At 44.4% G+C, this 72,089-nt stretch overlaps 1 protein-coding gene across 1 annotated transcript; it reads right to left on the bottom strand.

The window, feature by feature from the left end:
- Window positions 1-37,290: 37,290 nt before the first annotated feature.
- On the bottom strand, window positions 37,291-51,183 carry LOC144683227 (acidic mammalian chitinase-like). Its single transcript, XM_078546182.1, has 12 exons — window positions 51,159-51,183; window positions 45,328-45,357; window positions 45,040-45,241; window positions 44,411-44,467; window positions 44,021-44,186; window positions 43,008-43,132; window positions 41,519-41,642; window positions 41,224-41,406; window positions 40,025-40,141; window positions 39,036-39,174; window positions 37,823-37,827; window positions 37,291-37,735 (listed from the first exon to the last, which is right to left on the bottom strand). Exons 1-12 carry the CDS (start codon window positions 51,181-51,183, stop codon window positions 37,523-37,525), a joined length of 1,386 nt encoding a protein of 461 aa, XP_078402308.1. The 3' UTR covers window positions 37,291-37,522.
- Window positions 51,184-72,089: the final 20,906 nt, after the last annotated feature.

Genomic DNA, 72,089 nt, shown 5'->3' with positions numbered 1-72,089 from the left:
CCACAGCTGTCTCAACCACAGATCATGTCCCTCTTACGGCTCTCACACTCTGGAGATCTGACCTCCTAAGCACAGGCAACCCTACGTTTAGGAGGTAATGTTAACCTTACCTGTCTGATGAGAAGCTCACAGGATCAGGTGGATTGCTGATTCAATATTACTCACCATCGACTCAAACAGGAGTGAAATTGGGTGGGATGTGAAAATCAGTGTTGTCTCCATGCTGCCTCTCCAGTTCTAGGAAGAGCAGATTAGGTTACAATTTCCCCTATTATATTTCTTACTCGCTGGTTTGTCTCAACAGCTTGTAGGTTTGGGAAGGGTTGTTCTTAATGCCTCACTGTTGGATAAATCCTAGATCTGAACACCAGGGTGAATGTAAATAAAAGCAGGAAGTGCTGGAAAAGCTCAGCAGGTCTGCAGCATCCATGGAGAGAGGAACAGTTAACATTTCAAGTCTAATATAACCCTTCTTCGGTCCGAAAAAGAGTCATATTGGACTCAAAACGTTAACTCTGTTTTTCTCTCAACAGATGCTGCCAGACGTGCTGAAATTTTCCAGCACTTTCTATTTTTATTTCAGATCTCCAATGTCCTCAGTATTCTGCCTTTATTTTAAGGTAGATGTAACTTTGTGGAACTTTGATTTAAGCTTTCTACCTGTGGTACTCAGAGTTCCCTCGAGCGGCACAAGCAGGGAGAGAAAATCCATGGACATTCTTGTATATGAATGACATTATCGGAGAATCTAACAATGCTGCACTAAGTCAGCTTTTATTACAAAAATATGTCCTTTCGTCCCCAACTTGCTCAGGATGATTGAGCCCCAGTTGTTAAGGAAAATAATATGAGACTCGAGGATGAGGGAGACATTTCTCTCCAGAGTTCTGATTTTCCCTGCCAAACATCAAACTTTGTTTTGAACATCCTTAAAACCTGTGGGCAGGATTTTCCCTAGGGTTTTCCAGCTCAACTTTAGGACATTGCATTACACATTCTCACAATTCCTTCCAAGAAGAAAGTTTTTTTGAACGCTTTAGCTCACGTATATCACCCCTCTCAATATGTACATGGAAGATATTAATGCATAAAGTATGAACACAATGGGCACCAACTAATGTAAGAAACAATATAAGATCAATAGAGGGGGCTTCCTTTTTTTGCCCCTCCTATGTGCGGACATGCACTGAGCAGCATCTGACCCATTACTCTAGGCTATGATGCACTGATGTTACCTCTTTAATCATTAAATACGATTTAACAGATTGCAAATATTCTGAGCATTCTGGGTTCACTGAGACACGTTGACAGGGCAACAGCTGCTATCATGCCGAAGGATGTGGGTTCCTACTGTATCCCATTCTTTCTCAGGACCTCAACAATATGACAGCGAGAATTGTCTTAACGTCCTTCCAGAGCAACTTTGCGGAGAAGTGACAGGAGCCCTCTTCTATGCCATTTATTCGGGCTTTATTTTTATGAATTGATACATGGGGTGAGGGTGTCGCTGACAAGGCCAACATTTGCTGCCCTTTCTAATTTTCCTTTCAGGCGATGGTGAGCCGCCTTCTTGAACCGCTGCAGTCTGTGTGGTGTAGCTACTCCCAGAGTTAGGGAGGGAGCTGCAGGATTTTGACTCAGCGAAAGTGGATGAGTGCCAATATAGTTTCAAGTCAGGATTGTGTGTGACTGGGAGGGGGACTTGCAATTCTGCCAAACTGTCACCCAAGCTGTAGAATTCAATTGAAGTTCACTCTGTGGAAGTCTATGTCTCCCTCAATCTTCCCTACCTCCAACCATCAGCTGAAGCTAGAATAGTGCTCAGCTATGGGTCTGGGCTATCTGTGAACAGCTTTCACCTCTCTCTGTTGAGGCCCCTGAGTGATTAGTGACCGTTTGGGTGAGGGATACTGATTCTAAGCTCATTTGCATATTCATTCATAGTAACATGTGCAGCCTCCGATTGGCCCAAGGAAAACAGCGGTGGTTGGAGAATAAAATTCTGAATGAAATGAGTGACAGTGGACTCATCCTTCAGGAGAAGGCAAGGCAGATCCTGAGTGTTAGGGAATAAATTATGAGGAGTCATTTGGGCTTCACGACCTTTAAGAAGACACCTGAGACATGGACCTGAAATTTCAATGGTAACACACCTATTTTCAGGCGTTAAATGGTGCCTGATCGAATATGGCGGGAGGCGCTCTGTCTTTACTAGCTCAAAGTGCATGCCTGCCAAATTGGCATAGACAATAAAAAGGTGCCAGAGTCCACGCCTGAAACAAGCCCTGGGTGAAAATGAGGGACCTCACGCCTTTCTGAACGCACTCTGTGTTATTCAGATGCCCTGAACACAGCCTGTGCCAGGTTTTGCAGTTTGCAGGATAACCAGGACAACATACAGCTTAATTGGTGTTGTTGATGGGGATCCCTGTGGGCTGCCACAGTAAGATTTCAAAATGTACCTACCTGAATGTGAGGCTTGGAGGTGCAGGAACGCTTCTCTTGATGCTGCTTTCTGGAGTCACTGTCGCGCGTCCGGGAGGCTGAGAGCTACGTGGATAGCACATTCAGAGAGGTGGTCACACCGCAGCTTAAGGGCCTGGAGACAGAGAGGGAGTGGGTGACCTCCAGGTAGCCCGAGAAAATTAGGCATATAGTGCAGGAATCCCTTGGGGCCCTGCTCACCAACCGCTTTTCTGTTTTGGATACCGGTGAGGGCGCTGGTTCCTCGGAGGAGTGCAGTCACACGCAAGTTTGTGGCACCACAAGCAGCTCTGCTGTACAGGAGGGGACGAAGAAGGGGGGAAGAGCAGTAGTAATAGGGGATTTGCTCATTAGGGGAACAGGCAGGCATTTCTGTGGCCGGAGATGTGACTCCAGGATGGAATGTTGCCTCCTTGCTTCCAGGGTCAAAGGTGTCATGGAACAGCTGCAGAACATTCTTCTGAGGGTAGGTGATCAGCCAGAGGTCGTGGTCCACGTTGGTACCAATGACCAAGGTAGGAAAGGGGATGAGGTCCTGAAAGCAGACTTTAGGGAGCTAGGAAGGAGATTGAAAAGCAGGACCCCTAAAGCAGTAATCTCCGGATCATTCCCGGTCCCACATGCAAGTGAATATAGAAATAGGAGAATCGAGCAGATAAACATCTGGCCGGAAAGCTGGTTAGGAGAGAGGGCATCAGATTTCTGAGGTATTGGGATGGTTCTGGGGAAGGTGGGACTTGTGAAAGCCGGAAGGTCTACACATTAACAGGACTAGGACGAATATCCTCGCAGGGAGGTTTGCCAGTGCTCTTTGGAGGCGCGGGGGTGGTTTAAACTAGATTGACAGGGGGATGGGAACCTGAGGGCAAATTCAGAGCAAGGAGCAGGAGATGGAGAATTAGTGACTCTGAAAGACAGAAGCAGCACAGGTTAAAAAGTGTACAGCACAGGAATTTGGCAGTGTTAAAAGGTATATATGTAAATGCAAAGAACATAGTAAATAAAGCCAATGAGCTGAGGGCACAGATAGACACAGGGCAGCATTATATCATCGCTATAACGGAAACTTGGCTTAAGGTGGGGCAAAAATGGCAGCTCAACATCCCTGGATATAGAGTTTTCAGGCAGGGTAGGGAAGGGGATATAAAAGGCATTATTGATTAAAGAATCAATTACAACTGTGAGGAGGAATGATATGCTAAATGAAGCATCAAATGAGGCCATATGGGTTGAACTCAGAAATAAAAAGGGGCAGCCAGACTGCTCGGAGTGTACTATAGACCCCCAAATAGTAGAAGAAAGTTAGAAGAGCAAATATGTAGACAGATTCCTGAGTGCAAAAACAATAGGGCAGTAATCGTTGGGGACTTCAACTACCCAGATATCAATTGGGATATGAACAGTGTGACACATATGCACAGAGGGTGCAAAATTCTTGAACTGCATTCAAGAGAACTTTTTAGCCAGTACTTAACACGCCCAACGAGAGGGGGCCCAATTCTAGAATTAGTCTTCGGAAATGAAGCTGGGCAAGTGGATGAAGGAGCAGTGGGGACCATTTGGAGACAGTGACCTTAATATAGTTCGATTTAGAATCATTATGGAAAAGGACAAAGATCGAACTGGAGTAAAAGTTCTAAATGGAGAAAGGCAAATATTACAAAGCTGAGAGGTGAGCCAGCGAGACTGGACTGGATACAGCGATTAGAAGGAAAAACTGGAGGCATTCAAAGGCGAGATTCTATGGGCACAATGTAGACAGGGCCCCGCAAAGAAACAGGGTGGTACTGCCAAGTCTAGAGCCTGCTGGTTATCCAGAAGCATACAGGCCAAGATAAAGCAGAAAAAGAAAGCTTATGACAGTCACAGAAGGTTTAATACTGTAGAAAGCCTAGAGGAGTATAGAAAGTACAGGGGTGAAGTTACAATGGGAATTAGGAAAGCAAAGAGAGGATACGAAAAAATATTGGAAGGTAAAATCAAAGAAAATCCTAAGATGTTTTCCCAGTGCATTAAGAGCAAGAGAATAACTAAGGAAAAGGCATGGCCTATCAGAGATGTACATGGTAATCTGTGTGTTGATGCAGAAGATGTGGGCAGGGTTCTTAATGAGCACTTTGTCTCTGTCTTCTCTAAGGAGAGAGATGATGCCAACATTCTAGTTAAAGAGGAGGAGTGTGAAATATTAGATACAATAAGCACAGTGAGAGAGGAAGTACTGGAGGGACTGGTATCTTTGAAGGTGGATAAATCATCAGGGCCGGATGGATTGTATCCCAGGCTGTTAAAGGAAGCCAGAGAGGAAAAAATGGATCCTCTGAGGATCATTTTCCAATCCTCACTAGATACAGGCGAGGTCCCAGAGGATTAGAGGTCTGCGAGAGTTCTAACATTGCAAGTCTGCAATATTTCAAGACCTCAGCTCAGGTAAAAGCAAGTGTGATAGAGAATTTTTGAACTTTTAAGACCTAAGTGCATGATAAATTTTGTAATCACAATATTTTCTTGAGTGTGAGTGTGTGTGTATCTGCATGATTGTGTGAGTGGGTGTGTATCTGTATGATTGTGTGAGTGTGTGTGTATCTGTATGATTGTGTGAGTGGGTGTGTATCTGTATGATTGTGTGAGTGTGTGTGTATCTGTATGATTGTGTGAGTGTGTGTGTATCTGTATGATTGTGTGAGTGTGTGTATCTGTATGATTGTGTGAGTGTGTGTATCTGTATGATTGTGTGAGTGTGTGTGTATCTGTATGATTGTGTGAGTGTGTGTGTATCTGTATGATTGAGTGAGTGGGTGTGTATCTGTATGATTGTGTGAGTGGGTGTGTATCTGTATGATTGTGTAAATGGGTGTGTATCTGTATGATTGTGTGAGTGTGTGTATCTGTATGATTGTGTGAGTGTGTGTGTATCTGTATGATTGTGTGAGTGTGTGTGTATCTGTATGATTGTGTGAGTGGGTGTGTATCTGTATGATTGTGTGAGTGGGTGTGTATCTGTATGATTGTGTAAATGGGTGTGTATCTGTATGATTGTGTGAGTGTGTGTGTATCTGTATGATTGTGTGAGTGGGTGTGTATCTGTATGATTGTGTGAGTGGGTGTGTATCTGTATGATTGTGTGAGTGGGTGTGTATCTGTATGATTGTGCGAGTGGGTGTGTATCTGTATGATTGTGTGAGTGGGTGTGTATCTGTATGATTGTGTAAATGGGTGTGTATCTGTATGATTGTTTGTGTGTGTGTGTATCTGTATGATTGTGTGAGTGGGTGTGTATCTGTATGATTGTGTAAATGGGTGTGTATCTGTATGATTGTGTGAGTGTGTGTGTATCTGTATGATTGTGTGAGTGTGTGTGTATCTGTATGATTGTGTGAGTGGGTGTGTATCTGTATGATTGTGTGAGTGGGTGTGTATCTGTATGATTGTGTGAGTGTGTGTGTATCTGTATGATTGTGTGAGTGGGTGTGTATCTGTATGATTGTGTGAGTGTGTGTGTATCTGTATAATTGTGTGTGTGTGTGTATCTGTATGATTGTGTGAGTGGGTGTGTATCTGTATGATTGTGCGAGTGGGTGTGTATCTGTATGATTGTGTGAGTGGGTGTGTATCTGTATGATTGTGTAAATGGGTGTGTATCTGTATGATTGTTTGTGTGTGTGTGTATCTGTATGATTGTGTGAGTGTGTGTGTATCTGTATGATTGTGTAAATGGGTGTGTATCCGTATGATTGTTTGTGTGTGTGTATCTGTATGATTGTGTGAGTGTGTGTGTATCTGTATGATTGTGTGAGTGTGTGTGTATCTGTATGATTGCTTGTGTGTGTGTATCTGTATGATTGTGTGAGTGTGTGTGTATCTGTATGATTGTGTGAGTGTGTGTGTATCTGTATGATTGTGTGAGTGTGTGTATCTGTATGATTGTGTGAGTGTGTGTGTATCTGTATGATTGTGTGAGTGTGTGTGTATCTGTATGATTGTGTGAGTGGGTGTGTATCTGTATGATTGTGTGTGTGTGTGTGTGTATCTGTATGAGTGTGTGAGTGTGTGTGTATCTGTATGATTGTGTGAGTGTGTGTGTATCTGTATGATTGTGTGAGTGTGTGTGTATCTGTATGATTGTGTGAGTGGGTGTGTATCTGTATGATTGTGTGAGTGTGTGTGTATCTGTATGATTGTGTGAGTGTGTGTATCTGTATGATTGTGTGAGTGGGTGTGTATCTGTATGATTGTGTGAGTGTGTGTGTATCTGTATGATTGTGTGAGTGGGTGTGTATCTGTATGATTGTGTGAGTGTGTGTGTATCTGTATGATTGTGTGAGTGGGTGTGTTCTGTATGATTGTGTGAGTGTGTGTGTATCTGTATGATTGTGTGAGTGTGTGTATCTGTATGATTGTGTGAGTGGGTGTGTATCTGTATGATTGTGTGAGTGGGTGTGTTCTGTATGATTGTGTGAGTGTGTGTGTTTCTGTATGATTGTATGTGTGTGTATGGTTACATATACATTCAGGTGCTGAATAATAAACATTTATCTCTCCTTTTTTGAAACATACAAGAAAACCTATCTTTTCTCTGTTCTTCACAGTTAGAGCACTGAAGGGGTCAAAACATTTATTCTTTTAAAACACATCGGTCTCTGGTCAGTCGGCAGTTGGGAAACGTCCCTATCATCTCTCCCCTGCCCATAACAATTGCCTAAATTAAACTAGAGGCTAGGAGAGGGGTGGGGTGTGGGTCACAGGTACAAAATAGTGAAAGATAAATTTAGGACTGAAAGCAACAACAACTTATAGCATCTTTCATGTAGTAAAACATGTCAAAGCACTTCACAGAAACATTATCAAAAAAAACTTGACACTGAGCCTCATAGGAGATATTTGGACAGATGACCAAAAGCTTGCTCAAAGTGCTAGGTTTTGTTATATATTTTATATGTGTTTTTGCCTCAAAACAATGCAGATATGACACTAGTTTTTAAGTGTGAGGAACATTATTTTACAGAGTTTTATATAATGTAAAATGTCTACCCCATGCCTCTAGCCCTGCTTCTAGTAGCTTCTGTTTTGTCTGTTTACTTATCTCTGAGTCAACACCCTGGTTTAACCAATCAAGCACAGTGAGCATAGATCAGTTACCAGACTCAGATAATCAAACACAGAGCAATTGAACCATTGAGAACTGCAGGTTTTAAAGACCATGCTAATGGAGATAGAGAGAGAGAGGGAGAGAGAGAGAGAGAACAGCAGAGATGTTTAGGGAGGGGGTTTCAGAACTTATGGCCGTAGCAGCTGAAAGCACGGCCGCCAATGACGGAGTGATTAAAATCAGGGATGTGCAAGAGGACAGAATTGGTGGAGCACAGAGACCTCGGAGGAGATTACAAAGATTGGGAGGAACAAGGCAATGGAGAGATTTGAAAACAAAGATGAGAATTTAAAAACTGAGGCATTGCTGGAAAGAAAGCTAGCGTTGTCCATTGAGCTCAAGGCTGATGCTGGTCTTAGTGCGAGATCAGGTATGAGCAGCGGAGCTCGGGTGGAGTTTAAGTTGATGTGGTGTGGAAGGTGGGAGACCAGCCAGGAGAGCGTCAGCATAGTCAATACCAGAGCATTCATCTTCACACAGAGAATACTCAGCACTTGGGATGGACTCCCAGATGGGGACAAAAATACTGGATACATGTAAAATACCACAGTCGGCATCCACCCATCTTGAGAGATGAAGGGGGGTGCCCAGGGTGTTTGTCACTTCTGGATTTAAGACTCTGTTGTGACTGTAGAGGACGACTTGTGAGTGTCAATCCCGTCCACAGCCGGCAAAATGAACAGCATTGGCCCAAGATCAACTGATTTCCCCCCCCTTCTTTTGTGCTTTTCTTTTCCAATATCTGGTCATTTCTTTTCTCTTTTTCGACATCCTTCCTGACTGCTTGTCCCCTGACAGTCCAGTCAGCAGAGAGGACTTCCCATGCATCGCCTCCCATCCTAGTCAAGGTGAGGCCTCGCTTGTAGCCAATCCTGTGTGTAGCAACAAAGAGGAGAGTAAGTTTGTTCAGGACAAACTCTCTAGAAATTCACTGTGACCTTGAGAACAGAGAGAAACTAAACATCTTCTCAGTGCTGCCACCTTGTGTATTTACATACAAATTGTGGGTATTATAACGGCACCATTGAGATCAGTGCAAGGAAATGTTTGCAGATGTGCATGTGTATATATTCCCAAAAAATTAAAGTTATACTGTACACCTGCCACCCAGACATGACTGAAGGACAGCACAGGCGTAAACTGTGACAATGCAGCTGAAGACCAGGGTAGCCGGGATGATTGGACATTTAACTGACCCGTGAAGTGGCCCTAGTGAGACACTCAGTTCTATCAAACTACTACAAACCTCACACAATGCAGTGGCTGAAGGAGGAGAGCCACCATTACCTTATCAACAGAAACCTGAGGGGATTGGCAATAAATGACAGCTATAAAAGTAATGGCCATACCTGGAGAGTAAATAAAAATGAATGCCGGGAAATCTCTCCTTCACCGTCCTTGCTAACCCATTGTCCCCTTGAGCAAGGCAGTAAAGGGTGGTCAGCACGTGTGGAACCCTACCCTGTGTCAGTCAGAATAGGATAGGAGGGGAGACGACAGGAGGGACAATCTGACATTACAGCATTAAGTGCAGAGCTCACCCTGGCCTGAAACTCATCAGAATATAAGGGAAGTTAAGTTCAAGGAGATGTCCTTTCAATTTCATATTCTAAATACTTCCTCATTATTGCACCCAGCTGCATTTTCACAGTTTACACCTGTGCTGTCCTTCAGTCATGTCTGGGTGGCCGGTGCAAAGTATGACTTTAATTTTTTGGGAATATATACACATGCACATCCTCTGCAAACATTTCCTTGTGCTCATCTAAATGGTGCCGCTATAATACTCACCCACAGTTTGTATGTAAATACACAAGGTGGCAGCACTGAGAAGATGTTTAGTTTCTCTCCGCTCTCAAGGTCACAGTGCCTTGAATTTCTAGGGAGTTTTTCCTGAACAAACCTACTCGTCCCTTTGTTGCTACATACGAGGATGGCTACAAGTGTGACCTCAACTTTATTGGGATCGGAGGCGATGAATGGGAAGTCCTCGCTGCTGATTTTTAAAAAATATTTGTTAATGGGATGCTGGGCCAGTATTTATTGCCCACCCCTAATCACCCTTGAGGAGGTGGTGGTGAGCTGCCTTCTTGAACCGCTGCAGTCCATGTGGTGTAGGTACCCCCACAGTGCTGTTAGGGAGGGAGTTCCAGGATTTTAACCAAGCGACAGTGAAGGAACGGCGATATATTTCCATGTCAGAATGGTGAGTGGCTTGGAGAGGAAATTCCAGGTGGCGGTGTTCCCATGTATCTGCTGCCCTTGTCCTTCTAGATGGTAGTGGTTGTGGGTTTGGAAGGTGCTGTCTGAGGAAATTTGGTGAGTTCCTGGAGTGTCAGGAGACAAGCAGTCAGGATGGCTAGAGGTTACAAAAATAATAAAAGGACAAAATTAAAGCTCTGTATCTTTATGCACATAGCATTCGAAACAAAACAGATTCTTTCTTACTTTCCTACTTGAAACAGATAACGTTATTACAGAGCTTGTTTAGAAACTCCATGCTTGAACCAGGTCCATGACTAGAAAGCTCCACCCCTAAGATTACCCAACGCTTAGGGGTCATTCATCGGGACAATCACATGACCCCTAAAGGCAGTAGGACAGGTTATGCCTATGATCACTACATTCCTTCTCCCTTTAGTTTTATTCACATTTTCTATTTGTACAGAATATTTTAATCCACAATATATACATAAATATACAGGTCATGTGATTAAAGATTACGGCTCTGAGCTGGTTTTCTGATTCGGTTAGAGTGGCGTAGCTCTACCATTCTCCCACTGGATCGACATGGTCAGGAACTGCAGCATCAGGGGTGGCAGTTCAGGATTAGGTAGTTCACCAGAGACACCAGGTATGTCTTTTATCGGTCAAATTGGTACCTCAGGGAATGAAGGTTCGACATTAATTATAGGCGGAATAGCTGGTTGTTGGAATGTTTCTCTACTCCTTAGATAATCCGCATGTTTTTGAACAACCTGGTCTTCCACTTCCACTTCCACCTGGAATGACAAAGGTCCAGTTTCAGAGATAATTATACCAGGAACCCGATACGACTAGATCCATTTCCAAAATCCCGCACGAAAACGGTATCTCCCACAGTAAATCTTTGCTACGAATATAGTGATTCAATTTCTGACTACACTGGTTCTTCTCTACCTTGCCCCCTAAGCTTGGAAACACCAGACTTAACCTTGTATGAAGTCAGCATTTCATCAGCAATTCAGATGGTGTTGAACCCGTAGTTGCACGAGGAGCCATACAATAATTGAGAAGAAAACCTGAGAGTCAAGTTTCTAAAGTACCTTTGGATAACTTCTTCATTCCTGATGTGATAGTTTGCACTGCTCTTTCTGCTAATCTATTTGATGAGGGATCTGTTTTAATATGTTTAATTCTATTTAAACTCATGAATCTCTGAAATTCTGTACTAGTGAAGACAGTACTGTTATCTGAAACAATGATTTCCAGTAGGCCATGTAGACTAAACATTGGCGCAGCTTTTCAATAGTTACACACGATGTTGGTGACCTAACTTCATACACATCCATCCAGTTAGAATGCACATCGATGATCAATAAAAACATGGTACCTAAAAAGGAACCAACATAGTCCATATGTAGTCAAACCCAGGGACGACCAGGCCACTACCACGGATACAGTGGAGCTGAAACAGGAAACTTCTGTGTTGCTGCCACTATGTCTGGTGGCACTGGCAATGTCACTGTCTATGTCTGGCCACCAGACATAGCTTCACGCAAGCATCTTCATCTTCGAAATGCCTGGACGCGCACTGTGAAGCTCTGTTGAGAGTGGTTCTCTTCGTTGTAAAGAGACAACAACTGTTGATCCCCACAACAAGATTTCATTTTGACAATTTAACTCTGTATTCTGGGCATGGAATGGTCTCATCTCTTCAGACACTGGTGAATTCGACCATCATTGCAATATCTGCTCTTGGACTTCTGACAATATTGGATCCCAGTTTGTCTAATTCTTTATTTGCTTCACACAGACCAGTGAAGAGTCCAAGAAATTGAGCACAAGCTCAACTTCTTGTGGCAATGGAACATGTACAATTTTACCTGGTAACGAAAGACGATTGAGTGTGCCTGCATTTGCAATATGCACACCAGGACAGTGCATAAAGGTGTGCTTATTTACTGATATAATCAGAGCCCAATGTTGAATTCTTGCTGAGGCTACTGGGGGAATGACTTTATCTTCACTAAACAAACACATGAGTGGTTTATGGTCTGACACTATGGTGAAATATCATCCAAGCAGATACTGATGGAATTTCTTCACTCCAAATATTACTGATAAACCTTCCTTTTCAAGTTGTGAGTAACCCTTCTTGGCTGCAGACGGGGTTCTGGAGACATAGCCTATTGGTCTTTTGGAACTATCTTCCATTCTGTGGGACAACACAGCTCCGACACTGTAGGGAGATGCATCACAGGATAATATTAATTTTTTTGACAGGTCATAATATATGAATAGATATGATGAGTGTAATAGCTTCTTGACTTTTATGAAGGCTCCTCCTTTTTGCGCATTCCATGACCAACGATGGTTCTTTTTCAATAGTAAATGTAAAGGTGCTAACACTGTTGACAAGTTTGGCAAGAAGTGACTGTAATAATTTTTCATGCCCAAAAAAGACTTGAGCTCAGTGACATTGGTAAGGGAGGGCGCCTCTTTGATTGCCCTGACTTTCTGCTCCACTGGATGCAACCCCTGCGCATCCACACAATGACCCAAGTAAGTGACTTCAATCGCTTGGAATGTACCTTTCTCTTTCTTTAATCGTATACCAGCTTCCAAAAATCTCCTTAAAACCTCTTCTAGGTTGGCCAAATGTTTGGTTTCCGTTGATCCTGTGATCAGGATGTCATCCAGGTACACTACTACTCGGGGAAGCCCTTGCAATAGGCTTCCCATGGTCCTTTGGAAGATTGCACATGCAGATGATACACCAAAGGGTAGGCGTGTATATTGGTACAGGCCCTTGTGTGTGTTGATGGTTACATACCCTCTAGACGTGCTGTCCAGCTCTAGCTGTTGGTATGCATGGCTCATGTCCAGTTTGGTGTTGGATTTACCTCCCGCTAGCTTAATGTACAAATCTTCAATCTTCGGGATAGGAAATTTATCTAGTTTAGCAGGATTGTTCACAGTTAATTTGTAGTCTCTGTAAATGCGAATAGTTTGATCTGGTTTCATCTCAGGGACTATGGGCGCTGCCCATTCTGAAAACTGGACTGGCTGGATGCTTCTCTAAGTGAGACAATTCTGCACCCACCTTCTCCTTTAGGGCAAAAGGCACATTTCTGGCCTTAAAGAACCAGGATGTCGCCCCCAAATCTACATATATTTTTGCTTGTAAACCTTTTATCTTTCCCAATTCATCACGAAATACATTGTCGTATTTCCTTAACAGCTCAGGAACTCCTCCCATTCTCACTTGAAATATTTCTGACCAGTCGAGCTTGAGTTTTTCTAACCAATCAGGGCCCAGAAGACTAGGTCCTTCACCTGTCGCTGTGATCACTGGAAGCTGGGCTGTCTGTTGCCTATAGGATACAGGTATTGTGGCGATGCCCTTTACCTGTATGGAATCTCCAGTGTATGTCTTCAGCTGAGTCGTGGTTTGTTCCAGATTCAGTAGCTGGGCACCTTCATTTAGGTATTTAAATGTGTGTTCTCCCAGCACTTAGTTAGTTTCAAGGTACTGGTGGATAAGGATAACAGGAGTCCTCGGGTTAAGGTGCTTAATTGGGGGAAGGCTAATTATAACAATATTAGGCAGGAACTGAGGAATCTAGACTGGGGGCGGATGTTTGAGGGTAAATCAACAACTGACATGTGGGGGGCTTTCAAACTTCAGTTGATAAGAATTCAGGACCGGCATGTTCCTGTTAGGATGAAGGATAAGCATGGCAAGTTTCAGAAACCTTGGATAACGAAGGATATTATGAGATTAGTCAAAAAGAAAAGGGAAGCATTCATAAGGGCTAGAAGGCTGGGAACAGATGAAGCCCGTGGAGAATATAAAGAAAGTAGGAAGAAACTTAAGCAAGGAGTCAGGAGGGCTAAAAGGGGTCATGAAAAGTCACTGGCAACCAGGATTAAGGAAAATCCCAAGGCCTTTTATACATATGTAAAAAGCAAGAGGGTAGCCAGGGAAAGGGTAGGCCCACTCAGGGGCAGAGGTGGGAATCTATGTGTGGAGCCAGAAGGAATGGGAGAGATACTAAATGAATACTTCTCATCAGTATTCACCAAAGAGAAGGACTTAGCGGTCGATTTGTCTAGGGAAGAGTGTGTAGATAGCCTGGATCATGTTGAGATCAAAAAAGTGGAGGTGTTAGGCATCTTGAAGATTATTAAGGTGGATAAGTCCCCAGGGCCAGATGGGATCTACCCCAGAGTACTGAGGGAGGCAAGGGAGGAGATTGCTGGGGCCTTGACAGAAATCTTTGTATCCTCACTGGCTACAGGTGAGGTACCAGAGGACTGGAGAATGGCCAATGTTGTTCCATTGTTTAAGAAGGGTAGCAAGGATAATCCAGGAAATTACAGGCCGGTGAGCCTTACGTCAGTGGTCGGGAAATTATTGGAGAAGATTCTTTGTGACAGGATTTATACCATTTGGAAGCAAATGGGCGTATTAGTGAGAGGCAGCATGATTTTGTGAAGGGGAGGTCGTGTTTCACTAACTTGATCGAGTTTTTCGAGGAAGTGACAAAGATGATCAACGATGGAAGGACAGTGGATGTTATATATATGGATTTCAGTAAGGCCTTTGACAAGGTTCCTCATGGCAGACTGGTACAGAAGATAAAGTCGCACGGGATCAGAGGTGAGCTGGCGAGATGGATACAGAATTGGCTTGGTCATAGAAGACAGAGGGTAGCAGTGGAAGGGTGCTTTTCTGAACGGAGAGCTGTGACTAATGGTGTTCCGCAGGGATCAGTGCTGGGACCTTTGCTGTTTGTAGCTTACATAAATGATTTGGAGGAAAATGTAACTGGGCTAATTAGTAAGTTTGCAGATGACACTAAGGTTGGAGGAGTTGCAGATAGTGAAGAGGATTGTCAAAGGATACAATGGGATATAGATTGGTTGGAGACTTGGGCGGAGAAATGGCAGATGGAGTTTAATCCAGACAAATGCGAGGTAATGCATTTTGGAAGGTCTAATACAGGCAGGAATTATACAGTAAATGGCAGAACCCTTAAGTGCATCGACGGGCAGAGGGATCTGGGTGTACAGGTCCACAGGTCACCGAAAGTGGCAACGCAGGTGGATAAGGTAGTCAGGAAGGCATATGGCATGCTTGCCTTCATTGGCAGGGTATTGAGTATAAAAACTGGGAAGTCATGCTGCAGCTGTATTGAACCTTGGTTAGGCCACACTTGGAATATTGCATGCAATTCTGGTCGCCACATTACCACAAGAATATGGAGGCATTGGAGAGGGTGCAGAGGAGGTTTACCAGGATGCTGCCTGGTCTGGAGGTTATTAGCTATGAGGAGAGGTTGGAGAAACTCGGATTGTTCTCACTAGAGAGACGGAGATTGGGGGCGACTTGATAGAAGTTTACAAAATTATGAGTGGCATGGATAGAGTAGATAGTCAGAAGCTTTTTCCCAGGGTAGAAGAGTCAATTACTAGGGGACATAGATTTAAGGTGAGAGGAGAAAACTATAGAGGAGATGTGCGGGGCAAGTTTTTTAGGCAGAGGGTAGTGAGTGTCTGGAATTCGCTGCCAGAGGAAGTGGTGGAAGCAGGTACGATAGTGGTGTTTAAGAGGCAGCTTGACAAATACATGAATAGGATGGGAATAGAGCGATACGGACCCCGGAAGTGCAAAATGTTTTAGTTGACAGGCAATATGATCGGCGCTGGCTTGGAGGGCCGAAGGGCCTGTTCCTGTGCTGTACTTTTCTTTGTTCTTTGTTCTTTGTTCACTGTGGCCGAGGCTCCCGTGTTTACCTCCCTGACTAGAAGCTTTCCATTCAGTTGAAGGGTGATGGTTATTGATTCAGTTTTTACGACTTTGACATTGTATTGGGAATAGATATCAGTATCGGCAGCTTCTGGTTCTGTTATTTTGTGCACTTCAATCATCTTGGTCTGCTGTCTGAGGGGCTGTCTCGATTTCACCCTGCATCGCTTTATTACGCGCTCTCTTTTATGGCAGTAATGGCATTATGTCTCCTTAAATCTGCAGGTTTCCGGTACATGTTTACCCCACATCGGTAACCGATTGATTTCTGAATCGCTGCTGAAACACTTCCACTAGGCCTTTTTGTTTTTTGAGCAGCAGAGACTGTCTCCCACTTTGTGGCTGTGTCTCTGGTTTTCACGCCACGCCCAGCGATAGGTTCCTGCCCCAGCTGAAGAACGGCACCATGTTGCACGCTCTGTAAAGCCTGCAAGTCCCTCACAGCACTTTCCATTCCTAGCGCTATTTCCATGGCGTGCTTCAAATCGATGCTAACTTCTGCAAGTAAACGGCGCTGAATGGCGTTGTCGTGAACGCCATAAACCAACCGATCCTGCAACATGTCACTGAGTGTATCTCCGAAGTCACAGTGCTCAGTCCACTGTTTCAACTTCACTATCTAAATTGTGATGGACTCTCCCGGGGCCCTGACTCTGGAGTTGAACTTAAATCTCGGCCAATGGCTTCGGCTGAAAATGCGTCTTCGTGAGGTCTACCAATTTGTTAAAAGATTTAGAATTGGGCGCATTCGGGGCCGCCAGACTGCAGATGAGGTTATATGTTTTGCTACCACAGTCACTTAAAAGAATTGCTTTCTGCTTCTCCTCAGCTGTTATTTCATTCGCCACAAAATAAAAACCTAGGCGCCCAATGTACTGGGTCCATTCCATGGACAAGTCATAAGGGTCGATTCTGCTGAAAAGTGTGACAGGTGAGCATACTTTTCTTTCTCTCCTGAAGAATTAATGTGCTCACATTCACAAGGTGAGGTGCAGCGTTGGAGCTATTTATCCTCGTCACCATTGTAATAAACTTGATGTACCAGACAGGTTTCTTACTCAAAACAGATAATTTTCGAACAGAGCTCATTTAGAAGTTACATGTTTGAAACGGGTCCACGACTAGAAAGCTCCGCCCCTAAGATTACCCAACGCTTAGGGCTCATTCGTCAGTACAATTAGGTGACCCCTAAAGGCAGTAGAAAAGGTTATACCTACAATCACTACACAGATGAACTGATAGCGCAAACAGAAATAAATAAGAACAATCTGATAGCCATTACAGAGTCATGGCTGCAGGGTGACACAGATTGGGACCTAAATATTGAAGGGTACGAGACATTTAGGAAGGGCAGGAAGTTAGGAAAAGGGGGAAGGGTGACCCTGTTAATTGAAGATGATATTAGCACAATAGAGAGAGATGACCTAAGTTAGGAAACCAGAATTTAGAAGCGGTTTGGGCAGAGATGCAAAACGATAAATACAAGAAATCACTTGTGGGAGTGGTGTACAGACCCTCTAACTGTAACCACATGGTAGGACAGAGTATAAAAAAGAAATAGTGGGAGCTTGCCTGAAAGGTGTGGCGATAATCATGGGGAATTTTAATCTACATATAGACTGGAAAAATCAGATGGGCAAAGGTAGCCCAGATGAGGAATTCATATAATGTTTTTGGTATAGTTTCTTAGAACAGCACATTCTGGAGCCAGAGAGCAGGCTATACCAGACTGGTATTGTGCAATGAGCTAGCTAAAGTGGACTGGCTAATTGGGTTAAGGGATAGGTGAATTGAGATGCAGTGGCAGACATTTAAGGGGATATTCCAGATTAGACAGAATAGGTATATTCTGACCAGAAAGAAAAGTTCCAAGAGGAGGACCCTTGGTTCACTAAAAGAGTTAATGATAGTATCAAACTTAAAGAAAAAGCAAATAATTGCACAAAGATAGCTGGCAGGTCAGAAGATTGGACAGAATATAAAAAACAGCAAAGAATGACTAAAAGATTAATAAGGAAAGAAATATTAGAGTATGAGAGAAAGCTAGCTAGTAATATAAAGAAAGATAGTAAGAGTTTCTATAGATAATTAAATAAGAAGAGAGTTAACAAAGTGAGCTTTGGCCCTATAGAAATTGAGTCTGGGGAATTAATATGGAAAATAAGGAGATGGCAGATGAATTGAACAGGCATTTTGCATCGGTCTTCACTACAGAGGATACAAGTGACATCCAAGAAATAGCCATAAATCTTGAATTGGAAGGAAGGGAGGAACTCAAGAAAATTAAAGAAAATCAGCAGGGAAGTGGTACTTAGCAAATTGTTGGAACTGTGGGTTGACAAGCCCCTGGATCCTAATGAATTTCATCCTAAGGTCTTAAAAGAGATGGCTACTGAGAAATGCGTTGGTTTTAATTTTCTAAAGTTCCCTAGATTTGAGGAAGGTTCCATTAGATTGGAAATTACCTATTGCAACTCTTTTATTCAAAAAGGGAAGGAGACAATACCTGGAATGGGTGGGTTGTCATCTGGGGAAACGCTGGACAGGCTAGATTTGTATCCACTGGAGTTTAGAAGAGTAAGAGGCAACTTGATTGAACCATATCAGGTCCTGAGGGAACTTAACAGGGTGAGTGTGGAAAGGATGTTTCCTTCCTAGGAGAATCTAGAACTCAGGGCCACTGTTTCAAAATAAGGAGTCACCCACGGAAAACGGAGATGAGGAAAAGTTTATCTCTTGGAAAGTTGTGAAACTTTGGAATTTCCTCAAGAGGTGGTTGAGGCAGAGTGTTTGAATATCTATAAGGCAGATTCTTAATAAACAAGGGGTTGAAAGGTTATCGGGGGTAAGCAGCAGGAATGTGGAGTTGAGGTTAAAATGAGACCAGCTATGATTGTATTGAACGGTAGAACAGGTTCACTGGGCCAGGTGGCTTACTCCGGCTCCTAATCTGTACCTTTGGATGTCATTGGCGGCCGTGCTTTCAGCTGCCAGGGCCATAAGATCTGGAATTCCCTCCCTAAACATCTCTGCTGCTCTCTCTCATTCAAGCCATGAATTTGCACAACTTTGTCAACAAGTTGTTCTCCCATGTTTAAGAAAAATAGAAATTTGACCCCACAAAACATTCAGATCAGCCGCCCTTTACAGGTTTGGTGTTTCAGTGGCGGAGACTTGGAGAGATTCATAGATTAAATAGTTAGGAGCGTTTGGTGAGATACATGTGACCCATCATGACAGCAAAGCTAAAGCAGTTTATCAATATTCTGCAGCTGAGACTGCACTGCTAAATATTTCCAGTGCTTTATCATATTTATACACAAGACACAGGAGAAGGAGTTTAAACGATAACAGTGTGATTGACACTCAGATTGCAGAAACGTACCACAGGACACAAACTGTCTGAGTGGAACTTCTGCAGGAGCATTTCATCAAGTTGAGTAACAAAGTATGTGATTTCATCAGACCAACAACTGACCTATTACATCTGTTAAAATGTTTAAATAAATGCGCTAATGTTTAAGCAGAGTGCAGGTTCAAGTCCTGCCTTCTTCATCCCAGTAACAATGTCCTGATGGTGGAGCTACTGGGCCCAATGTTACTTTGCCAATGATTTTGTTTAGCAATCTCAATGGGGAATAACAAGGTGTTAATGTAACATTAGTAGAATCAATCATACTCAGGGCGGAATGGTCCAGTCCCCCTGACCTGCGGCGGGTTTAGTGGTGGGCACGGGTGGTAATGCGGCGGGAGCTGAAAAATCAGTTTCCCACTGGTGCGAAATGACTGCTGGATCATGTGACCCCACCCACCATGGCGGGTGGCCATTCCCATGGAACTGACTTGCATCTCGTCAATAGGATGCAGATGAAGGACCAACTGTAATCGCTCCCTCCCCCACCCAATCACCAGAGCGGCCAGCGGGAAGCTACGCAGGTCTGGAACATGTCTGGACCAATGTGGCATGTACATGTCAGCACTTACCCGATGAAGGTCTGGGGCAGCCTCCACAGACCAGACCCTGGAACAGCACACACAGCAGCGGGTGGGTAGATCATCTACAAAGTGGATCTTGTCACTGCAGCAGCCTCTCCCAGGGGATGGAGCTTCAAGTTGCAGATGAAGTTTAACAGTCATAGTGTGCCCGTGCAACCACTTGTGAAATCAAAACTTCTTCATTTTTCTTTCCCTACCACTTCCTCCAGCTGCTCCCCCCACATCTGCAGCAGGGATGGGGCAGCCTGCTGACCAGATTGCCCTGTTACCTTGGCTGGCCTTGGCGACTGTCCTCTGGAGACCTGAGGCCTGGAGGGCCCCGGCTTACTTTAGCTGCCCTGCTCTGGAGCAGCTGCTCCCTCTGTGGTTATGGAGGGCGAGATTGAAGGTGTCGCAGGCAAGGGGGATTTGGAAAGGACAGACACCCTCAGTGACCTCTGAGTGGAGGTCCCAGGGGTGTCCAGTGGCCGCTCCCCCTCTCTTTGGGTGCCTGAGGTCCCCTGCCTGACTCCTTGAGGGTAAGGGGCACCTGGAGGGAGTTTGCGGTACCCTGTCCACCTCTCACGTAGCCACTGTGAAAGCTCACCCATCGCTACAGCGATGGAGTGCAGGTCTATGCACATCCCTGGCAGAATCTGCTGGACCAGGTTCTCCATGGAGTCCGCCACTCTCCCCGTGGAGGCCTGCATGTGCCCGCAGGTCAGCACCACTTCACCAGAGACCACGCGGACAGTCTCCTCCACCTCGTGTGCCACTCTGTTGAAAGCCTCTGCCACCTCTGCCTGATGTTCTCCTGCCTCTTGCTGCCTCACCAGCATCTTGTGGGCGACCGATTCCAGAGGCGCCTCATCCCACTCTACCATGGTAGGTGCCTCTTCCTCAGCAGTCCTCCGCGTGCTGGTGAGCTCGGCTGACCCTGCCTCCTCCAGCCGCAGACACATGTCCGTGCAGTGACCACCAGAATGTGAGACCCTTCTTAAACTTGATATGATACCCACGTTGAACTGTTGGAGGGTGCAGGTAACTGCTGTGACGCCTCGACAGGTGCACTTTCTTCCTCTGCAATGCCCTCGGTCCTCTTCAGACTTGTTTTGAGTGTTGGACAGGGCTTCATCTTCTTCAGACCTTGCCCTCTCCCTGCTTGTACCTGTAAGTGAGAGAGGAGAGAGCGAGTGACTGTGTGAGCTGTCTCCAAGATGGAGGAATGTGCGACCCTCAGGTTTCAATGTGACGTGCATGGATTCATACTCGATGGTGGCTGTGCCCTGACCTCTCCATCTCCACGGGCTCTGTCCTGGTCCAACTCTCCCAGGTGGGCTGCCTGCTCCTCAAAGCTGGTTAGGTCTTTGAAGTGTAGCCAGCACCCTCTCCTCTTCTCCCTCTCTCCGGTTATGTCTTAACTTACCCTGCACAAAGAGAGAAGAGGGGTTTGAGAGCAATTTGGTTTCATGTATCTTTCTCACACCTCCAGCTGTACAAATATCCCTGAATCTGAAGAAGAGTCGTACGGACTCGAAACGTTAGCTCTGTCTCTCTCTCCACAGACGCTGTCAGACCTGCTGAGTTTTTCCAGCATTTTCTGTTTTTGTTTCAGATTTCCAGCATCCGCAGTATTTTGCTTTTACAGATAACCCACTGGACTGTGTGCCATGTGATTGATGCACGGTAGGTTGTCCCCAAGGGTTCTGAGGCAGCACCCTCCAGTGTGGTTAAAACATGCAGATAGAAGGATAAGGCTCACAGAGGCATGTCATTAGTGGTGCTTGCTGGTGCCCTCAGCACCTGAACCCCTTCACCCCAACCCCCCAGCATATGAGGTCTCTGTGTGAAAGGGTCATGGGCCTGCAATGGCCTCCCCACCTGGAGGCTAGAGGGACTGCAGTGGGGCTATAAGGCATCACTTTACTACATTGAGTAACTCTCTTATGCATGGACCACACAGATGGTGCCCTTGCCAATGAGGCCCATGTCCTCTCTACCATTCAGTGAGGTGAGTGTGAGCAGTTGAGGGTTCACTTACCCTGGCAGAGAGGGTGGGGTCACTCATTCGCTCCCTGCACTGCAGGGTAGTCCTCTAGTGCACATCTTGGGCACTAACTTTATCCCATGCTGGGTTCGTCTCCCTGATCGGCCTCCCCCTCCAACCTCTGGATAGAGGACATCCCTCCTGGCCTCCACTTCGTCGAGCAGGATGCTGAGGGAGGCTTCGCTGAATTTAGGCACCAGACCTCCCTGTCCTCTTTGGGCCACCTCCTCCCTGGACATTGGTTAAGCTGATGTCCAGGCGCTTTTTAAATATGGTGCCCAGATACGATGGCCGGGCAAGGCCAGGCCACCCTCATCACCGTGCAATACGTCAACAAGCCCCCAACTGCATAATTACTGAGGGCGGGGTCTCATACTACCGTGCCAATTCACAGAGGCCTCTACAGCAGGAAACACTCCCTGTCCCCACCACGGAACTTAATCCCAGAATGGAAAATTCCACCAGCATTATTTAAGCACCAGTTACTGGAATCAAGGTCGAATATACTGTGTCTGAGTCTCCGGACAGCAGTGCTGCCTGGCAGGTCTTGTTCAAATCTACTGCGTTTGGTTCTGTTCATTTATATCATTTTTCTTATTACTCCTTTGTCCACGTCTGTCCTAGGACTTGGATCAGCCAAAACTCATTGGCTCCAACCTGTCTGGTTTCAACCAACCATTATCTTACACAACCACTGCCCAGAATCAGGTGTAAACTTCCACCAACCAAATGTCAAATCATCCAAATATAAATTATTAAAGGTTAGCAAGATTAAGGCCATCCAAGTCCATCTAACCATTAAAGAGGTACACACACATCCTGATTGTGGCTCCAGTCTGCCTAGCTTCAGCCAATCATTATCTTGTCCCATTGCCACCTTCTTTTGCCTTTCACCATCATTCCTTTTTCCATTTAATCACTCTTACTTTCCACCCTAGCATAGGCATCCCCTTTTCTTACCTACCCTCCCCTCCCACCTTTCTCTGTCTCTGTACTGCTTAAAACCGGTTACATCTCTAACCTTGACTATGCTTCCTCACATTCCACCTCCTGTAAGGACTTTACTGTATTTTCCCAGTTTCCCCATTTCCATTGCAACTGTTTGGATGATCCAACCTTCCATACCGGTGCTTTTGACTTTTTTTTCAACTGAGGATTCTTCCCCACCGTGGTTGACAGGGTCCTCAACTGTATCCATTCTACCTCACACACTTCTACTCTCACCCCTTTCCCTCCCTCCCAGAACCATAAGATTGTTCCCCTTAACTATCCAACCTGCCTCCAATTATAAAAGATCTTCTACTACTTCCCTCACCTCTTGTATGATTGATGCTCCCTTGAAATGCATCTACCCGTCCCCTATTGCCATTCCAAAGTGACTGTTTCCCCCTGCTCAGCCCTTTCCTTTCTGTGGCACCTTACCAGGTAAGCAGAGGAGGTGTGACACCTGCCTTTTTACCTTCTTCCTTCCCTCTGTCCAAGGCCCCAGATACTCTTTCCAAGTGAAGCTGTGATTTCCTAGTACTTTGTTCAATTTATTATACTGTATTCACTGTTCACAATGTGGTTTTATCTATACGGGGGAGACCAAATGCTGACTGAGTAACTGCTTTGCCGAGCATTGCCGTTCAGCCCAAAAGCATGAGCCCAAACTTCCTGCTACTTGTCATTTTCATTCTCAAACTTGCTCCCACTCTGATTGTTATGTACACTTAGCTGAGAGCCCAGACAGCTATTAGAATAAAAGAACACCTGCCCCCCAGAGGAGACATTGTTTGGCTGACAGCTCAGACTCTGATCTCTGTGGTTAATTTCACAATATTTGTTGACATAAGTAAGTGGTTTTAAGTATTTGTGGCTTTTGAAACAGACACAGATCCTTCACTAATTTGTCTTCAAATCCTTCCATAATCTTGCTTTATCCTACCCCTATGCACCCTTTTCTGTCTGACACACCTTGGGGAGAGAGTTTCTGCTGCCTATAACTTACTGCCTGGAACTTCCTCCCTAAACCCCTCACTGTCTGTCCGTCACCGTTGTCCAATTTACACTTTAATTTTTGTCTTTTAAAAAGCTTCTCAGGAACTAATGTTTTCATCCAACCTTCAAAAACACCTCTTCATGTCTTTCCCCAGTTTCCATTCCAAATCTCTGAGTGCTTTGCTGTTGCTATATTCACAGAATGTTGCTGCTGTTGCATATTTAAGCAAACCAAATAAATTGATGATGTAACAGATTAACATTGTTTAAAATCACTCAGAAAGAAACATTGCCAAGGTTTTGGACATCAGAAAGTTTGGCAAAGATTTAATCAGACGTGATGTCAGTTTCCTGACATTGTTTCTATTTCGGGTACAATAGGGAGCAGAATGACAGTGTGGATGGAAATGGTCTTCATCAGGAGCCCATTGTCTACAGTGCCCAATCTTCTTTTCTATTGAAATCTCTGGAACATTTCCCCCTCGGTACCTGCCAGGGGGTGAGTTCTGCCCTTTGTCTTCTTTATTCTGTATTAAACTCTGGAAAACACTGAAATTCTTCCAAATATGTAAGCCTTCAGATTCAGATTCAAGGGTGGAATTTTCCATTCTGGAAATTAAGTGCGGTGCCAGGTGGGAAAGTCGGCATGATTTCCGCTGGGTGGCAGGGCAGATTATTGTGCCCGATTTTTCGCTTTTCAGCTCATTAGTTATGCATCAGCAAGGAGCTGGTTGAATCTCGTGGCAAGGCAACCAGTGACCTGTCCACCCAGCTATTACCTCATGGAGCCGGAGGCCCTGGTGCCCTATTTAAACAGCACCCACACACACATTCACTCACTGCAGGCCAGGTGTGTGCTGAAGGCCTAAACTCCCCTGCCGACCAAACATTCAAAACTGTCTGCTCCACGGTTCAGCGAGTCCTCCCTGGAGATTCTCCTCCAGGCTGCCCAGGAAAGGTGGGAAGTCCTCTTTCAGGGATGGGAGCAGAAGATCCTCCCACCTTACCGTGCCTTACCGTCTTGGGAGGAGCTGGCTAGAGAGGTCAGCAACTGTGGCCCCCAAAAAACAACTGCCCTGCAGCCCAGGAAGATAATCAATGACCTGACGCACTCTGCCAGGTTAAGTGAAAAGTCTACTCATTTCAACATCACACTCTCATAAGGGCATCAGTCTGTCTAAGTGTTAATGTCCACAGGGGTGTCACACACTACCAGCAGATGGGAGATCAGCACTGAATGTCTGCCAGCTACTTTAAGATCCTCATCTCATGTTAGATCCTGCACTAATGGTATCTTAATACATTGATGGGGAGGGCTCGGTACACACAGCTGGCATGCTTGCTTCTGAACTGCTCTCTCATCCGTGGCGCTCACAGTCAATCCATCTTTCTTTATACAGGACAAGGTTGCCCATAATCGACAGGAGAGAGCCAAGACCAGAGGGGCTACCCCGGAGCTGAGGGTACTCCTGTCACATGAAGTGCAGGGCTGCAGAGCTAGCTGGAGAGGACCGAGATCGTTCCTGCATGGAAGACAAAATCAGCCTTCTCAACAAACCTGTGGTGGGTCCATCCTGTATACATCACAGTATCACAGCGTCTTCATAGTGCAGAAGGAGGCCATTTAGCCCAACAATTCTGTACTGGCTCTCTGAAAGAGCATTTCACCTAGTCCCACTCCCTGCCTTATTCCCATAACTTTGCACATTCTCTCTTTTCAGGTAACAATCCAATTCCCTTTTGAATACCTCAATCGAACCTGCCTCCACCACCCTCTCAGGGAGTTTGTTCTAGACTCCAACCACCCTCCGGGTGAAAAAAAATATTTCCTCACATCACATTTACTCCTTTTGCCAATTATTTTGAATCTGCGCCCTCCAGTTTTTAATGTTCTCTTGAGTGGGAACAGTTTCTCACTATTTACCCTGTCCAGACCCCTCAGGATCTTGAATACCTCCATCAAGTCTCCTCTTAGCCTTCCTTTCTCCAAGGAAAACAGCCCCAACCTCTGCAATCTATCCTCATAGTTACAGTTCTTCATCCTGGGAATAATTCTTGTGAATCTCCCCTCATATTCTTTCCAATGCCTTCACATCCTTCATCAAGTATGACACACAGTTATCCTGCACTTGTCTAAGCGATTATTGATTTTATCCCGTACTATAGTTTCTAGAAGTTTCTCTACCACTGAGGTCAAACTGACTGGCCCATAGTTGCCAGCTTTATCCTTACACCCCTTTGTGAGCAAGGGTGTAACATTTGCAGTTCCCCAGTCCTCTGGCACTCCCCTGTGTCCAAAGGAGACTGGAAGATTATCACTAGTGCCTCTGCAATTTCCACTCTCACTTCCCACTTAGATACATCTCATTCGGTCCTGGTACCTTATCTATTTTATGTAAAGATAGCCTTTCTAAAACCTCCTTCCTCTCAATTGTAAGTTGTTCAAGTGTACCAATTACCTCCTCTCTCACCTCGGCCTGGGTAGCAAGACAGATGCAAAGTATTCATTCAACACCTCCGCTGTTTCTCCAGCCTCCACATGCAAGTCCCGTTTTTGTCCCTCACCGGCCATACTCTTTCTTTTACAACCATTTTACTATTTACATGTTCATAGAAGACCTTGCAATTCCCTTTTACATTCGCTGCCAGCCTCATTTCATGCTCTCTCCTTTCTTTTCTTATTAGTATCTTCACTTCCCCTCTGGTCCTTCTATATTCAGCCTGATTCTCCATTGTATTTTCTACTTGACATCTGTAGTACACTCACCTCTTCCTTTTCATCTTTACTTTTGCCCCTCTCATTATCCTGGATGCTCTGGATTTACCTTTCACCTTCAAGGGAATATACCTTGACATTTCCTGCAATACTTTTTCTTTGAAGGTCGCCCATTGTTCAGCCACTGTCTTTTCTGCCAACATTTGATCCCAACTCACTCAACTCTCAGATGCATTCTCATCCCATTGAAGTTGGCTTTCCCCCAATTTATTATCCCTGCTCTGGATTGTTCTCTGTCCTTTTCCATGATTAACCTTATGATACAATGGCCACATATGGACAGTGAATGTGAGTGACCTGTTGTGTAGGAGCTTGCCTAGTCAATTACTAATTATCTCTTTCCTCTATTCCAGCTGCCGTCATGAAAAGGGAGAGGAAGGGGTCAAGCAAGAGCCTCAGCCCCACCCCCAAGACCATCTCCAATGAGAATGTCGAGGAACCCTCAGCTGAAGGCCTGTCACTGCGTTCACCTGCACCCTCAACGAGAAGAGATTCTCACACCACAGTGGGCCTTAGTTCTAGAGTAGGCTTGGGGTCACAATCTGGTGATCACTTCATGGACATGTGTCTACAGAAGGCAGAGGCAGTGATAGCCGAGGTCACTGACGTTCGGAGGACTGTGGGAGACCAGGGCACTGCAGAGTCTGAGCCTGACGAAGAACATCTGCATTCGATCCTGAGAGAAATGTTGGAGATGCAGGGACAGACAGGGAAACAACAGGCAGAGTCATCAAAGGCTGCCACCAGACCAAAACAAATAATGGAGGAGTCTGTCCATGTTCTGTCTGATGTTGTGGCTCCGGTATGCAAGCATATCAAAGCCTCCATGGCAGCTTCCTCGGAGACCCAGATCCAGCAGTTTCTGCTGATTTGTGCTTGGACCTGCACACGATCACTCTAGCCACTGGGATCCAGCAGTGGCTAGGCGAGATGGGGGTGGGGCACCTCAACCTCCCTCCGGGTGCCCCTCCTCCCCAAGGAGTCGGGGAAGGACCCTCGGGCACCCAAAGGGAGAAGAAGCACCAGCTAGTAACCCTGGATCCACCCTGGGCACTCTAAGGGCTAAGGGTGTCCTGCTGCTCCAAATCCCCTCTGCCTGTGACCCCATCAACTCCAGCAGGTCAGGCCAAAGAGGGCGCACCTGCCCCAGAACTGCAGACTCTTTGCAGGCCGGGGCTATCCAGGCCTCAGGCCTCTGGAGGACACCTGCCAAAGTCATCTCAGGCAACAGGGCATAGCAGTCATCAGGCTGCCTCCATATCTGCTGCTGGGGCTGCACCTAAACGTGGTGGTAGAGTAGGAAAATTAAGAAGTTTTGAATGCACAGGTGCCACGGGTGTTCATTTGCTGTACGTAATCTTCATAATATTAAATATATTTTGCATTTATCCCTCTCCAAGTCTCAGGTACTGTAAGGCTAATTGATGTGATACAAAGTGCCGTGTTCATTCAATGTACCAAATCAACCACGCCCCCAATTATCTCACATCTTGTTCCTCCATTTCATTCAGTTTCCCTCAATCTCATCCCAGTGATTCGTCTTTAGCTCCACATTAGCAAAATGAACAAAGGTACTTTCTGTATCAAAACAATGGCTGGACAAGACACATGTAATCCTTGCATCTTAGGCAGACACTCTGTGACCTCATGAGAATTGTTCATTAAGTTTAGTGGCTATCCTGATGCTGTAGCATTGAAGTCTGCAGTATGTGGATGTAATAAGCAGTTGTCGTGACCAACATTGGAGTCTTTTCACCCAAATGCACTTTGCAGTGGCGTTTATTTTATGATTGAATTTTTGGGGAAAGTACTGTTCATCATCAGGCACCATTGACTTTCATGTCTCAGTGCAGCGTAATTTCTACTCCCCGTTTAAGACTGGACTTTATTCCTGTATTAGTCCCCACTCTCCTCATTCGATGACATTTGAAATGTTTGCTAGAGTGGAATAAGTGTGTGATGTCAGAGGTGTGCCTTCATCCTGATGAACCCATCCACATAGCTGTGAGGATCATAGTTCATTCAATGTACCAGATCAACCACGCCCCCAATTATCTCTCATCTTGTTCCTCCATTTCATTCAGTCTCCCTCAATCTCATCCCAGTGACTTGTCTTTAGTTCCACATTACATAGTTCCACATGATCAAAGGGACCATCTGCCGTGCCATAACAGTAGTTGTTTGAGGATGTGTGCTTCACAGGTGCTTCTCAGAATCCCTCTGAGGTCACAGAATGCAAATCCATATGTAAATCATGGTATGACTGTGCACTCATTGACTTTGGGCTCTTCGAAATGATTGGCTTTTGTGAGATGGAAAATGTCGAGGACTGCTGTGCTGTGAAAGCGATGTCCTGGCACATCTCCAGGTGAGTACTCAGCAGTATCAATGAAAGGACGAAGTTATTGACTGGTGTGTCAGAGCAGACTGGGCCACATATCTCCCAAATAAAAAGGCAATGCAGGATGTAAACTTGGAATGTTTCTGCTGAATGTAGGGTTATGAGTGTCAATAATCACATGGTTGTCCTGTTGAACCACCCTCTGTGAGGACAACGTTAACTTAACTTTCATCTTTAGGTGCGTGTGCTCATGTTACTGATCACTGTGTCCTGATGCCCAATGGCATCTTGGGGTTCAGTATCAAGATGCAGCCTCTGCATTAATCACACTTGAGAGCTGGCATTCGGAGAGATGGTGTTGTGCAGATGTAGCTCCCTCTTGATACACTCCAGTGCTAACCATTGACAAATATTTTTCCTCTTAGAGCTTCCTTGCTACACTGCCGTCATACAGACATCAGTGCACCTATGTGTGCAATTGCATTTCAGCCTCTTAAAGGATGCCATGGCCACTGCCTTGTTTGTGTCATGGATGAAAGGACTGCACTATCTGTAATGTGAAGAAACAAGAAACTGTAATATTTTTCTTCTGGTAATAACACTGGCATATTTTCTTATGTACTGGAAGTCAGACTGTTGGGTTTGTCAATATGGTAACTGGATTAAGAGCTAGAGAGACTGCAAGGGTCTAAAGCCAACAGTAAGAAGTGGTTTTGATATGTTAATGAACAAAGAGGAATTTCAATCAGAGTTTTACAGAAAGCAATAACAGGAATAGTTCTGAATTGAGTTGGTTTAGTTCAAAAGGGTATATGCAGGTTGTAAGAATGTGTAAGGAAATAAAGTAAAGATAGGGCAGGTTTGTTTTTACAAGTCTAAGAGCTAAAGTAAAGAACGATTTAATAAATTCTGGGAAGAGAACACTTCTGAAGAGACTGGTTGAGATAATAGACAGATCAAAGGGAAGGAATGCATTGAAGGAAATACTGAAGCCTACGTGAGAAGGATGTTGCTTCGATCTCCCAGACGACAGCAGGTAGCTGGTCAGAACTCCCAGGGGACAGTGTGAACAAGGCTAGACTGAAAAGAACCAGTTGCTGTCAGCCTCAGAGAACACCCCAAGAAAAAAAGCACTGGTGTGGTAAAAATTATCGGACCTCTATAGATTCTAAATCTATAAGGATAGTTGTTGAACAGAAGAGGGGAAGGTTAGCTCTGAGGGTAGTTAAGTTAAGATTTGTGGAACTGTTTTAAAGTACCGTTTACTGTCTGAAGCCCTTCGTGTGTTTAAGTGTAATTGTTTTATTTGTTTTTCTTTATTCTTTTAATAAATGTTTACTTTACTATAAAATCATCACAAGTAGTTGAGGACATTATTTCCTGTTTTCAAAACCGCTCCTCTTGCTATACAAATTGCAAAAACTGTATTGGCAGCTGCTTCAAGTTTCTCTCTGCGATTTGAGCAGCTCAGCATTTACCTTCTGCCGTGCAATAACATTGGTTGTTTGAGAGTATATGCTTATGTAGTGCAAAGCACATTCCAAAGTGGTGTAGGTGGTGGCAAAGCGGTATTGTCACTAGACTAGTAACCCAGAGACCCAGGTTTGAACCCAGCATGGCAGATGGTGGAATTTGAATTCCATAAATAATCTGGAAATAAAACCAATGTTGATTGTTGTAAAAAACCTATCTGGTTCACTAATGCCCTTTAGGGAAGGAAATCTGTCATCCTTATCTGGTCTGGCCTACATGTGACTCCAGAATCACAGCAATGATTGACTTTAACTGACCCTAACAAGCTATTCAATTCTCAAGGGCAATCAAGAATGGGCAATAACTGCTGGCCGACCAAGGGACACCTATCTCATGAATGAATAAAAAAAAGTGGCCTCTTGGCAGATGCACCTTCCAAGGATACCCCTTCTTATGCTTCCTCCGTGTTCATTGTGAGATTGTTGACCTGTGATCATAAATGTTGAAGATGTTGTAGTGTCCCCTACATCAAAGTGTAAAGATAACTATATTCATAACAACTTGTCTTCATCTTATTCCTCCTGGAATCTTGTAGCTATGAGGTTGTCACAGGCATGTCTCCCACATCGTGCCTGCGTGATGTCCGCCTCATGTGGCTCATCCGAATCCTCGCCCTCTTCAGATTCATCTCCTTCAATGTCCTTCTTGTCCGAGGAGATGTCTAACTGTGGCAAAACATCCCTCCTTTACAGCGCAAGCTTGTGCAGGTCATAGCAAACAATAATGGTGATGGAGGGCACTCTCTGTGGTGTGTATTGGAGAGCCCCACCTGATTGGTCCAAACATCTGAAACATCTTTAAGAGGCCAACCGTCTGGTCTATTAAGGACCTTGTGGCTGAATGTGCAGCATTGTATCTCTCTTCAGATGGACTCTGTGGACAACAAGCCTAGCCATGTCTTTAGGGGTACCCCTTATTACTGAGGAGCCAAGCATCTAAGCGCCAGGCTCCTCAAATATCTCTGGCACCTGGGAGTGACTCAAATGCATGAGTTGTGTAAGTTTCATGAGTACCTAGCGCAAAAATGCATGATCTGCTTTCTGTGATCACAAATTAGCTGGACATTCAGAGAGTGAAATCCTTTCATTAATTAATCTCACAGGATGCTGCCAGGGAGTCCTCAAGGCCACACAAGTGTAGTTTATGGCACCCTACACTTCTGGAAAGCCTAAGATCACAGTGAATCCCACAGTTCCAGCAGCCTGGCTTGCTTCACCCATGCGTAATTGAACTTAATGGTGAGCTGTACTGAAAAGGGCATCTTTCACCTCCCTTAGGCATTTGTGTGTCACCAACTGTGAGATTTCACAAAAGTCCCAATGGAGTCTTGGGAGGATTCGCAGGCAAAAGAATTACAGTGCAGCAGTAAACTTCATGTTTACTGGCATGAGATGTCCTCCAAGTCCGCGTGTTGTCAGCTCCTCACGGAAAATGTGTCAAATATGAGCTACCACATCCCTAGATAAGTGAAGACATCTACAGCACTGTCTTTTGCTCATCTCCAAGTATGGGCTGCCTCTTCTGTAGACCCTTGGTTGCGCCAAATATCTTAATGGATTTGGCACCTCCTCATCTGGATCTTCCTTGGTCCCCGCTGGCTCTTGTTCCTCAGGGCGCGGCCTTCCCTGAGCTGTGCAATGGTTTCCTTCCACATACAAGCAGCTATACAGTCTCTAGCCCTTGAGCATCCTTTAGTCTGCACATCACATACCAAGGCCACCCCTTGCAGTCCAATATCACCTGGCAGGTGACAGGTGCCTGAGCTTACCCCTCAGCCATGACTGCGCATTCACAATGAGGGTCTTTATTCGGGTATGAGGAGCCACAGTCAGTCTTTTGTTGGTTGTCCTCCAGTGGCCTTGACAATAACCATGAATACCCAATCCTTGGGTTCTGTCCTGACTGAAAGCACGGTGCCTTGAATATCATGACCAATGCAATGTCAACATGGAGATTGTAGGGCCCATGCGGCCTCTGCGCAGCAGAGGTGGCCATTGATTTTTGGACCTTACATCCATTCTGACAGGTCTCTGTAAGGATCAGATGCCAGTTTAGACTATATGCATCGCAGCTCCCAATGTAATGGAGTGTCGCCTGAATGGGCACCATTAGAAAAGGAGCCAAGCTCATTCATTGTGCATTAGACCCTCGAGTCCAGCACACATCTGAACCCTGCTGTCCATGGGCTGAGCAAGACAGTTATAGGGCGCCTCTTCAATTGGACAAGATTTGCTGTGCTGAACTCCTCCCACACGCCTTGGGACCCCACCCTGACCGATTTTTTCTAGCTTGTTTTTCGAACTGCGTCATTGTGAGGTGAGTTTGAATGTGATGCTGCTGATCTTCATCTAGGAGACCAGCTTCCAATCTCTCTCAAAAACTAAGTCAGGCCCATCCTCCTCCATCCTCACCGCCTCCTCATTCCCCTCCCTCCTATCACTATCCAGCTCCCTCGTTAACCTTGAACCCATCATTATCCATGTTGATAGTCCTGTTCTCCCCATTCCCTTTGTCGACCTGATCCCTCCCCTTCCCCAGCCACATGCATCCAGGTTTTTGGGGCACCCCAATGAGACCATTCAATAACTCCCTCCACCACCATGACTTTTCAGCTATCCACTTACATGATGCAGATGCCACCCCTGACCATAACTGTACTATCTACCTCACAGTACAGTGATTCAAAATCCCAGGACCCAATTCCTTAGGTGACTGACCACGTCCTGCACACCGTACTGTGCACGACCATCACTGCCCAGAAAGGCCTCCTCCAGCCCAAGACCAGGGAGCCCTTTAACATGGCCTGCATAACCCCAAGACAGCCTCTGCCTCATCTTTGGACTGTCTTTGAACTCTTGCCCTAGGTCAGTCCTTCACTACTCCCTTCTGTAACTTGACCATCCTTTAGTCCTGTCTCTGTATCCATCCTTCACTCTCATGTTCCACGCCTCATCCCCCACTCCTGCCTCTGTCTTCTCCGTTCTACCACCACCACCCCACCGACCTCCCTCCATCTCCCCCCTCCACTCCCGTGTTCCACACCTCACCCCTCCAGCCCTGCCTCTGTCTTCCCTCTCCCCCGCTGGTATTGACTCCCATGTGCAGTCTTGGAGCAGCTTATGATAGAGGCACCCGAAATCTCACAGCAACACCCTTAAAGGCAGAATCAAGTACTGTGAAGTCATTGATGAAGTGATGTTTGCCAGGTACATGCCACTTACATCCAGTCAGGAGACAGACTGTTCTTGTTATCCGTTGCCAGGGCATTTAATTTGGAGGGAAACTGTAATTCCAGCGAATTGGACTTCTAATGAGCATTCATGAGATGCATATTTTTTTTAAATTTGTTTATGGGATGTGGGCATCGCTGGCTAGGCCAGCATTTATTACCCATTGTTAATTGCCCTGGAGAAGATGGGTGAGCTGCCTTCTTGAACCGCTATAGCCCCTGTGGTGTAGGTACATCCACAGTGCTGTTCAGGAGGGAGTTCCAGGATTTTGACCCAGCGACAGTGAAGGAACGGCAACATATTTCCAAGCCAGGATGGTGAATGGCTTGGAGGGGAACTTCCAGGCGGTGGTGTTCCCATCTACCTGCTGCTCTTGTCCTTCTAGATGGTAGAGCTCACAGGTTTGGAAGGTGCTGTCTAAGGACCCTTGATGAGTTGCTGCAGTGCATCTTATAGATGGTACTCACTGCTGTCACTGTGTGTTGGTGTTGGAGGAAGTGAATGTTTGTGGAAGTGGTGTCAATCAAGTGGGTTGCTTTGTCCTGGATGGTGTCAAGCTTCTTGAGGGTTATTGGAGCTGCACTCATCCAGGCAAGTGGAGAGTATTTCATCACACTCCTGACTTGGGCCTTGTAGATGGTGGACAGGCCTTGAGGAGTCAGGAGTTGAATTACTCGCAGCAGGATTCCTAGCTTCTGACCAACTCTTGTAGCCACAGTATTTATATGGCTAGTCCAGTTCAGTTTCTGGCCAATGGATGTTGATAGTAGGGGATTCATCGATGGTAATGCCATTGAATGTCAAAGAGCGATGGTTAGATTCTCTCTTGTTGGAAATGGTCATTGCCTGACACTTGTGTGGCATGAATGTTACTTGTCACTTGTCAGCCTGCAGTGATGTCCTAGAACTGAGATGATTGACCTTCAACAAGTCACTCACCATCCTGACTTGGAAATATATCACCGTTCCTTCACTGTCGCTGGGTCAAAATCCTGGAACTCCCTTCCTAACAGCACTGTGGGTGTACCTACACCACATGGACTGCAGCGGTTCAAGAAGGCAGCTCACCACCACCTTCTCAAGGGCAACTAGGGATGGGCAATAAATACTGGCCCAGCCAGTGACACCCACATCCCATAAACAAAAATTTTTAAAAGTCAGCAGCGAGAACTTCCCAGCCAGCGAAGCCCACATTCCGAGAATGAATTTAAAAAAAGATCAAGCCTGGATATTGTCCAGGTCTTGCTGTATTTGCACATGGACTGCTTCAGTATCTGATGAGTTGTGAATGGTGCTGAACATTGTGCAATCATCAGTGAACATCCCCACTTCTGACCTTATGATGGAAGGAAAGTCATTGATGAAGCAGCTAAAGATGGCTGGGCCTAGGACAATGAGGAACTCCTGCAGTGATGTCCTGGAGCTGAGTTGACTGACCTCCAACAACTACAATCATTTTCCTTTGTGCTAGGTAGGACTCCAACCAGCAGAGAGTTTTCCCCCTGATTCCCATTGACTCCAGTTTTGCTAGGGCTCTTTGACGCTACACTCGGTCAAATTATGCCTTGGTGTCAAGGGCACTCACCCTCACCTCACCTCGGGAGTTCAGCTCTTTTGTCCATGTTTGAACCAAGGCAGTGATGAGGTCAGGAGCTGAGTGGACCTGGCAGAACCTAAACTGAGTGTCAGTGAGCAGGTTATTGCTAAACAAGTGCCGTTTGTTGATGGCACCTTCCATCACTTTATTGATGATGGAGAGTAGACTGATGGGGCGGTAATTGGCTGGGTTGGATCTGTCCTGCTTTTTGTGTACAGGACATAACTGGGCAATTTTCCACATAGCCAGGTAGATGCCTGTGCTGTAACTGTACTGGAACAGCTTGGATTGGGGCGCGGCAAGTTCTAGAGCACAAGTCTTCAGTACTATTGCCGAAATATTGTCAGGCCCCATAGGCTTTGCAGTATCCAATGCTTTCAGCCATTTTTTTATATCACGTGGAGTGAATTGAGTTGGCTGAAGGCTGGGGACCTGTGGAAGAGGCCGAGATGGGAGATCGTCCTTGCAGCACTTCTGGCTGAAGATTGTTGTGAATGCTTCAGCCTTACCTTTTGTACTGATGTGCTGGGCTCCCCATCATTCAGGATTGGGAAATTTGTGATTCCTGACATAGATCATGGAAACTCGACTTGCCTTTAAGCTGCCATCAAGGTCAGGAGAACAAAACTCCAGACGAATTCCCCACTGGCAGTAACTGACATTTTCCATCATGTCAAATTTAGTCTCCCCGTCCGCCACGATTCTGCCCAAAATGTTTGCAGTCAGGCAGGGTAGATAACACTAAGCTACAGATCAGTCATGGTCTAACTGAACGCTGGAACAGGCTCAAGGGGCTGAATGGTCTCCTCCTATTCCCAGCAGTGATGGTTTACACGTGGCTGCTGATGCCATGGAAAACCTGGATCTAATTTCAGAAGTGAAAGCAGTTAAATTCAAGCAGGGATATGGAAAGAGGGCAGGTAACTGTAACTTGAACTTGCTCGTGTGGAGGGTAAATGCCACCACAGACTGATTGGGCTGAATGGTCTCATCTCATGTGGCATCTTTGCTATATTTCTTTTTAACTGTCAATGGAACACAGAATTGGATAATCACAGCTAACAGTCTCTGCACATAAGGTAATTCTTTGCACAGAACATTGTGGTGTACAAAGTGTTACTGAAATGCAAGCATTATAATTTTTAAAGAAAATACAAAGTAATTAGATTTGCAGCTTATTTTATTTTTCTATTTCAATCATTATCTTTACTTGGGACAGAATTCTTTGAGCCAATATCTTGATGGTCGATGACAAGTGGTGATATTTTCACTGATTAAACTGAAGGTCAGTTAGAGCCTCATTGTTGTAAATCAGCGACAGGCTGGAAAAAAATTCAAGATTTTGTTAGAATTTGACAGTAAAACTTTAAAATTAAGCCAGTGACATGAGATTGAAATAAACAATATTCCCGCCTGAAGTCAACGGACCTTTTGCTGGTCCGTCAAATTTCCCATCCCGCCTGTGATGATTCCCGCGGAGAACGGGACTGGAAAATCCCGCCCAATGTGTTTTGCTCAGTTAGCTGTGTTTTTGCCTCTTCCGCCTGAACTTTCTGGGTTCATAGTCGTACTCCAGAGACTTGAGTGTAAAATTGACACTGACATTCTGGTGCAGTGCTGAGAGAGCCCTACACTGTCACAGATGCCACTATTCAGGCAAGACACAAAACCAAGGCCTTGCTTGCTCCCCCAGGAGGATGTAAAATATCTCATGGTATTATTTTCCTCCCCAGTTTTGGTCAATATTTATTCCTCAGCCAAAATCACTAAAAAAAAAAGGCAGAACTTCTGCTCATTATTCCATTTCTGCTTATGGGAACTTCCTGTGCCCTGATTGGTTGCTGTGGTTTCTACATTACAGCAATGTCCACACTTCAAAAGTACTTCCTTGGCTGTAAAGCCCTTTGGGACATGTGAAGATCATGAAAAGCGCTATATACTCCTCCTTTCTTGCTGGACTGTCCAGAGCCAAAGGATACAGGTTTAAAGTGATTGACAAAAAGACCGAAGGCAACCTGAGGAAAAGCTTCTTTAAGCAGCGTGTAGTTACAGTTTGGAATGCGCTGCCTGAGAGGGCAGTGAAGGTAGATTCAATTGTGGCTTTCAAAAGGGAACTGGAAGCAGCTGATGGGGGAAAAAAGGACCATAGAATTAAGCAGAAAGGGTGAGGAAGGGTCAGTTTGCAACAGGCTCGACTTGGCTCTTCCTGTGCTGGATCCATTTCATGTGACTACCAGGATGGTAGAAGGCAAACTGGTTGCATCTTGGTATTTTTTGTCTAGCAATTCTTCTGTCCCTGTGATAGTTTACAGCATCTGAATTTAGAATGAACCCCGACCTGCGTTGATCCAGCCAACACCGTTAGTTATGTCAGTGGAGAACACGTACCTCATTTTATTTCAAGGCCAGTTGCAGCATTTACAGGAAGGATCAAAGACTAATCCAGAGGCACAGTTTTCCACGTAGGTCACTCCATTAGCGCATTGATAGTAGATGTTCTTATTCTGTGGATCAGGGTAGAGGCCACCGGCTTTGCCAACGCAAAAGTGAAGGTTACCAGGATTCGTCTTATGCCCAGAAGTAGCAGCAGTGGTGGTAACAGGAGGAGTAGTCTTAACCACAGGAGGACCAGCAGAGGTGGTAACAGGAGGAGTAGTCTTAACCACAGGAGGACCAGCAGTGTTGGGACCGGAAGGCACACATTCTGGAAGGAAGCAAGTTTCATTAATTCACCGTTTGTTTAAAAATTGATGTGAGTTGACATATTAAATATGTAAATACAGCAAATTTCAATTCCACCATTAACAGATTTGAGGTCAAAGGTTGTGGCTCTGCTACATGCCCAAACTCAACGTTGTTTGACTGCTGCCAATGAGCAGTGGGCACCGAATGGACACCCCACCCCATTCGCCAATTGTGAGAGGGCAGGAAATCAGTCTTCCCCCGCAGACTGGCTCAGGGGGAGGTGGAGTCCCAGTTGGCAGAGGCCACATTATTTTCTGTGGAACCAATAACAGTTCCTCCAGCCCCAGAAAAACCCTCACAAAGAAATTGTGACCTGTTCCTGTCCTCAGCAATTATTTACGTACCGCACGTTATGATGATGAATACCTCTGACTACTCTGTTTGTGTTCTCCGGATATCTCAGCAGCTCATTCTCTCGAGCTGTCTATTTCAATGATGTGATATATCCAAGAATTGCCAAAGCAAGCGCAGCCTTCAGCAGACTTCAAACATCAGTCTGCGAATGAACAGGAGGAAGAAGGGGTAGTAGGGATGTCGTCCGGGCGTTGGGAGGCCAATCAGCGTAATGGGGGTGTAGTAGGGTGGTGGGGAGGGTAGTCGGGGTGGGGTGACCCTTGGAGTTCGGGGGACAGGGGTGGAGTCAGGGGATCCCATGGAGGGGTCATGGGTAGATCAATACTATAATTACCAGAACTTAGATGTGGTTTTAATTTTTCTAACTTTTTCTGGGTAACTATAACTGTGAGACAGAACCATCCGAAGTTTGCAACTTAAATCATACTTTTGGATGGTTCCCAGTGCAGGTCAATTGCCAAACAGAAATTTGAACTTCCCAGGCTATTGCCATGTAATCCTTTCGTGGGGACCTCTGGGCAGGGGCAGGGGGCTTCCCCAGCTCATCTTTGGGCAACCCCCAGGTGCGAAACCCCGGGGAATGGAAGTTATGGGTCATAGCGTTTGGCTCCGTATTGTTCTGTCACTTATGGTTCAGGAGGCTAATGCTAACAATCCACATGAACGTTCTTCTAGTTAGTTAATCGGAAACAAAGCTCACTTAAAGGATGATTTTCAGTCTTATTTAGTAAAGTTAATGGTTATTCGTACTGATTTTCTATTAAGCAGCAACAAGTAGATGGTTTAGCTCAGTCAGTAACGGCAAGGAATTACCTGGATTAATTCCAAGGCCACTGTGTATTTTACTGATGAGGGGATACTTTCCCTGGTGGCAGAAAGTGCCACTGAAATCATCCAGAGAGAGGGTCCACACCATTGCTCCACCAATTTTGCTTTGCTTCAGCCACTTGACCTGGAATCCAATATTGAAAAAAAGACCACTGTTAGCCTGAAGGCTTCTCTTCAACTGTGACAGTAAAAACCAGAGCATCTCAAATCATGAAGACAAAAACACTCCAATTCTTACACCTTATGAATGAGAAAGTGCTAAGTTTGTTGTCGTATTAACCAACTACATTTAATTCCAGATCCTCTGAAATATCCCTGTCAACAATAAAGTAAAGCAAGAAAAATCTTGGAGTGTAATTGCTCCAATTTGCTTCAGCTTGTCATTAGAGCCACCCAGTGGTCAGTTAATAATATGAAAGTGTCTCATCTGTTATTACGGGAGTGCAGATCTCCATCGCAGCATTGATATTGCTTCTTATGGGAGTCTAGGGGGAATATGGAAAGTATTCCTACCGGGAGCATTTATGCTTCAATCATCAATAATATAACTGCATTTGTAACTCTAAAGTGAGCCAAGTCTTCACAACCTTGTTCTCTCCCTGTGTCTGTCCAAGGTTGTAGTTTGGACATGAAGAGATGAGTTGAAAATTAGATACAAATTTCCTGCAATATTGTCAAGTGAAGGAGTGAATCAGAAATAAAAAGATCAGAAATTGCAAATGTCAGCTTTCCTAATTGTGTCCAACAAAATAGAAAAAAAGATGGTTCATTTTCTAAATGAACTTATTTAAAATGCTCACGATTAAAATAAATGTTCAGAAAATCATGGTTGTATTTTAGTTCTTGATATGTGGAGCTGTTGTGTGGAGCTGCTGGGTGGAGCTGTTGTGTGGAGCTGCTGGGTGGGGGCCCCTCCCTGATCATATGTATTCGGAATGTCAGTCCTAAAGTATACAGCAGTATGTATAGCAGACCTTGTCTTCAAAGCTTTGAGGATTATCGTATCCAACCCACTCATGTCCCTTATAGGCATAAGGAACCATCTGTGGAGCATCCCATTTTTCAGTAGCATCTTTTAAGAAGAGGCAAATCTGTCAAAAGAACGAGACATAAGGATGCAACCTTTGTACTGTAAATAAAATTTGTCACTGATGCAGTAATTTAAGTGCAGTTAAATTCTACTTAAATTGATTGGTTCCTGTTAGGTTTACTCAGCTCTTCTAGATTTTTCTTATATAATGCTCAAAGCACTCTACTCTGAATCTAATGAGTTATTTGACTTTGGGTGGTTGTGTAAAATGGGGATAATAATTCGGGCACCTGTCACACAGCTCTGTGTATAATAGGTGTTGAATAGGTGGATGAATTGATCAGCCTTATTTTATGGAGTCCTCTAAAGTCAAAAATACCCCCCACTGAAATTGAATGGAAATTTAAAAATCCCAAGCAATTCTAAGGTTGAATGATTTTTCACTGAAATGTGTTCAACCATTCCCAACGTGGCAAGTTCCCAGTCTTGACCGAGCCATTACAAGGTGCCAGTCATGACCGAGCCATTACAAGGTGCCAGTCTTGACCGTGCCAATACAAGGTGCCATTACAAGGTGCCAGTCTTGACCGAGCCATTACAAGGTGCCAGTCTTGACCGTGCCATTACAAGGTGCCATTACAAGGTGCCAGTCTTGACCGAGCCATTACAAGTTGGTACCCCGGCTGAAGCCAGTAGTCTTCTGATGGAGAGGGTGTCAAAACATTTGGCTCAAGAATAATCTTGGCAATAGCCTCAGGTCAGGGTCTTTGCCCTAATCCAGTGGGGAATTGAAGCAGAAAATGCTGGAAGTACATGTCACAATCTGGCTCTGCCCAGGTTTCTGGCAAAGGGTCATTGGCCAGAAATGTTAACCCTGTTTCTGTCTCCACAGATGCTGCCCGGCCTGCTAAGCATTTCCAGCATTTTCTGCTTTTATTTCAAATTTCCAGCATGCACGGTATTTTGCATCTGTAAAAGGAATACCACCCCAAGTTATATTCATTTAAATTGTCTGTCCACCTTTAATCCATCTTGAAGAAATTGATACTTCAGTAATGCCAATTAAGCTTATATATTCTCATGGCAACATACAAGGTTGTCAAGGAGCTTGGATATTTGACAAGTTTGAAGCAGCAGAAATACCTCAAAGTAACCCAGGAAACCAGCTTGTTGTGTATAATAGCCAGCTGGTCCACTACCATCTGCTGGGGCACCGGGAGCAGTGTTGGATGTGCTCAGTCTGAATGAGTGACCATAGGCAGCGAAACCAGCGTTCAGCTTCTCTGCAGGAGCTCCACTATCCTGCCAGAATTTCATGGTGTCGGCCTGTGCACAGAATGGTAACGTTAATGTTTAGACTGCAAGCATTTTGCCCATTTGTAAAATTGAAATAGGTAATATTGTAGAATTGAAATAAGTTATATTCATGAATACGAACCATATTATAGTACCGACTATTGCCTTGGGCCGAAGGGAGAGCATAAAGAGGACTATTTTCCCCAGCGAAGCTATTCCATGGACCAAATAAATCATATGTCATCACATTGATGAAGTCTAGAGTTCTGTAAGAAGGAAGTAACAGTGATATTTTACCAATAAAATATATATTTATTTGTAGTTTTATTTGCAATATTCTCCTCCTCCTATAATTTAAAACTCAATTTATGTTTCACCTCCTTCATTACCTTGTTTTACCGCTTACTCTTGGCAGCCATGTTACTGTCCTACACTATGGGTCATGGCCCATTATACAGATTACTCAGCAGTAAAATAATGGAATATATTGACAAGCATATCCCTGATAATATGAATGATGAACAAGCATGTTGCTTTGTGACAGAATTGCACTGCTTGCAAAGGAAAGAAAATAAAATGCACTTTTTCTTGAATTCTCCAGTAATATTTTCTGAATACATTGAGATCACTTATAAATTTTAATCTAAGCATTGAACCCAAGGGACAAACCACCATCAAACAGCTATATCTATGCTTCACTGTGGACTTGATGCTACTTGCCAATTGTCTACAATAAATTCAGTGCTAGATCAGGGAACGTGACACTTTGCATTTTCTATCCAGCTTCTACTCAAGTTACAGCAGAAGATCATGGAACCTGCATAGATATTCCCACCCACTGCCTTCAAAAAACAAGGATGAATTATACATGTGGGCTGAAATGTGGCAGATCAATTTTACTTTTAATAAGTACAGTACCGTACATTAAGGAATAGATAACAGAAGATGTGTCTAACAGGAAATAGTCGCTGCTGGTAAGGATCAGAAAATAAATGAAATTAAGAGTAATCATTGATGAGATCCTCAAAATATCTGGTCAATCTGAATAATGGAGCAAATCTACTAGCAGGATATATCTAAAGGCATTGTAATGTAAGTCAGGGACAGTAATAATGACATTGCACAGATCAATGCTGAAGCCAATTCACTAGAAAGGCCGAAGGTTTGGTTATCCTATCACAACTGTGATATAGATAGATTAAAAATCGCTTAAAGAAGTGCAGTCGGACAGATTTTTTTCAAAATTCATTCTTGGTACGTAAGTATTGTTGGCCAGGCCACTATTCATTCCCCGTCCTTAATTACCATTGAGATGGTGATGGCGAGGTTCCAGATTTTAGAAATGAAGAAAGCAGGACTTGAAGAAACTTATTTTCATTGGGACAATGACTGAGGGGAGACATTGTACTGGGTTTTAAAATAATGGAAGGTATAGATGTGACTGAAGAGAATACATTATTCAGCTTTGACAGTGCTAGAGGAAACAAATACATTCATAAGCCTTAGAAATTAGACAAAGGAAAGCACAGAATATGGTGATTATGTGTAACTAGCTGAAATGCAGATAGTTGATTTTGAGTGAGCTGAGCTCCCCCATGTTGGTGCGATACTAGATCGATACCAATACTCACTGTCCCAGTTGAGGAATCTCATAGGCATTTTCAATGATGGGTTTCCCAGCTGCCACTGCAGCTGAAAGGAGCAGTCTTGGTTTCCCAATACTCTTTCCTTCTGCTTCATAGGCTGCTATCAGTTCCTAAAAATTAAAAATATCATAGTTTGTCTTATTAACTGACTTGCACAACATGGAATCTTCAAATTATGACCAAAGAAGCATTAAGTTATTTGTTTTGCAAATGCATCCATGGCCAAGAATAGCGCAGTAACATACCTAACGCAAGGATATTGGATCTTTAGAGCTTTAGCCGGGCTTATGTAAGAGGCCGGATTAACATCAGTTCAGACAAGTATTTTTTATCACAATGGGCTATAGAACAGAGGAGAAAAATCAACTGAAGTTCCTGCTCCTGTTCAATATCCAGGAACCATTGCTGTTAAGTGTTTATATGGGAACATCATATGAGAAGGATGCAGTTAGAGATGTTTGACCATGATTCTCTAATAGGGTAACATGCTGTTACATAAAAGGCTGATGCATGAAAGCGAGAGGTTAAGTGTACTCCAGCTTGAGTCAGTGCCTTCATGAGTAGAGGTGAAGAAATTGGGAGTAAATGAACCTGCTTTCAAAAAGAAACTTGTTGGAAAACTAGCTCAAAGCTAAAACAAAACCTAATTATAATGATTTAAATGAAGTACTATGGGAATCTCATTCAATGCTGGAATAGTCTCAAAGGTTACTCATGTTCCTATGTTCCTAATCCATGAAACGATGTTATACTACTTTAACTTTAAGATATATTTGTTGTAGATTTTTCAGATGATGATCAAGACCATAAAAAAATGTTACCTCCAAATTTGCTTCCTACATTCACACAAGGAGCTGTCACTGACACTAAGTCATTTATTTAATTTACTTATTCATATGGTATAACATTTTTCTACAAATGACAAGCAAATTAATCTGTAGGTAGTATTTAGTTTTTGACAATTCTTAAACTAAGTGACTTGCCAGTTAGGTTCCTACCTGTGTTAAGACTGTGAAGAGACGCTTGTCTCTTGGGGGGCTTCCTCTTGACCCAGGATACTCCCAGTCTATGTCCAAACCATCGAACCCATATTTGCGCAGGAAACTAATTGTTGATTTTATGAATGTTTGACGATTTTCAGCTGTGGAAACCATAGCACTGAATCTATAGAGAAAGTTAACGAAAAATCGTTATTGATAGCAAAATTGGCTGTGAAACAATTGCAAAATTAATCTTAGTTCATTCTATTTGAACCTCCTACATACATTGGTGACTCTTGACAACATATGTTTGGAAGCAAAACAATATTTGTTAGTCAACCATTCTTAACTTATTTGAAGAACTATTTTTAAAAATGCTCTCCGAAACCAAAAATCTTTCCATCTTACTTTTGACTTCCAAAATTCCAGCCTCCGACGGAGAGAAGGGTTTTAAGGTTTCCATTCCTGTTGTGAATTAAACAAATTGTTGAATTAGAAAAAGCAGTTGAGGGAATAAAATACATTCAATACTGTTCAAATAATTAATAAATTACTCTAAAATATCCCAGCTCTAATCTTTTTAGAGTATGCTTCTTGATACTGCATCTAATTAAGGTTCAGTACCTCAGTCCAATTGGCAGAGTGCACAGGTATGTTAAGAACAGAATCTATGATAATGTGACAGGGCCCTGATTTGTACTTTTGGTGCAAGTTTGTAATTGTCTTTTCACCAGCTTTCTACTCTTCACTGAGCTGTTAAAATGGAGGTGCGATTCTGCCTCACATGAAGCAAAGGTCAGTGAATAAGTTTCCCTTGACCAAATAAATGCTTAGTCCCCTTATAGCAAGACTGACTAGGACCATATAGCTTGCTGGTCCTCTTAGAATAGAAATGATAAAGGAACTTAAAAAACATGGAAGAAGTAAAATATGGGAATTTAATTGTAGAGCAATAAATCTTTTGTAGAAGGCTAAATAATGTTCAGTTGATTGAAACAAGACTTAGAATTCAGGAGTTTGTTGCCAATGCACAGTACCTGGTTTTAAGAGCATTAAATGATTTGTAGAGAGTCACGTCATTCCATTCAAAGGTGGAAATTTTATTGTCCGTCATGACAGCAAAAGCATAGATCAGGTGAGTGCACATGCAAGGGTCGATATCATCTGGGGTGTATTTTGCTATTCCTGGCCTGTACTGAGCCCAGTTTGCAAAATAACAAGCCAATCTGTAGGCAGAGCCTGTTCAAGGAATGAAATGGAAATCAGGACAGTGCTTAGACTCATCTCATTAAATTAATAAAAGCTTGAAATGCGCAAAGACTTACCCAGTTCCAGGCATGCCAACAAGACCACTGCTGTAATAAAGGATATAGGACAAGTCTTAGAATTATGATCAAATGAGGCTTGAAGGTTCAGAGATTCGCAGTTGTATTTTAGCTCAAGTTGCTAAGATTACAATTTTGCGTTCTAATAACGTAACCAATGAAACATGCATGGATCCATGTTTGGCTTTCTTACCTGAGCTGCTATGATGAGGTGCTCAGTGCATGAATGTATCATTGATATATTGACATTTGTTTAAATAGACCTGGTACTGCAGCGTGGTTAAACTGATGGCTGAGTTTGCTGACTGCTCTTTGCTGAGCAATTACAACATGGGGCACGAATGTTCAAAGGGTTAATGCTTTTGCTTCAAATACTTCTGCCCATTATTTTAGCAAAATTATAACACACTGTATTTTTACATCTTCATACAGGCATGTTACAAAATTCCATCACTGGTATTCAGTGGAGGCCCACTGATTTATTAAGTATTTTTGTGTAATAATGTTATTGTGTTAATAGGACAAAATTAAGCAGCCTGAACTTCAAAAATTTCACCACACAAACAGCTTTTCAATGAATGCCAAGTGAGACATGACAGGAATACATAGCCAATGTAACCACACTTGAATTTGGCAAAGGAGGACCAAGTAATTGATTAAGTGGTGAAGAACAGAGTATAAGAGTAAACATGCAAGGAACATAAAAGTAGACTGTAAAAACTTCTATGGGTATGTAAAAAGGAAAAAAAGATGACAAATGTAGGTCCCTTTGTCATGAAGCTATTACTGCATATAATATTTTGGAAAATATTTTTCTTTTACAATATAGGTTTAGGTCTGTGGGTGTGTCTTAATTGGATTAAAGCCAGCTAGTCTGGGTGCTTTGATATGTACTAGTTTTGATATATAAGAAAGATGGCGTGCATTTGCATTTTTTGAATAGAGCATTCAAGAAGTGGGGTGAAAACTTGATGCCTTTCTAGCAGCTACCAAGCCATATGTTTATATTACTAATACAATTGGTACAATGAAAGGGGTTTCATTGTTAAAAGGTGAAGTTCAAAGAGGCTGGTGAGACAATAAGAAATTCAATTCAATCGGTGGTTTTAGGTATAACTTCAGTAGTTTTTGGGTGTGCAAGGCAGAGGCAATGTGAGATCAAAAGGCAGCTGCAAGCCTCCAACTGGCTCCACAGTGAAAAGAACCTCAGTTTGAATTCATAAGGTGAAAATGCTTTGCCTGGTGTCTGGTTAAGTCTATGGGTTGCTGTTGCCTTAATGGAGATTAGTTTTTGAATTTGTTAAAAGTTATGATAGTCGGAATTTGAAGCCACGTGTATATATTTTAACCTGTGTAAATGAATAAAATGTTTCAATTAGTTTAATGTAAAACCTCGAGAACTGATGGTCTGATTCCTGAATTTAGAGTCGCATCTCAAACATAACACTTAAAATTATAGCTTATGACAGTTGTTTAAAGTTTCCCTCTGGGATTTTTAAATAACTGTGTTTTACCAACTGCATCGGTCATAACAACCTTCCAGTCTGAAATGGAAGAATTTATAACAGTGAACAAGGAAATAGCAGAGCAATTAAACAACTACTTAGTTCTGTCTTCACAGAGGAAAACACAAATAACTTCCCAGAAATGCTAGGGAACCAAGGGTCTAGTGAGAAGGAGGAACTGAAGGAAATTAGTATTACTAAAACAATAGTGCTGGAGAAATTAATGGGACTGAAAGCCAATAAATCCCCCGGGCCTGATAATCCACACCCCAGGATACTACAGGAGGTGTCCGTGGAAATAGTGGATGTGTTTGTTGCCATCTTGCAAAATTCTGTAGTTTCTGGGACAGTTTCTGGCAGATTGGAGAGTGGCAAAGGTAACCCCACTATTTAAAAAAAGAGGGAGGGAGAAAACAGGGGATTACGGACTGGTTAGCCTCAGATCAGTAGTCGGGAAAATGCTAGAGGATGTGATAACAAAACACTTCGAAAATATCAATAGGATTAGCCAAAGTCAACATGGATTTATGAAAGAGAAATCCTTTTTGACAAACCTACTGGGGTTCTTTGAGGTTGTAACTAGAAGAATAGATAAGGGAGAACCAGTGGATGTGGTGTATTTGGATTTTCAGAATGCTTTTGAAAAAGTCCCACATAAAGGGTTAGCGTGTAAAATAAAATCACATGGGATTGGGGGTAATATATTGGGATGGATTAAAATTGGTTAGTAGGCAGGAATCAGAGAGTCAGATTAAATGGGTTCTTTTAGAGTGGCAAGCGGTGACTAGTGGGGTACCGAAAGGATCAGTACTTGGGCCCCAGCTATTCACAATATATATCAATGATTTGGATGAGGGAACCAAATGTAATATTTCCAAGTTTGCTGATGACACGAAACTTGGTGGGAATGTGAGCGGTGAGGAGGATGTGAAGAAACTTCAAGATGATTTACACTGGTTGAGTGAGTGGGGAAATACATGGCAGATGCAGTACAATGTGGATAAGTGTGAAATTATCCAGTTCGGTAGGAAAAACAGAATGTCAGAGTATTATTTAAATGGTGATAGATTGGGAAATGTTGATGTACAAAGGGATCTGGTGTCCTTGTACACCAGTCACTGAAAGCAAGCATGTAGGTGCAGCAAGCAGTTAAGAAGGCAAATGGTATGTTGACCTTCATTGCGAGAGGACTTGAGTACAGGAGCAAGGATCCCTTACTGCAGCTGTACAGGGCGTTGGTGAGACTGCACCTGGAGCATTGTGTGCAGTTTTGTGCAGAAAGAATATACTTGGCATACAGGGAGTCCAACAAAGGTTCCCCAGACTGATTCCTGGGATGGCAGGATTGTCGTGTGAGGAAAGATTGGGCCGACTAGTCCTGTATTCACTGGAGTTTAGAAGAATGAGAGGGGATCTCATTGAAACATATAAAATTCTGACAGGGATGGACAGACTGGATGCAGGGATGATGTTTCCTCTGGCTGAGGGTCTAGAACAAGGTGTCACAGCCTCAGGATACGGGGTAGGCCATTTAGGACTGAGATAAGGAGAAACTTCTTCATTCATTGGGCAATGACCCTGTGGAATTCTCTACCACAGAAGGCTGTGGAGGCCAAGTCACTGAATATATTTAAGAAGGAAAAGGATAGATTTCTAGACTCTAAAGGCATCAAGGGGTACTGGGAGAGAGCGGGAGATTGGCATTGAGATGGAGAATCAGCCATGACCATATTGAATGGCAGAGCAGGCTCGAAGGGCCAAATGACCTACTCTGGCTCCTATTTTCTATGCTCCTATAAGAAAATCAATATATGAAATGGTAAAAGATCAGTTGGTCCACTGGGCTAACTTCATGGGGTCGACCTACTTGCTTACAAGAGGAATTCCCTCTAAACTTGGCAACAATCAAAGAAAAACTCTTCGATATTAATACAACAGAGCAACCATAACTTGTATTTACATAGGACTTTTAATGTAACAGGAGCAATTGTCAAAACAAAAATGAAACTGAGCCACATGAGGAGATAGTAGGGCAGTTGAGAAAAAACTGTGTCAAACAGGTAGGATTTAAGTAGTGTCCTGAGGAAGGAGAGAGAGGGAGAGTGATGGAGAAGTTTAAGGACAGAATTCCTGAGTTTGAGGCCTAGGCCTCTGAAGGTAAAGACATAATAGCGCTGTGACTAAAAGTGGGAAGGTGCAAGAGGCCAGATTTGGAGTTCAGAGATTGTGGAGGTTGTAGGGCTGGAGCACGCTAAGGATATAGGAAAGGGTGAGGCCATGGGGTGATTTGAGTACAGGGATGAGAATTTATAATCGGTTCGTTGCCAGACAAGAAGCCAAAGCAGGTCAGTGAGCACAGGGGTGATGTGTGAACAGGACTTGGTGTGAGTTAGGATAAGGACAGTTTCAGATGAGCTCAAGTTTATGTAGGATGGAAGAACATTGGAATAATCAAATCCAGAGGGAACAAAGACATGAATGAATTTTACAGCAGCCGGTGAACAACCTGAATTGTATAACACAACTATTCCCATTTCATGGAAATGAGAAAAAAGTGAAACTTTTAGTTATGAATTTGTCTACAAGGGCACTACAATCTCAAAGGACAGTACTTCTGTTTAAATAAATGGAAATAAAATCACAAATGACTGCAGCTCACAGAAGTTATTTTATCTTGTGACTGTTTAAATCTTTTACTTTGTGTAGAATCCATACTTTTCTTCTGTACAAAGCGTTGCAACACTTCTGTCGTCAGAGTCAGATTACATGAAGCTCATGGTAAGGAATGTGCAAAATAATTAGGATTGTGGAAAATTTTATCTTACAGTCAGAAATGAAAAATAAATTGTGAAATTTCCTGAGCAATTCCACGGCAAATGAATAAAATGCAGTACTAAATGGATCCACCAAGCAAGGTTAATCTGAGGTGAAGTGAGAATGACTGTCCTTGACATCAAGGCTGCATTTGATTGAGTGTGGCATCAAGGAGCCCTAGCAAAACTGGAGGCAATGGGAATCAGGAGTAAAACTCTCCGCTGGTTGGAGTCATACCTAGCACAAAGGAAAATGGTTGTGGTTGGTGGAGGTCAATCATCTCAGTTCCAGGACATCACTGCAGGAGTTCCTCAGGGTAGTGTCCTTGGCCCAACCATCTTCAGCTGTTTCATAAATGATCTTTCTTCCAACATAAGGTCGGAAGTGGGGATGTTCGCTGATGATTGCATAATGTTCAGCACCATTTGCAACTCCTTAGATACAGAAGCAATCCATGACCAAATGCAGCAAGACCTGGACAATATCCAGGTTTGGGCTGACAAGTGGCAAGTAACATTCGCGCCACATAAGTGTCAGGCAATGACCATCTCCAACAAAAGAGAATCTAACCATCGTCCCTTAACATTCAATGGCATTACCATCACTGAATCCCCCACTATCAACATCCTGGGGGTTACCATTGACCAAAAACTGAACTGGACTAGCCATATAAATACTGTGGCTACAAGAGCAGATCAGAGGCTCGGAATCCTGTGGCGAGTAACTCACCTCCTGACCCCCCAAAGCCTGTCTACCATCTACAAGGCACAAGTCAGGAGTGTGATGGAATACTCTCCTCCTGCTGGATGAGTGCAGCTCCAACAACACTCAAGAAGCTGGACACCTTCAAGGATGAGGCAGCACACTTGATTGGCTATGCATACATAAATATTCACTCCCTCCACCATGGCACACACTGGCAGCAGTGTGCACCATTTACAAGGTGGACTGCAGGAACTCACCAAGGCTCCTTAGACAGCACCTTCCAAACTCACCACCACTAACATTTAGAAGGACAAGGGCAGCAGAGACATGAGAACACCACCACTTGGAATTTCCTCTCCAAGCCACTGACCATCCTGACTTGGAAACATATCACTGTTCCTTCACTGTCGCTGGGTCAAAATCCTGGAACTCCCTCCCTAACAGCACTGTGGGTGTACCTACACCACAGGGACTGCAGCAGTTCAAGAAGGCAGCTCACCACCACCTTCTCAAGGGCAATTAGGGATGGGCAATAAATGCTGGCCTGGCCGGCGACGCTCATATCCCATGAATGAATGAATAAAAAAGAACTAGCATAAAGCTCACTACATTAAACTGTGACAAAATGAGCATGTAATCTTATGAGGTTTTGTTTCCAAAAGGTCCAAAAGTCTTCAACAAGAATTGATTTCATTACAATAAATACTGGAAAGGGGTCTTCATTTTGTTCTGTCCCCAAGTTAATTCCTGAATATTTTGTAAAAATTCTTAAGCATAAGATATATTTACATGAAAAAGCAAACTCACCTGTCCCAAGTATAAGCTTTGTCATTTTGCAGCTAGTGTGTTGCAGGCGCAGTGCTTCACCTTAATATACTGAGCTTATCGCTGTTTATTAATAACTTTGTGTGTTGAGGGCTTTATATCTTAGGATAAATAACCAGGCTTGTATCTGATATTCCTAATGAAAGATAAGCACAGTTTAGTGCTGGTCTTCATAATTGTATTGTGAACCTTATCTTGAATAACACTTTTGGTTCCAGCTAGAACATTGTCCTTCATTGTAACCCTGAACTTGTATTTGTCCTGGAGGCAGTGATCTGAAGCCTGGGCACAAGGGAACGTCTTCTGATGAAATCTTTAGAAAGAAGTCACCAAATTAAGGTTGAGGAGATGTGCAGATCAACATGGTTAAAAGAAATGAGAAAGGTTGCTTGGAAAATGGCAGATGGCAAGAGACCATGTGGCAAGTGTTTGGTTGGAATCTACAGGTGCCCCAATGTGTTGGATATTCATTGTGGATAGTTACAGGAGAGCAGCGGACAATATGTGAAAAAGCACTAATTAGAGTAGCAAGCAAGCTGTGTGCCAAGATATAATTTTTTTAATATTCATTCGTGAGATGTGGGAGTCAGCATTTATTGCCCATCCCTATTTGTCCTTTGTTCAGAGGGAATTTAAGAGTCATCCACATTGCTGTGGGTTTGCAGTCACATGCAGTTCAGTGTCATGAAGAGATTAATGTCTAAAATGTTTTCGGAAATTATTTTTTAAAATAGAGTTTAGTGGCGTGTGTGTCTATATGTGTGTCTAAATGTGTCTTAATTAGATTAAAACCAGCTGGTCTAGAGACTTTGATGTATAGAAAGAAGTAGATTTGAAATGGTAATTAGATAAACATGGGGAAGTTTAGAAACATGGGTGTCAAGTTGGCAATTTGCCTTTTTAAATAAACCATTCAAAAGAATGGGTGAAATCTTGCACCTAGCTAGAAGATGCCAAGGAATGTGTTTATTTTTTTCAGCTTACTAATAAAACTGGTGGAAACAAAGGATGTTATTGTTAGAAGAGTTAAAATCAAAAGCCCAGTAATACAATGGAAATTTTCATTCAAAGAGAAAGACAGGTATAAAGGAGAAAGGAGATTGTGTGTAAGGTAGAGGTAGATCCATCAACTGTGAGAAGCCTCCAGCCTGTTAAGCCTCAAGTCTGTCTGCAGGGTCCTGGGTTGAAAGAAACACATTTTGAATGTGACTATCCAGGATGTGCTCTGCCATGTGTCCCTTTAAATCTATGGGCAGGATTTTCCCGTCGGCGAGTGGGGGCGGGGCCTGCTCACCGATGCGTAAAATGACGCGGGATGATGTTGGGCGGAACCCCCAATGTCATCCCGCCCCATTTAAATTTTCAGGAAGGCGGGGGCACAGCTGTGGGCCCACTGACCTGTTAATGGCCAATTGAGGCCATTGACTGGATCAATTAAGCAATTAAAGGACCTACCCGTCCAACCTTAAGGTTGGTGGGTCGGCCAGGAGCTCCGGCGGGGAATAGAAAAAACATGAAACCTCATCCACCAGCGGGATGAGGTTTAATGCAGGGTTTCAAAAAGTTTAATAAAGTTGTTATGTAAATTATGAACATATCCCAACTCATGTGACATTCACATGAGGGGGACATGTAAGGGAATTTTGTTCCTCTATTTTTAATATTGTTGAAAGTAGAGCCGATCTCCCAGAGGCAGCACTTAGCCTCAGGGAGGTCAGTGCGCTCTATCGTGCGTATGCGTGAAAGAGCGCACTCTCGATTTTAGGGACTCCCCCCGCCCGCACAGGGAGTGCATAGAGCTTCCCTGCGGATGTCACATTGGGTGGGGCTTAATTGGCCCGTCCACTTAAAATGGCGGCGGGGCCCGCGATTGGGTCAGCTCCTTCCACCCGATGATGGAAAATTCACTGTTGCCTTAACGGGGGCGTAACTGAGAGTCCGATTAATTAGGGGATTTTTGTTGTTATTTTAGTAGTAATTTTGTAGACATATGTATGTGCTTATAATTTTTTTATATTAATAAATGTTTAATTTAGTTTTATAAAAAACCTCTTGAGACTCTTATTACTACTGAATTCAAAGCCTGCATCTCGAATCACACAAGAACAGGTTATGACAGTTGTTTTAAGTTTCCCTCTGGGATTTGAACAGCCCAGCCTTTACCATCAGCTGTGTCATAATACCAGACCAGGTGAGGAGAGCAGGTTTGCTTCCTGAAAGAACATTTTTACAACAATGCTTATGTGGTTATCAGCAGACTTTTAATTCGAGATTTTTAAAAAAAATTGAACATAAATTTCACCATATGCCATGGTAAGATTCAAACCAAGCTTCCCAGGATTTTGGAATACTAGTCAGTGACAATACCACTGTGCCACCACCTCCCCATTATGCAACTTGTGATAAAAGTACCATCTTGGATGGTTGTGTATTGAGGAATAGGTTTCAATGGGGAAAATAAGATGTCAAGGAAACATTGATATGGTACGCTAGTTATGGATCAGTCTGGTGCCAACAAACACCAATTAAAAATCGGCATACAAAAATCAAGATTAACCTGTCCAAGAATTTAGAGGTGGTGAATGGGAAAACTTCCAGGTAAACTATTTTATTGGAATGAACTCTGTGTTTAAACTGCAGAACCAAAAGGGCATCACTTAATTTCAATCCCAGGTTTAAGGTAGGTTAAAGTTGCCAAGGAACCATCAAGTAGGTGCCACAGGGGTCCTAAAGTAGCAAAGTCCTCTGAATCCTGAGACAAATAACAGGGTATCAAGTAGGTGGACTAGACAAACTGAGATAGGATTACACAGCAATGATAAAAGCAAAATACCACGGATGCTGGAAATCTGAAACAAAAACAGAAAATGCTGGAAAAACTCAGCAGGTCTGACAGCATCTGCGGAGAGGGATACAGAATTAATGTTTTGAGTCCGTATGACTCTTCTTCAGAGCTAAAGAGAAGTAAAAATGTGATGAAATTTATACTGTTTAAGGGGGGTGGAGCAGGTGAAGCTGGATAGAACGCTAGCGATAGGTGGGGACAAAGGAGAGATTGACAAAGGAGGTGCTGAGAGTGTGATAGGCAGGGTATCCCCACCACCGTTCTCTCACCCCACCCCACCCCACCCCCACTAGGGCCATCTGTCGCTTGTTCATGTTGTTCTTTTCAGAGTACTTACCCTGGTCCTGCTATGATCACATTCTGTTTTCTTACCTTAATGCCACTATCAGCACCTCCTTTAGCCAGTACCACTGCCATTAACACCCCCTTTGTCCTTTTGTTCATGACATCTTTGTCAATCTCTCCTTTGTTTTTCTCTCCACAGATGCTCTTAGACCTGCTAAGTTTTTCCATCATTTTTTGTTTTTGTTTCAGGATAACGCATCAGTCATCTGATGGAAGAAGTGTTGAGGTGGTAGGCGTGGGGGGGTGGTGCTGGGGGGAGTGAGGTGGTGGTGGGTGTGGTGAGAAATAAATACAGTTAGCGCAAAGAAATGGAGAGAAACAGAATTAAGCACAATGTAGGTAAGGAGCTGACAAAGGACTTGGGGTGAACAACAGTGGCTTAAATTAATAAATTTTTGTAGTATAAGTTGTTTTTAATTTCCCTGTTGGCTTCTCAGTAACATTCCCTTGGATTAGTGGAAGAACTTCTGCCTTCAAAATTTGTGATTCAAACCAGATTCTAGAACCGCTGTTCATAATCTAGGCTGACATTTCAGTGCAATACTGAAGGGATGCAGCATTATCAGATGTTAAACTAAGGACCTAGCTGTTTGTTCAGGTGAATACTAAAGATTCCAGTTGAAGAAGGAGCAGTGGAGTTTTCCCAGTATCTTGGCCAATATTTATTCTTCTATTACTGCCACCAGGAGAAAACTCATTATCCGGTCATTCACCTTACTTGCTGTTTGTGGGATCTTCATGTAGAGGGGTTACAGCATTTGCCAACAATGGTGACTAAACTTCAAAAGCAAAGGCTTATCTATGTACCTGTTGCAAAACCATGCCTTATATAAAAAATGACTTTCTGTATTTGCTGGTTACAAACCGCTGAGTTTTAAAAAACTAAAACAGCAGCTGCTAAGATGCCAACGAGAGTCGGGCGCCTTTAGTAATTTCTGCCGACTCAGAGTTTCCTCAAGTTTCCTGAAAGTTGGTAATTAAATGACAATGGGGGCGCTCTCCCTTGAAAGGACATGCTAGAGATGAAACCACTTCTGAAGTTTACACTTCATATTGCCTGCATGTTTATCAAAACTCAAAACCCATGGACTCACAGGCCCACTGTTGCTGAGCTCAATTCCTATCAAACAGAGCTGTAGGGAAACCAATTTATCATAAGCTGGTGTGAACAGCCACCACACATTCCCTATTTATAGCAACGGCTTCTAAATCCAGATCATTTGTGTGGACAATAGAGGTATTGACCATGTGGTTACATGATCAAAACAGATTCAGATAACAAGTATGGCAGAACCCTTAAGTGCATTGACGGGCAGAGAGATCCGGGTGTACAGGTCCACAGGTCACTGAAAGTGACAACGCAGGTGGATAAGGTAGTCAGGAAGGTATATGGCATGCTTGCCTTCATTGGCAGGGTATTGAGTATAAAAGCTGGGAAGTCATGCTGCAGCTGTATAGAACCTTGGTTAGGCCACACTTGGGATATTGCATGCAATTCTGGTCGCCACATTACCAGAAGGATAGGGAGGTGTTGGAGAGGGTGCAGTGGAGGTTTACCAGGATGCTACCTGGCCTGGAGGTTATTAGCTATGAGGAGAGGTTGGAGAAACTCGGATTATTCTCACTAGAGAGACGGAGATTGAGGGGCAACTTGATAGAAGTTTACAAAATTATGAGTGGCATGGACAGAGCAGATAGTCAGAAGCTTTTTCCCAGGGTAGAAGAGTCAATTACTAGGGGAAATAGATTTAAGGTGAGAGGAGAAAACTATAGGGGAGATGTGTGGGGCAAGTTTTTTAGGCAGAGGGTAGTGAGTGTCTGGAATTCGCAGCCATAGGAGGTGGTGGAAGGAGGTACAATAGTGGTGTTTAAGAGGCAGCTTGACAAATACATGAATAGGATGGGAATAGAGGGATACGGACCCCGGAAGTGCAAAATGTTTTAGTTGACAGGCAATATGATCGGCACTGGCTTGGAGGGCCGAAGGGCCTGTTCCTGTGCTGTACTTTTCTTTGTTCTTTGTTCTTGACAAGGAAACCAGTCTATGCTTTTCTTTTACAGTCACAGCACTTAAACAGTTAAACACTCACCGGATTGGCAGGCATTTCCTTTAAAAAAAAAACCTGTTGCGGTCACACGAGGAGTGGGAAAGAGGGGAGCCATCCTGCCGCTCCTCGCGGTGCTTTGGTATGTCCCGAGAACAAAGAAGACCCTATTTAAATGCTGGTTCTTTTAGGGTTACACTGACACAGTCGGCTAATATATTAGACTCGAATCTCAGGTTCAGACACTGGTCTCTGTTGAGTTAGTTAATCTCAACCGGGATGTCAGTAGGGGTGTTGACATTGTTCACAGTGCTTCTGATGAGGGTACGAGTAAACCAGGGTTTCCTCTCCTGATGTCACTGATGTGGATGTCAGGTGAGAATACAGTTGAGCCTGGTTCTGGTATGAAATTCCAAAACTTGGATTGTCCAAACTTACAAATGAAGAATGAGTGAGATAGCAGAACGATACTGGCATCCTGGGAAAAAAAATGGTATAAGGAAAAGTGATCGTGAAGCTGTCTGATCTGATGCCAGGAATTTATAAGCAGCTAGTAATCTACAAACTCCCTTTATCATAGTAATCATAGAATCACAGAAGGGTTACATTGCAGAAAGATGCCATTTGGTCCGTTGTGTCTGTGCTAGCTCGCTTTAAGAGTAATTTGTCTATTGCCACTCCCTCACCTGTTCCTGTAATCCTGTAATCCTTTTCTCTTCAGATAATGATCCAATTATCTTTTGAAAGCCATGATTCAATCTGTCTCCACCACACTCTCAGGGAGAACATGTCAGATGCATAAAAAATGTTTTTCCTTGTTTACTCATAACAGAGAAACACAGAAAATCTGAGCATTCGGCCCTTCGAGCCTGCTCCACCAATCAATATGATCATGGCTGATTGTCTATCTTAATTCCATACTCCCGCTCTCTCCCCATACCCCTTGATGCTTTTGGAGTCCAGGTATCTATCTAGTTCCTTCTTAAATATATTCAGTGACTTATCCTCTACAGCCTTCCGAGGTAGAGAATTCCTGAGGGTTCACCACCCTTTGAGTGAAGATGTTTTTCCTCATCCAGTCCGAAAAGGCCTACCCTGTATCCTGAGACTGTAACTCTTTGTTCTAGACCCCCAGCCAGAGGAAACATCATCCCTGCAGCTTGTCTATCCAGCCCTGTCAGAATTTTATATGTTTCAATGAGGTCCTCTCTCAATCTTCTAAACTCCAGCGAACACAGGCCTAGCTGGTCCAATCTCTCCTCATACGACAATCCAGCCATCCAAGGAATCAGTAGTGAAGTTTCACTGCACTCCCTCTATGGCAAGTGTATCCTTCCTTAGGTAAGGAGACTAATACTACGCACAATACTCCAGGTGTGGTCTCACCAAGGCCCTGTACAGCTGCAGTAAGGGATCCTTGCTCCTGTACCCAAGTCCTCTCATAATGAAGGCCAACATACCATTTGCCTTCTTAACTGCTTGCTGTACCTACATGCTTGCTTTCAGTGACTGGTGTACAAGGACACCCAGGTCCCTTTGTACATCAACATTTCCCAATCTATCACCATTTAAATAATATTCTGCCATTCTGTTTTTCCTACCGAAGAGGATAACTTCACATTTATCCACGTCATACTACATCTGCCACGTATGTGCCCACTCACTCAACTTGTCTAAATCACCTTGAAGCCTCTTAACATTCTCCTCACCACCCACATTCCCACCAAGTTTCATGTTATCTGCAAAATTAGAAACACTGCATTTGGTTCTGTATTAGTCACCGGCTGCTATTCCGATAAGTACCCGTTTATTCCTACTCTCTGTTTCCTGTCTGCTAACCAATTCTCAATACGTGCCAATATATTATCCCCAGACCCATGTGTTTTAATTTTGCACACAAACCTCTTACGTGGGGTTTTATTAAAAACGTTTTGAAAATCCAAATACACCACATCCACTGGTTCTCCCTTATCTATTCTGCTAGTTACGTCCTCAAAAAAATCCAGCAGGTTAGACCATAAGACCATAAGACATAGGAGCAGAAATTAGGCCATTCGGCCCATCGAGTCTGCTCCGCCATTCAATCATGGCTGATAAGTTTCTCAACCCCATTCTCCCGCCTTCTCCCCGTAACCTTTGATCCCCTTACCAATCAAGAACCTATCTATCTCGGTCTTAAATACACTCAATGACCTGGCCTCCACAGCCTTCTGTGGCAATGAATTCCATAGATTCACCACTCTCTGGCTAAAGAGGTTTCTCCTCATCTCTGTTCTAAAAGGTCTTCCCTTTACTCTGAGGCTGTGCCCTCAGGTCCTAGTCTCTCCTACTAATGGAAACATCTTCCCCATGTCCACTCTATCCAGGCCTTTCAGTATTCTGTAAGTTTCAATCAGATCCACCCTCATCCTTCTAAACTCCATCGAGTATAGACCCAGACTCCTCAAATGTTCCTCATATGTTAAACCTTTCATTCCTGGGATCACTCTCGTGAACCTCCTCTGGACCCTCTCCAGGGCCAGCACATCCTTCCTGAGAAATGGGGCCCAAAATTGCTCACAATATTCTAAATGTGGTCTGACCAGAGCCTTATAAAGCCTCAGCAGCACATCCCTGCTTTTATATTCTAGTCCTCTCAAAATAAATGCCAACATTGCATTTGCCTTCCTAACTACTGACTCAACCTGTAAGTTAACCTTAAGAGAATCCTGGACTAGGACTCCCAAGTCCCTTTGCACTCCAGATTTCTGAATTCTCTCGCCATTTAGAAAATAGTTTATGCCTCTATTCTTCCTACCAAAATGCATGACTTCACACTTCCCCACGTTGTATTCCATCTGCCACTTCTTTGCCCATTCTCCTAACCTGTCCAAATCCTTCTGCAGCCTCCCCGCCTCCTCAATACTACCTGTCCCTCCACCTATCTTTGTATCATCTGCAAACTTAGCCAGGATGCCCTCAGTTCCTTCATCTAGATCATTAATGTATGAAGTGAAAAGTTGTGGTCCCAACACTGACCCCTGCGGAACTCCACTAGTCACCGGCCGCCATCCTGAGAAGGACCCCCTTATCCCCACTCTCTGCCTCCTGCCAGACAGCCAATCTTCTATCCATGCTAGTACCTTGCCTCTAACACCATGGGCTCTTATCTTACTGAGTCTACCCTGAGTTTGTCAAACACGATTTCCCTTTCGTGAACCCAGGATTAATCTGAGGATGTTTACAGGAAAAAATATTTTTTGTGGTGTGTGGCACATTGTTTCTGCCACTAGAAATCGTTAGATTAATATTAATTGTACCACAAGTGATTCATTATTTAAAAGACACATCAGTAGCATTAAAGCCATCACATTGCAGAAAGTCTTAGGAACCTACTCAATAGTGCACTGTTACTGAATCAGGTCTTCATTAATTGCCTCCCGGTACTCTCCTGGGGACTATCCACCATTATCCTGTGATTGGCCCATTCAGTTGTGATGGGTGTCAATGGCTCCAATCATTTCAAGACATTTCATTGTTTCAGGAGGTTTGTAAGAATTATATGGAATGGCCTTTTCTAGTTGGCAGCCGGCATCAGCCACTGTGTAGAATAGATTGGTAAGAAAAGGAAAGGTTTGTGCAGAAGCAGCAATTTCCTCACTTTCTGGACCGAGACCATCTGACTTGACCTTCTGAGCTTACAAATTAGTTTGGGGACAGCCCTAAGTTGTGTGCGTGTGCTGGTAATAAATCACCCCAACACATTGTTTAACCAAATTGAAAGTTTCCACTAAAAGAGATAAGCTCTTATACAACAACAGTTTATGGAGGGTAATGTTAATGCTCTGGAAAACATTGCAGATCTCCGAACTTTTAATAGTTTTACATGCAGTCTAATTTAGAATACGTGCAAACAAATCTACTCTCCAAATGTTTACATAAAAGAGCTTTTGTTTCTACTGCAAATACGTGATGTATGCAGCTTAATCTTGGAAAAGGTTATACAGAGACCTGCGATAAACAAGGGGACTCTATAAGTGAGCATTTCAAGGACTTCCACTTCATTGCTATGGATGTAAACATTATGGAAGTATTTATCATTCTTGCTAACAGGCACAAAGGAGCATAGGAACAGGGGCAGGCCATTCAGCCCTTCAAGGTTATCCGATCAGATCATGGCTGATCAGTATCTTAACTCCATCTCGGTTTCATTAATATCTTTGTCTGATAAAAATCTATCAATCATGGTTTTGAAATTTTCAATTGATCTAGAGTTAATAGCTTTCTGCGAGAGTGAGTCCCACTTACCTTTGTGTAAAGAGCCATATCCGACATCACTCCTCAATGGGCTAGCTCTAATTTTAAGGTTGTGCCCTTTTGTTCTATATCTACCACCAGCGGCAATAGTTTCCCTCTATCCACTCTGTCAAATATTTTAATCATCTAATACGCCTCAATTAATCAAGGAAATACAAGCCTAAGTCTATGCAACTTGTCCTTATAATTTAATTCTTTTGGCCCCATCTATCATTCGGGTGAAATTGTGCTGCTTGCCCTCTAAGGCCAATATTCTTCCTGTTGTGCAGTGCCCAGGAATGAATGCAGTACTCTAAATGGGTTCTTATCAAAGCTTTATATAACCTCCATCCCTTTGCATTCCAGCACCTCTGACATGAAGTCCAGCCATCTCCACCAGTTACTGCCACTTCTTCTTTTCAGCAAACTCTTTATTTCTTGATTCTTTCATGGGATGTGGGCGTTGCCGGCAAGGCCAGCATTTATTGCGCATCCCTAATTGCCCTTGAACTGAGTGGCTTGCTGGACCATTTCGAGGGCGGTTAAGAGTCAACCATGTTGCCATGGGTCTGGAGTCACATGTAGGCCAGACTGGGTAAGAAAGGCAGATTTCCTTCCCTAAAGGACATCAGTGAACCGGGTGGGTTTTTACAAAAATTGATGACAGTTGCCATGGTCACCATCACTAAGACTAGCTTAATATTCCAGATTTATTAACTGAATTTAAATGCCACCAGCTGCCATGATAGAATTTCAACTCACATCACCAGAGCATTTGCCCGGGGTTATGGATTACTAGCCTAGTGACATTGCTGCTACACCACCATCTCCCCATGGCTATATGGCTCTCTATTACATCATCCAAAATATGAATATAGTAAAGCTGAGGATGCAGTAGAGATCCCCGAAGTCTCCATGTGAGTCACATCCTCCTAATTTGAGCACATAGACTTATCCCTCCTCTCTGTCTCCTGCCTCCTAAACAATTCAAATCCCCATGCTGGTAAATTGCCTCCAATTTCAAACATTCTCATTTTTGTTCTCAGTGTTCTATGTGGAAGTTTATCAAATACCTTCCGGAAATCAATACAAATAGCATTCATAAACACACCCTTACTGGCGCATTAATTATCTCAATGAGGTTTAGGAGGCTTGGTTTATCCTTTCCAATGATAGCAATAAGCACAAAGCTCACTGAAAGTTCTTTTGGAAGAACACACAAATCGGGCGGAATTTTACAGCAGCCGGATTTTACATTCTCGCCAAAGTCGATAGAGTTCGCTGCATTTTGCAGCCCTGTCCCCATCGCGACAGGGCCATGAAGCTCCTGCCATTATCTGTATATCAGATGCACACCGTGGAAATTACAGTTTCCATTTCATTCTCAGCCTCCCTTTTATCAGCTATTCACTATGTTAATGTCTCAGCTCTCCCCACCCTGACTCCTGGAGCAGATGGTAGAAACACAAGGAACCGAAAGCAGATTTGCAATTTTACTGGCAGCCACCAGTTGAGAGGTCACCGCTGTGACTGTTGTCCAGTTGAGGACAGCAGCCTGCTTCCCAATCAGACCTTTCAGGTCAGCAGCCTTGGGAACACCAGCGATAGACGTGGCCGCTGCTGAGACTGCAGGGGGAAGATGAGGGTGAGTCTGTGCTGAGGCACCCTCAAAGGGCTGGGAGGAATTTGTTTCAATGTGCTGGGCAAGCAGACCCCAGCAATCAGAGGGTTGAAGCATCCACTGATGGCATTGGATCTATGGGGTTTGGCCATTGCCACAGGAGGGTACTCACTGTCTGCCATGGAGCATCCAGAAAGGAAGGACCTCCTCCTGGCATCCCCAAGAATGACCATTGGGAGGCCACATCAATGTGCCTTGTGTTCTCCCCACACAATGGGGGGATGCGCCAAAGCTGATAAAGCCATGATGTTGAGGTAAAATGGCAGTTAGTTGGCCAAGGAATTGGTCAATTAATTGAATTAATTGGTCACCCGTCTCCAGTAGGAAGGTAGCCCACTCCTGGGAACATTCTGTGGTGGTGAGAAGACATTGGGCTACCTCCCGATGTCATCCACCTTCATTTTACAAACCCTTCTGCCTTCTAACCATCTCCAGAGGGCTGGTAAATTTCCAGGCACGGAATCTGAACGAAGGCATTCAGCACCTTGAGCATCGATTTCCATTCCATGTGAACATGGCTGATCTGTATTTTAACTCCATCTGCCTAGCTATGCTCCCTATCCTTTTATACCCTTGTCTAGGTAAAAATCTATCAATCTCAGATTTAAAATTACTCATTGAGTGAGCACCCATCATTTATTGTGGGTGAGAGTTTCACATTTTCAACCACTGTGCACATGAAAAAGTGTTTCTAAACTTTTCTCCTGACTCTGATTCTAAGGTTATGTCCCTCACCACTGGATAATGTTTCTCTCTCTACACTACTAACACTTAAAAAATCCTGAAAACCACAATCAAATCACCCAGTAATCTTCTAAATTCTAAAGAATGCAATGTTAGTTGATGTAATCATTCCTTATCATCACACCCTTGCAGTCCTGATAATATTCTGGTGAAGGTGACCTACACTCCTTCCAAGGTCAATATATCCTTCCAAAGGTGTGGTGACCATGGCAGTACACAGTATGCCAGATGTTGTCTGACCAGGTCTTTGAACAGTGATGTGACCAGGTTAACAGAGGTGAACTGAATCTTCTCTTTGTCCCACATGATTTGGTTATAACGGAGTTTGAATTTTAAAAAAGGAGGTGATATTGCTAATTTAATAAATATTGAACTGTATATAGCTCGGTGCAAGAAATAAGCCATCAAGGTTCTTATGTTAATAAGCGAAGAGTTAGTTTTATTGCTAAAGCTCACTCAGGTAAACATGCATAAATTATTAACAAATGATTTAAAATGTATAAAAATGTCCATCTACCCACTAATGCAAAAACAACGCACATACAGCCCTCCTAAGCATGCAAAAAAAGAAGTAAAACTCTGTAGAGTATCAGATATTAAAACTTTGCAAGTAACAAGTAAAAATAAAAGTATATATTCATGGGGTACCCAGGTGCTTGTTCACAGCTGAAGGGTTCTGGTCCACAGTAGCTGATAGTTCCTGGGGTTTCTGACTAGCGACAGTGATGTTGATTCAGAATTCTACTTTAAGAACTCTCAACTTGCAGCAATGAGGTCTTCTAATGGGTTTTTCAAATCACAAAATATGTCAGCTTTGATGGGAGAGGTTTCAGAAGAAATAGATGGGATAAGACTGTTGCCTCTGTGGCAGTCCCTCCCTCTCTCTCTGACTATTCAAAAATGCAGTATAATTTCCACATCCAAGAGCTGAATCACATGATCTCTCTCGGAGAGCTCCACAGACATTGTGTCACCACAAAAGCAGCTTGTGTCCTTGGAAAATGCAACATTGCAGCTGCTGTAAGCCAGTAAGCTTAGGAAAAGCATTCTTTTCAAAGAAGTTTAATTCATATGCATGTCCAGCCGATAACATTACAAATTAATATTTTATCGAACACATTTTCATAACAATAGCAGTAACAAACAAACACAAACAAAAGTATGATTGATGGATTTTGGGGTTCAATACCCACTTGCTCATGACAGTCCTGATGTAGCAGCAACCTGCAAGAAGGCAATACTCATACCTTGTCTCGGAGCAGAGGGACAGCGAATATTCGAGCAGCTCACAGGAGACACGTCTACATGTAATACTGTGGTAAAAATACTGGAATAGTACTTTGGGTCAGAAAAGTGCGATGATCAAATGATATACATCCCACCAGAGATGCCAGGGTAATGGTGAGCCAATTAAAGAGTACATAGAGGCATTGCAGCAATTGGCTTCTACATGCAAATTTAGCACAGTAACCAATAAACTAATTTTTGAACAATTAATGGAAACGACTTCAATTCCATGGCCAGAATTTTCCGGTTGACGTGTGGATGGCGTAGCACTTCAGCGTGTAAAATGATGCGCGCTGATGTCACGCGAGCGTGCCGACGGCAGTGTGCGCCATCGCGATATTTCGGTGGGCGGGAGCGATCAGTTCGCCCGCCATTAATTGAAGGGCTCGTTAAGCCCCTTAACTTGCCAACTGTGTCCGATTTTGAGGGTCCCGTGTGAACTTCGGGTCAGCGCATGGGCCCAATGGGCAGGCGGGTAGGAGGTTATTTAAGAAAACTTTTGCAATGTCGGGATATGTGGACTCAGAGGGGTTGTTCATGTTTTTCACGAAGTTATAGTTGGTGAAAGTGTTTAAAACATACCTGTGTGATGGTTAATAGTTCTCATCGATGTCCAAGAGGTTTTTGTGTAAAGTGAAACCAGTCTGCAGACAGTAATCTTTCTCGGGCCTGCAGCTTTCTGGAGGCCTCCATTTAGCCTGGGGCTATGTTGTTCTGACCTCTCCAGTGGAGGCAGCTCCCCTGAGGAGGAAGGGAGGGATAGGATCAGGAGGAGGCCAGGAGTGGACAATCAGCCTCCAGGGGAGCCACCTTTGGGAGGCCAGGCGCAGGCACAAGGGGCGCAGGGTCAAGAGGTTGTCCAAGATGGAAGGGGCCGCAGAAGACGCCACTATCCTGCTGACAGGGTTTACAGGCTGCGAAGCAGCTACCTCAATATGACTGAGGTGCAGTGCCGAAGGAGGCTCCGACTGTCAAGGGAGACAGTCAACTATATATGTCAAATGATTGGCTCTGAGATCTCCCCTAACTGTGTGGGTGGACACCCCATGCCAGTGGCTCTGAAGCTCACAGTTGCCCTCCACTTCTATGCCTCTGGCTCTTTCCAGGGGTCGGTGGGTGATCTTTGCGGTGTCTCCCAATCAGCTGTCCACACTTGTGTCAAGCAGGTTACAGACGCTCTGTTCAGACGGGCATTGACCTTCAGCCACTTCCGCTGCGACCAGGCAAGTCAGACACAGCGAGCCAGAGGCTTCACGGCCATTGCTGGCTTTCCCCATGTCCAGGGTGCTATAGACTGCACACATGTGGCCATCAAGGTGCCAGTGGGTGAGCCCGGTGCCTTCGTCAACAGGAAGAGCTTCCACTCCATGAACGTGCAGATAATGTGTGATCACAGGATGCTGATTCTACAAGTCTGTGTAAGGTGCCCAGGCAGCTCCCACAACGCCTCCATCCTCAGACACTCCCAGGTGCCGGGGCTCTTCAGTGCTCCAGCCCGGCTGGATGGATGGCTGCTGGGTGACAGGAGCTATCCCCTCAGAAGGTGGCTCATGACGCCTCTCCGCCATCCAAGAACAGAAGCTGAGCAGCGCTACAGTAGGAGCCAGGGCACCACAAGGGCTGTGGTGGAGAGAACCATTGGTCTTCTCAAAATGCGCCTCCATTGCCTGGATCGCTCAGGGGGCGCACTCCAGTACCCCCCAGATCGCGTCTATGTGATAGTGGTTACACGCTGCACTCTGCATAATCTTGCGCTGGAAAGGGTGGGACGCAGTTGACGATGAAGACCTTGACGCACTGGATGAGGCTGCACATGATGAATCCAGCAGTGGCTCAGAGGATGAGGAAGCACAGGGCGATGATGAGGGGCAGCACGCTGACCCACTACTACACCAAGGAGGCAGGGACACCCGGGACAATTTAATCCAAAGAACCTTCAGCTAGCTCCACACACATGGATCAGCAGGACCAGTATTGCCTGGAACTTCCACACGTGGCACTTAGGGGCTACACCTTCCACCTCATCAGCTGCAACTAAGGGCTTAGTACAGAAACCTCAATGTCCACTCAAACACTCATGATAAATATGTGAAAAAGAAAAATGCAGCACAAACAAAAGACCCCCAGCCATGGTTCCAAAGATGGACTTTATTTTGTCCAAAAAAACACATACCACTTGTTAGCGATCACAAAAATATGGGTCCCTATTCTAAGGCCAACACAAAATCACCAGTGACAAACCTGTGGAGTGCCTAACGTGCCTTATGTTTACGTTTCCGGGTGCTACGTCTAGGTGCCACCCCATCGCTCGGAGTGGCTTGTGAGCCAGCCTGCTGACTCTGCTGTCCTGTTGGCCTCGATGACCTTGGCGGCCGTCCTCTGGCCCTTGGAGCCCGTGCTGGCGGCGCTTGGTGCCCACAGCATCTCCCACTTTGGGAATGACCACCTGTGGCCATTAGCGCTGTGAGGGTTTGCAGGTCAGAGTGTGACCAATCATATTTTGATCCAATTGGTGGAAGCTCCTCTCTATGAGAGTCGCCAATCTCTCAATGAAGGAATCCTGATGCTCTGCCCTGAGGGCGGAATCTTCACTGACACTCTGCCTAGACTCCTCCGTCGCAGAGAGCAACTGAACCACTCCCTCATGCAACCCTGCCAGATGCTCCCACGCACCCTGCCGCTTGTCCTGCAGCTGCTGCATTGGTGACATTTCCAGATGCACATCATCACTGCCGGACTCAGCATGTGCCTGGTTCCCTGCAGCCCTCCGGCTGCTGGCGCCATCGGCACTCTCTGCCCCTACCATCTTCTCCAGCGATCGTGAAGTTCCCTCTCCACTGTGACCCGGGACACTAGCTGACGGTAAAGTCCCCACCGAGGTGTGTGTGTCTGCGCTGGTGCCTGACTGGCTGAAATGATGTGACGCAAGTTGCACTTGTTGGCCCTCAGGTGTGGAGAGGGGGCTGCGGGGTCGGGGTGCGGGTCACTCTGGTGGTGATGCTGAAATTAACAACAAGGACAGTGCATCAGTTAGCGTTCAGTCAGTAACACCTTTCATCCCTTTCCCCCCCAGCCTCATTAGTTGCTCACCCTTCAAGACCCAAAGGAGAAGAACATTAGTGAGGTGAAAAAGAGTCAAGACCAGACCCAAGCATTATCCGCACATGCAGACAGAGGTCTGATGGCCTCAGGAATGCCACATGGCATGTATGAACCATAGGAGTGGGGAGAGTGCAGAGGTTCCTGACCTGGATGCATTGTGGCCTGGATAGTTGTGGGGCTGAGGAAACATCGCAAACAGTAACGACATTTGCCGTGGATCACAGGAGATTGACAGGTCACATTATTGACCTTCATTCCGTAAGGAGGGGTACAGACCGGATGGACAGAAGGCAACATTTCCCCTTGGCGCAGGGATGACTAACGTGGTGGTATTTATTTAAGTTGAGTGCCATGAAGTTGACAGGTGAGGTGCTGAGGACCTTTTGGACAGAGTAATGTGGGACGCACTGACTGAAAGGGTGGTGGAGGTACAAACCCTCCTAAGATGCAATAAGTATTTGGCTGTGCAGCAGCGATGCCATGGCATGTTAGGCCATGGGGATAGTGGTCACAAATGGGATAAGGTGACTTTGGAAGGTGCTAGAGACGCACATCCTCAAGGGGCCGAGGGACCTTTGTGTATGACCCACACGTCTGACTGTATCAGTCTGTGAATGAGCAGTGTTGCTGCATTAACGATTGCAGCAACCATCAGTATTTTGGATGGTGGGGAGACAGAGTGGATGGGACTGTGGTCCTCAAATACCTGGCCGCTGGACCCAGCCTCACCGACACCTGCCAACCTGGCCGCCTGCCTCCTCCCCAGCTCCATGGCCTGTTCCTCATAGGTGGTGAGATGTTGCAGCACGGTGTGCCCACCACCAGTCCTCTGGCACTCCCGGCTATTGTGCTCTGTTTTTGCCTGCAGAACATAGAAGAGGATTTATTGGGGCTGATCACTCATGTACTCTGCACGTGCACGCCGCACCCAACCACAGTGGCCCATCTGAGGCCTCCAGCGGCTCCTGTCCACACGACTGGTGATCAGTCCCCAGAAGATAGTCTGGCTGCTCCCAACCCCCTCCCCCAACGGACACCTTGGACACATTCGGCATCCATCACTTTGAATAACCCACGGGTCTTAGCGCCCATGGCAAGGAGGCGCAGCTAGGTGTGGTGCTGAGGCCAGCAGATGGCTCTTGGCCACGACACCTTGAGGCTCCCCTTGCACCATCTCATCACCATCAATAAGACATGTGTTGGAGTTCTGAGTATGTGTCTAGCTGCCTCCCCTGCAGGTTGCCCCCAGACTACTCAAATACAACAAACACCAACATGTGCTGCAGGGAGAACCCATCTTCTCCTCAACCACTAAGGCTGATGTAAACATGGTCACTATCTGTTTGCCCACCCAGCGTGTGCCAAATGCCCAATGCAGTAACGACACTAAGACATGGGGGGGGCCTCAAAGTCTAAGGTTACCTGCTGGGTAAAATGGCCAAGACAGACATGGTACTAACCCTTCCAGACCGCAACAAATCATTGAATCTGTTCCTGCACTGGGTGCCCGTGCACCGCACATCATCATGGGCGCTTACAGCATCACCAACCTCCTCCCATGCCTGGCTGCTGATATGGGGGACCCACCTTCTCTCATCCTCCAGATACAGAAGGTGCCGATGGATCGACACCTCTTGGAGGAGGACAGCAAGGCAGGTATCGGAGAATCGAGGGGCACAGTGAACCCCCCGCTGGCCTCTCCTGCAGCCTGCCCCCTTCCTCCTGCTCATGCTGCTGTCCACTCGGACCTCCCTCTCTCTCTCTTCGAGTGGCTATGGTGCACTCCCTCAAGCAGGCTGCCCGCCCACTCTTTATACAGACTGCAGGCTCCCCATTGGAACCGGCAGTCTGAGCACGCCCGCCCCCGGGACTATTTTCCCCTTCTCCACGGGAGTTGTTAACCCGCTACGGGGGCCTTAATTAGCCCGCCCGGGGAAAATGGCGACGTGGCCCGTTTCTCCAGCAGCAATTGGCCGCCCGTCAAACAGAAAATTCTGCCCCATGGATTAGGGAACATCTCCTCGTGGAGGATGATGATTTAACCTTCGGGAAAGCCACAAGCTTAGCCATCCAAATCAACATGCATCCTTAGACTAGGGGCTGCAAACACATGCTTGCCCAACCAGCTCGAGTGCACAGGTTACAGTACAAAGCAACCTCAGCCGTCTCATCAACATGCACCCATCGTGGTCAGATACCTTCATATCCCTGACCAAATTGTGGAAATGGCCATCAAGTCACAACACACATCCAGCTTGATGGTAAAAATATAACATGCTTAAAGTGAAACCATCTTGCAAGGATGTGCAGATTGTCAAAGAAGAGGACTTCATTAGTTCAACACCAGGAGGAGAGTGAGACACTGCATGCCTACACCATCATGAGTGGTAAAGCACCAGGTCATTTTAAGGAATGTTCAGTCAAGATCAAGGGCACTTAGGGATGGGTGATAAGTGCTGGCCTAGCCACGAATCAGTTAAAAATAAAATTGCAGTGTCTCTCTTCTAGGTATTGGCATGAAGATGTATATTTTGAGCGACTAACTCCGGCATTGGAATTTTTCGCAATGTTCTCTCCCTCCTGCTCCAGATACTCTTCAAGCCTTTGATAACTCTACCATTCCAGTTTCGGGAATGATCACAACTCCTGTCTGCTATAAAAACATCACCTAGACAGGTTCACTTTCTACAAAGCTGGAAGCAGAGGTCTTGTGGGAGTGAGCCTTTTCGATATGCTTGGATTCAAACTTGAAGTCCCCACTGGAGCCCACATGAACATGTTAGGTGGCGCAGAGTATACATGCTAGTATCCTTCCATATTTACCAGATTTGGGGAGATCAAGGGGTATTATCATGCTCCTCATGTTGACACATCAATTTCACCACATTCACAAAATTTGTTGCCAGTTATAGTCCATGCTGAAGTGTCTCAGGAGCTGAAAGGACTAGAGGCTGATGGTGTCATTGAGAAAATGGACTCATTGCCGTGGATATCAAATCTAGTCATTGTATGGAGGAAAAATGGTGAACTTAGACTATGCATCAACGTTAAGATGGCCAACAAGGCAATAATTCCAGACAAGAATCTATTTCATACAGTCCAAGAACTTTCAGTGTCATTTCATGATTCCACAGTTTTCACAAAGCTCGATATCTGATGGAGCTACCTTCAGATACCTCTAGCAGGACAAAGTTGACACCTTACAGCCTTTCTAATCACAAAGGTGTATCTCAGTACCTCAGAATGCCCTGTGTATTAAGTTCAGCACGTAGCCTATACCAGAAGATCATTTCTTCGGTCTTGTCAGGTGTTGAGGGGACACTGAACCTACTTGACGATGTCATTGTCCATAGAAGGACAAAGCAGAACATGATCAATAATTATCAGCAATGTTAACTCGATCGCAAAACACAATTTGGCACTGATCAAGGAGAATGCAAATCCCTGGCACCCGAGATGACTTTCTAGGGCACCGAGTGACAGTAGTTGGAGTAAAGCTTACACATGACAGCATCAAAGCCATTCATGTGCTCCTGACCCACAAAAGACCTAACAAAGGAAGTTGTCATCCTATCTCAGCACTACCAACATTTATCACAAATTCCTTCCTACCCAGTGATCGGGGAGCCTCTTAGGAAGCTACTGTACAAGGATCGACATTGGGAATGAACAATCGCAAGGCAAGCAGCATTTGAAATATTAAAGATGAAGATAGTATCTCCTACAGTCCTCATGGATTTCAACCCTCATGTGCAAATGTCTATCACAACAGGTGCATCAGGAAATACAATTTGAGTTGTCTGCTCAAATCCATTAAAAGCAGTCAATGACCAACCATTTCTGTGTCATACACGTTGTTGCAAACGGAATGAAAAGACTCTACTGGAGAGTGGGAAGCACCAGCCTGATTCTACACTTGTGAACATTGGCACATGTATCTCTAACGTAGAATGTTCACTCTCCGCACCGAGCACCAAGTGCTGATGACATTGTTAGCTACATCAGGGTCAGGTCATCGACCTCTATGCACCTGCAGATGGTCAGATCACCTTCATCAGTAAAACTTCGAGGTTGAGTTCATGCAATCGAGTTGACCATGCAGAACCACAGCCTTAAGTTCATATCTCTAACCGTAGACCTCAGAGACATTCGTATCTCAAAGACTATTTCTGTACTTAGAGAAAACAGACAAGTTGAACTCTAAGAAATTGCTTGATGTATACATGTTTGTTGTTCAGGATTATTTAATTTAAAATAAGGTCATTAGTTAAAAGGAGGAAAATATGTCGGGCAGAATCGTCCCAGATTTGCAGAAAGTGTAGTAACAGGCGGGAAACAGGACGTGTTACCCATCGGTCACAAAGACGGCTTTTTGTGCCATATCATCCCATTCCCGGCACATCCTGCCTCATTAATTCTGCTTTCATGGGGAGCACACCGGATCGCTGGCAGGGGGGGCTTGGATTTTCCCACCATGCCATGACCTCAGCGCTTCCTTCTGGACGCCATATTTAAAACGTCCCAGAGTGCAGCCTACCTCATATCTTCAGACCAAGACTGCTCCAGGCAACAGATGGCTCTGAAAGCAA

The sequence above is a fragment of the Cetorhinus maximus genome, chromosome 8 (genome assembly GCF_964194155.1).
Source record: "Cetorhinus maximus chromosome 8, sCetMax3.hap1.1, whole genome shotgun sequence".
NCBI lineage: Eukaryota > Metazoa > Chordata > Chondrichthyes > Lamniformes > Cetorhinidae > Cetorhinus > Cetorhinus maximus.
The sequence above is the reverse complement of the archived record's forward strand: the minus strand, read 5'-3'. Positions and strand labels throughout refer to the sequence as shown.

Bases quoted from the DNA above. Each gene is read 5' to 3' on its own strand.
- LOC144683227 (XM_078546182.1), bottom strand. From the start codon at position 51,183: ATGACAAAGCTTATACTTGGGACAG. The intron at 45,358-51,158 runs GTGAGTTTGCTT...CCTTTATTACAG, and splicing joins AAAGCTTATACTTGGGACAG to CAGTGGTCTTGTTGGCATGC. The intron at 40,142-41,223 runs GTATTTCTGCTG...TTCTTTTGACAG, and splicing joins GTTTCCTGGGTTACTTTGAG to ATTTGCCTCTTCTTAAAAGA.